Raw genomic sequence first — 69,484 nt, forward strand, 5'->3', positions numbered from 1 at the left:
ATGGATTCTTTTGGGTGGGATGATGGTGGGGGCTTTACCATTGTTAACTGTGCTCTGCTGGCTGAAAGTCCAATGAGTCCACTTTCTCTGAGTCCTCTAAGAGGACCATAGGGAAGGCAGCCCAGAATGCCCTCTGGAGTTTCACCATAAGTGATGGGCCAGTGATTGTGAAGAATTGTATTGACCCTGAGATGTCAAATGGTTGATACCCAAGTTCATGGTTGAATGTGGGAGGTAGACCAGCTGGCACTGGCCACCTGAAGAATGAGGTGGCGATGAGTGAAGCCATCTTTGGAAGGTCTGTGGAGGAGGCAGGCTTGCAGACTGTCATGTATAAACAAGGCTGTGCCCATTACAGGACCTACTGGGCAGAGTCAGGCAGGGCTTGTAGCCCAGAGCAAGGTGTTTCAGTTTCCTGTTGCTGCAGCAGCTAAAGAAGAACAAGGTGGTGGAAAGTTGAGAAATGGGTGGTTTAGTAGGAAGCCTCATGTCATTTTGAACCCGCAAAGAACTTGGCTCACCAGTTGAGGCAGATCTGGCCTTAAAGGATGACCTGTCTGAAATCCCACTTCTCCACCCAGGCTCCCCACCCAAGACCCAAGACTCCTGACTTCAGCCAAGTGCCTTGCGGTTGTGACAGAATTATTAAAGAGCATGGGGAGTATATGGAATTGGGCAACTGGTGTCTAGGAGCTGAACAGACAGCTTATTCCAGAGGAGAAGACTTCCTTGTACATCCTTCTACTTGGGAGCCACAGTGATTCTGGTTGGGTCCAGATATCAGCCTGGATTCTGGCCTCCTGACCTAGGGAATTCAGCCTAAATTCAGATGGGCTGAGAAGGGGGGAAAAAGTGTTATTTGCTCAGTTGTGTCACCTCTCTGTGACCCCTCTGTTCATGGAACTCTCCAGGCAAGAATACTGGAGTGGGTAGCCATTCCCTTCTCTAGGGGATCTTCCCAACCCAGGGACAGAACCCTCGTCTCCTGCATTGGCAGGTGGATTCTTTACCATTGAGCCACAAGGGAAGTCCAGAAGGGGAGGGAAGGTGCTATCCTTCTGGAAGGCAGTGTGAAAGGAAAAAAAAAAAATCATCTCGAACCTGGAGAAAGACAAAATGGTGATTGCTTAAATCTTTGATCTCAGGCTAGAGTTTGCCTGAGTAGAAGCAAGTCTTCGCTGCTTGTTAACCTTCCATCATCTGGCACTTTGGGAAGTGTAACATGGTCAGCACAGTGTGTTTGGTTAACAGATCACAATGGATAAAGAAGTAGGTAGTCCACATCTGCTTGGTGGGGTAATATGATTCTACAGCTTGGCAGAGATGTTAAACCTCTATGTATTTCCACATGAGACACACTCCATAGCCGACTTTGAGGCCATGCAAAGTTGAACTGAAAAAGGCAGCATATGAACTCTGTGTATGTGTGTACGTGCTTAGTCGCTCAGTCATGTCCGATTCTTTGCGACTCCATGGATTGTAGCCCACCAGGCCCCTCTGTCCATGGGATTCTCCAGGCAAGAATACTGGAGTGGGTTGCCATGCCCTTCTCCAGGGGATCTTCCTGACCCAGGGATTGAACCTGTGTCTCTTACGTCTCCTGCATTGGCAGGCGGGTTCTTTACCACTCGTACCACCTGGGAAGCCCCATATAAACTATCTACATTTGTTCAAATAATATTATGCAAAAGAGAAAAACTCAAATATATACATGACACTGAAACAAAATAGTCATTAGAAGCAATTACTTATCTTAAATTAAGTGACAATTCAGTATTATTCCAGTGTTTAGCTTTGGAAACAGGAACTGTTATAGATACAGTCATCATAAAAATAAAATCAAGACATTCACATTTGAGGTTGTTGCTTTGATTTTTATCTCCCTATTAAACGTTGAGTCATATTTAAAAATCTTAGTCATTCCTTTCCTGAATGTCTTTGTATATTCTCAAATATTCTTCAAACCAGCTTTTAAAAATCTTTGCTGATTCTCTCATTAATGAACTAAAACAAGAATTTTGACACAGGCTCACTATATTTGTTGATAATTTTGCTTTTAAGCAATAGACTTTGTGATAGCTTATCTCTTTTGTTTCTTATAACACCCCTATAAGACTGATACTTGCTATTTCCATTTTGCACATAAGGAGGTTCAGAGAAGTTAAGAAACTCAGCAAAATTTATTAATCTGGCAAATGGCAAACTAGGATTAGATCTGCGGGTGTCTCCAGGCAGGAAACCCTGGTTCAGACATGCAAGTGCTTTTCTTCTAGTTGATTTCCAACCTGTGTTTGCAGAAGGCCCGCCCTTCCTCTTCTGCCCTTCTTGGTCTCTTTGTCCTTGCCCCCTGCAGTTACTGGGACGAACTTTCTCTTTTGGACTTCTTTCTTCTGTCTCCAGGTCCTCACCCTCACTTGGGCCTGAATTACTGTGGTTATTTTTTTTTCCTGGTATGAGTAATCCTCCAGACAATGACTGTAGAACTGGGGATTAACATTTTGAGTTCCATAAGCTCTTAGGGACTGTCCCTCCCCTTGGGTTGGGGAGTCTTCCTTCTAGTTTTAGGAGTGGTGGAAATTTCCATGTGAATAATTGTCTTGTTTGCAAAATCATGGTCTGAACTGGCTGCTTAGGTCAGGACATAGACTTTTAGCAACTCTTTCAAATGATCTGTACCCATTGCTCTTTCAGTGGGCAGAAGTTTCTTCTTCCTCCTAAAGGGACCTCATTAGCAGCAGAAAGCATAGAACTATATCCTGCATCCAGAGTCAGAGATTCTTCATCAGCCTAGCCCAGTAAGTCCTCCACTCAGTTCAGCTTGCTCAGCATCTTGCTTTGTTATGGCACATTTCCCTTCTGTGGTTTCCAGAGCAAAATATCAAACACAAATAAAATGCTCTGGATTTCTTTCCTGCTTTGGTCCTAGAACTCTCCACTATAATGTAATTCATTAAGACCCCATCATAAATGCCATACTTAATGGAAAAACATTAGACATTTATTTTTTTTTTGAAGTATAGTTAATTTACAATGGTGTGTTAGTTTCAGGTGTATAGCACAGTGATTCAGTTATACATACATATATATTATTTTCCTTTCCCCCAATGGATATTACAAAATATTGAGTATAGTTCCTATGTGCTATATAGTAAGTCCTCATTGGTCATCTATATAGTTGTGTGTATATGTTAATCCCAAACTTCTAATTTATCCCTCCCCTCTACTTCCCCTTTGGTAACCATGAGTTTGTTTTCTATGTCTGTGGGTCTATTTCTGTTTCATAAATAAAGTTATTAGTATCCTTTTTTAAAAAGTCCACAGATAAGTAATATCATATATTTGTCTTCCTCTGTCTGATATATTTCAGTTAGTATGATAATCTCTAGATCCCTCCATGTTGATGTAAATGGCACCATTTCATTCTTTTTCATGGCCAAGTAGTATTTCACAATATATATAAATATGTACCACGCCTTCCTTATCCATTCACCTTTTGATGGACGTTTAGGCTGTTTCCACAGACATTAATTTTTAATAACAGGAAAAACACAAGGATGCCTCCATTACCACTTCTATCTAATATTATTAGTATTGTGGGGCCCTAGCCAATGCTATGAGACAAGAAAAACTAAATGAGAAGTAATGGGAGATCTGGAGACACTGAGCTTGTGGAGCAAACCAATACCCCACGGGGCACTCTTGTCTCTGCATTTCATTACCTCCTCTGTTTCTCCTTCTGAATAACTGCTACTCTTGTATATTTTTTCAGGAATGTGTCCAGCCAAGCTGGACTTAGTTCTTCCCTTGAGGCTATTAATGCCATTACTGGAAAACATACTGATTAGCTGGTGTTTATTAGTTTTCTCTGGAGGCTGAAGGGCTTTTTCTGAAGCCTGCATCTGGAACACCCAGGCTTGGAGCAGAATCAGTTCAGTTCAGTTGAGTTGCTCAGTCGTGTCCGACTCTTTGCCACTCCATGAATTGCAGCACGCCAGGCCTCCCTGTCCATCACCATCTCCCGGAGTTCACTCAAACTCACAGAATAGAGGGTGCTATACTCTGGGATTCCAGAGGTCATCAGATATTAATACTGAATCCCCTCCTCTAGGAAAAGTTTCAGAAATTTAGAAATTTGCAGTCTGAAGTAGGGACCTCAGAAATCATTTCTGATGCACTCCCCTCTTTAGTTACCTATTCTGGGTCTCACAGAGAATTAACCTTTTCAATAATTTTTAAAAAATGCTTTAATCTGCCTTCTTTTTACTCCAGAAATATTCTGCCAACTATTCCATGCTGTTGAAGGGTTTGGAGGTATCCTGTACAAATCCTTCAAACTCAGCCAATTCCAGCATAGACAGTTGACAGTCAACATCACATCTGCCCCATCAACCAGACTTCTGACACAATTCCAGCTACTGTTTCAAAAAGCAACTGGCTCCAAATTCCAGGAAAATCAATTGATCCACAAGGCAGATGAGGATCTTCCAAGGAACTTCCAAATGCAATAAGTATGATCATTTACAACTATTTTTATTTTCCCAGTTAACTGTTTTTATTTTCCCAGTTAACTGCTCAAGTTTCCACAAATCATACTAAGAGGGTGTCTGGTATCTCCTTGAGCCTGGGGCTCACTCAGGCCAGTGGGGAGTCTGAGGATCATTTCTGCTCTCATGAACAGCAGTAGTCTCTTGTGTTTGCTTCTATTTGTTATAAAAGCTGATGTTGAAGGCCAGTCTGCACAATTCTGTGGATGATGCATTTCTAGCAAGCTGCTGGGAAGCCCTCTATAAAGGCCAGGCACTGCGGCCTCTATAGAGGACACTGTCACCCAAAGCACATGGGAAGGTTGGGTTTGTAAGAGTTTCCATCAATTTTATTGTTCTTGTGTTTCCTTTGTCGCTGGCATGATCTCCCCTTTTGCTCACCATATTAATTTGGTTTCAGGAAAGTTTCCTGCCTGTGGATCTGACTGGGGCCAAATGTCTCTCTTGTCTCATATCTCTAGGAGATTTCTCTTCCCCAGTTGGGCCAGCAGTGATGTTGTCTGACTGCCTACTGGGGCGGGGGTGGGGGAGGGTCAGAGGGCAGGTATCTCAGTGCCATTGGCCCACGGAGCAAAGCAGAACTGCTTCAAGATAGCTCTCTGTTTTCCCTATTCTGAAAACAGGTAAACAGCTCCTGTTTCAGGCTTTAATCCATCTGTATTGGACACTTGTGGCTGATCCATCACTCATGCCGTTCTCACCTGCAGGGTTGCGGACTTCTCCAGTTCCAGGGCGCTCCAGGCTGGGAAACAGTGGCACTTGCTCCCTCTCGCTTCCTCTCTTGTTCTCTGATGGGGGATGCAGCTGGAGGAAGCAGAGACCTCTCCTGAATTTCTTTTGGATGTCTGCCTTTCCCCGACCTGAGTTTTTATTGTTTTCCTCTAGTGTTTCTGCACTGGGGTAGGAAAAGGCCCTGGTGATTACTGAACTGAATCCTGTGGGGCTGAAAACTTCTCAAGAGGCCTCATCTCCCATGTATGTCAGCCTCAGCTTCTGGGACACTATAGACAGATTCACCGTATGGGATCAGGTCACCAGAAAACAGCCATCTTATTCACAGATAGGTGAGAGGATGGCCATTTTCATTTTCTCAAGGTTTTTAGAGGTTGTCTCAGAAAAAGCTCCTTTTCAGACCTACCTTCAGAGCTTTGGAATTTCCCATTGGCTGATGCCCTGAGTGAAATTCAAAGTCCCAGTCAGGTGCCTTGGCCTGTATGGGGCCCTTAGCTGCTTTCTCCAGTGAGATGTGTCTGTCTCTCTTTTCCCTCCTTCTATGGACCAGAGACTACTGCCTGCTCCCCCCCCCACCCCACCTCTGGGACACCAGTCAGTCTGGAGAGCCTCAGCCCAGAGACTTTTGTGACAGGTGTCCCCATTTCCCCTGACTCGAACAGGTCGAGCCTGTCTGGTGCACCCTTGGGCCCTGATGCCTCCTCCGGCAGTTTCTGGAGCGCAGGGTCTAGCAGTCACCTTCTCATGTTTCTGGGAAATCCCACTGGGGCCATGTAACTCTTCACAGCTCCAAGTACACCTTTTGTGGCCTCTGCTTCTCCACCACAGTTACGGATGCTTTTTCTACATGAAGCCCATATGGTTCTTGCAGAGCCTCTTGACCTCCTTCATCTCTTTTTTTTTCTCTTACAGTTTTCAGCCAGGTTCCCAGTCCTGCCTGGAATGCATGCTCCCCTGAGGCTGTAATGTCAGCTTTCATCAACCACACTCCCTCTTCACAACGAACTGGCTCCACCAATCGCTCTAGGTTGGGTCAGAGCCTCAGTGTAGCCTCATTCCCAGAACCCACTGATCCAAGCAATGTGGGCCTGCCCCCTTCTAGGAAGGGGCTCAGAGTCTTAAGAAATTCAGTCTGAGGTAGAAAAGCTAACAAATCATTCTCCCCCACCCGCTACCCAGCACAATATGTAGTATTTGCTTTATTTAAAATAATTTTGGATTTCCCTAGTGGTCCAGTGGTTAAGAATCTGCCCGCCAATGTGGAGAACGTGGGTCTGATCCCTGGTCTTGGAAAATTCCACATGCTGCTGGGCAACTAAGCCCATGTGCCACAACTAAACTGAGCCCATGCTCTGAGAGCCCACACTCTGCAGCAAGAGAAGGCATGACCATGAGAAGCCGCAGCTGGAGAGTGACCCCTGCTTGCCACAACCTAGAGAAAGCCCTTGTATAGCAACAAAGATCAGGGGCAGCCAAAATAATAAATAAAAAATTTTAAAAATTACGGATTTTTTTTTGTAGGAGCAAATCACTTTTTTTTTCATTAAAAGGCATTTTATTTGATTAAATTGATGTATGGTTGATTCACAATGTTGTATCAGTTTCAATTGTACAGCTAAGTGATTCAGCCACACACACACACACACACATATTCTCTTCCGCCCCATTATGATTTTTCTCAGGATACTGAATACAGTTCCCTGTGCTATACGGTAGGGCCTTGTTGTTTATGTCATAAGTTTGCATCTGCTAATCCCAAACTCTCAGCCCGCCCCTCCCCCACCCCCTCGCCCTTGGCAACAAGTCTATTCCTACCTCTGAGAGTCTGTTTCTGTTTCGTAGGTAGGTTCATTTGTGTCACAGTTTAAACGCCACATATAAGTGATACAATATGGTATTGGTCTTTCTCTTTCTGACTTACTTCACTTAATATGAAAATCTCTAGTTCCATCCATGTCACTGCAAATGACATTATTTCATTCATTTTCATGGTTGAGAAGTATTCCATTGTATGCACATATCACATCTTCTTTATCCACTCATCTGTCCATGGACATGGCTAGTAACATCATTCTTAAAGCATACTTGGCTACTCTGCTAGCCTGTCTGGCGACTCTCAGAGAATTACATTTTTCAGCAAACAAAAAAGTTATTTAGTTTTTTCCTTCTCTGCTTTCTGGAATACTTTACCAATCACTCGGTTTCTGTCCGGAGTACTAAAGGCTTCCTATAGATTCACAGGTATTTGCTGCTTTATTTTGCCTTGTAATGAACTTATATGCTATATATAGTCTTTTGCATGTCTCAAAATGATATGGAATGCAGTAGTAAGCGGGGGAACAAAAACAAAAAAGAAGTGCTCATCTGGAGTTCTTCAAGCAGTCTCACCCCTTCGAGCTGTATCCTCCTGGGCAGCAGTGACTACTACTGTTCAGTGGTATAAAGTTACAGTCCTGGGAGATGAAAAAGACCTAGGGATCTGCTGTACAACACAGTCAGTTCAGGTCAGTCACCCAGTTGTGTCTGACTCTTTGCGACCCCATGGACTGCAGCATGCCAGGCCTCCCTGTCCATCACCAACCCCCAGAGTTTACTCAAACTAATGTCCATTGAGTCAGTGATGCCATCCAACCAACTCATTCTCTGTCATCTCGTTCTCCTCTTGCCTTCAATCTTTCCCAGCATCAGGGTCTTTTCCAATGAGTCAGTTCTTCTCATCAGGTGGCCAAAGGATTGGAGCTTCAGCTTCAGTGCCTACATAGTGCCTACGGTTAAGGATATGGCATCATGCACTGACTCACAAGCTGGAATCAAGCAAGATTCCTGGGAGAAATATCAACAACCTCAGATATGCAACTGATATCACTCTAAAGGCAGAAAGTAGAAAGTAAAGAGGAACTAAAGAGCCTTTTAATGAGGACGAAAGAGGAGAGTGAAAAGCTGGCTTGAAACTCAACATTCAAAAAACTAAGAATATGGCATTTGGTCTCATTAATTCATGGCAAATAGAAAGGAAAAAGTAGTGGCATATTTTATTTTCTTGGGCTCCAAAATTACTGTGGACAGTGACTGTAGCCATGAAATTAAAAGATGTTTGCTCCTTAGAAAGAAAGCTATGACAAACCTAGACAGCATATTAAAATGCAGAGACATCACTTTGGTGGTATAGTCAAAGGCCCATGTAATCAAAGCTCTGGTTTTTCCAGTAGTCATATATGGATGTGAGAGTTGGACCATAAAGAAGGCTAAACACCAGAAAATTTATGCTTTTGAATTGTGGTGATGGAGAAGACTCTTGAGAGTCCTTTGGACTCCAAGGAGATAAAATCAGTCAATTCTAAAGGAAATCAACCCTGAATATTCATTGGAAGTACTGTTACTGAAACTCCAATACTTTGGCCACCAGATGTAAAGAGCTGACTCATTGAAAAAGACCCTGATGGTGGGAAAGATAAAAGGAGAAAAGGGCAGTAGAGGATGAGATGCTTAGATAATATCACCGACCCAATGGACACAAGTCTGAGCAAACTCCAGGAGATAGTGAAGGACAGGGAAGCCTAGTGTGCTGCAGTTCATGGGGTCACTAAGAGCTGGACACGACTTAGTGACTGAACAACAACGACATTGTGCACTCAAGTGTGTGTTAAGATGGTAATCTCACCCTAAGTGTTCTTACCACAAAAACCAAAAACAAAGCCAAAGGCACTCAAGGACGTTTTCAGGGGTAATGGATGTGCTTTTGACCTCGATTGTGGTGATGGTATCATGGGTGTTTGAAAATGTCTAAATTCATTAAGTTTTACACATTAAATATGTGCAATTTTTGTATATCAGCTATGCCTCAATAAAGCTGTTTAAAAAATAGAGTTAATTTCACCAGAAAAAGTAAAAAGAAAGGGAGCAGTGACTTTGGACAGGCTCTGCCACACCCAATTTCCTAACAGAATCACAGCCTTGTATCAACATCGGTTGTCTAATTCAGAAGGGGTAAAGTAGCCCATGACACTGAGTAATCTGGATGTGATTTCAAAATAGAGTTGTGACATGATTTGCTCAGTTCAGGATGAACACAGCACTACAAGTCTCTTATTTTCTTGCCATTTCATGCTCCTACCCGTCTAGTTTCTCTTCCTTCTGCAGCCTCCCCATTCCTGAAATGCCCAAACACTCCAGTGGCTTTCTTACTCCGTTGGTAGGATCTGTTCTGCCTCCACAAGCCAAGGAGATAGGGAGCTAGGGTCTCACTAGTTGTCCCACCAAAGCAGTTGCTTCTTGTGGTTGTAAGGTGTGGCCACTGAAACCTCCTGGTCTGGGCAGTTTTAGGGACAAATTGCTAGCCCACTACTGCAGAGATGCGCTACAGGGGTGGTCTGGGTCCTTATTTAGACAGTACCTGTTGCCATGGTAACCATGTTACTACAAAGCATGTAGTGGAGTCTAGAGTACTGAATGGAGATCACTAGGCTAGATTTCAAAAATATTTTATTTCAGAGTCCTTGATAACCTCTTTCTACCTTGGGGCTTTGATCCTGGTCATCATAGCCCAACTTGACAGCTTCTCTAACGGCCAAATTCGGGAATTGTGATGGTAAAGTGTGGGGAAGGCATAGAGGGATTGGTGTCTCAGTTCCTGAAAACCCTTGGATCCTTTCTGAAAAATGCCCCAGTGATTAGCTTTGCATTCTAGAAAAAACTGAGGGAGAGGTCTCCCTTCCCTTACAGACAGAAAAGATTTTTGTCCACTTGCCAAAACTGAAGATAAGGCTGATAATTTATTTTGTTCAAACAACGAGAAGCAATTGCTTCCCTGCCCTTTTTAGCTCCGTCATCACCTTGTCAGAGAGCCTTTCCTATCCTAGAACTCCCTAGGCTGTTCAGTGAGGGCAGGTTCATGTCTGTTCTGTTCGTGGCTGCTTCTCCCAGTGCCTGTCCAGCAGTGACCAGCAGATATGAAGGGCTAGGAGGTGTTTGCCAGGTGAAGGAACCCAGGCTGCCCTTCTGCTCACCACTGCTCAGAGGTTAGAGTTGATCTGAGCCTGCTTCCACATCTCCAGGAATGGAATTCCTTGAGACCCAGAACTTCCCATCCTTTACAGCAGGGGTCCTCAACCTTTGGAACCTAATGCCTGATGATCTGAGGTGGAGCTGATGTAATAATAATAGAAATAAATTGCACAATAGATGTAATGAGCTTGAATCATTCTGAAACCATCCCCCTACCCTGGTCTATGGCAAAATTGTCTTCTACAAAACCGACTCCTGATGGCAGAAAGGTTGGGGACCACTGCCTTAAAGCGACATCATCCTCTTTTTTCCCCTCTCCTTGCTTAGGGAGTGCGTTTCCCTCCCAGAGAAGCATCTTTTAGAGAGGGTGCCTCTGTAAGGGCAGGCACTCATATTTATTGTTTCTACCCAGAGCTGGCTCTGGGATAACTTGGAGGGTGATCCCATCTTGGTGGGCTGCAACCTGCCCCTTCTGATCACCCTGCCTCACCTTCAGCTCTGTGTGTGCCCCTCCCCATGTCTTGAGTGTGACTAACAAAGTCATTTCAGCTGCTCTGAGTACTTTGTGGGTAATTTTAAACTTGGATATAATTTCAGTTTGATGTAATTTACTTTGATAATTCCAAACTCACAGAGAAATTACAGGTGCAGTATAAGAAATTCCCATATATGCTTTACTCAGATTTATCAGCTTAATTCACTGTTTCTTTGCATTATAAAAATTTAGAGAATATACACTGTCAAGGTGTTTACATGATCACACTCAGTTTAATTCTCTTGAAGGTCTATCTTCTACTTTAGAGCATGTATTTATTTCTCACTGAGGTTAGAAGAGTTAGAAAGAATTCACGTTTTTGTTAGTTAACATTTTCTTTAATGTGCTGGGTTCCCACTGTTGTCGTGGTATTTTGACTAACTTCATAGAGGGGTGCAGGCCCCATTCCAGTGTGGAATCCAAGCCACTAGTCTTGCCCTGATTAGTGCTCAGAAATCTCCAACCTCCATGTGCGGTGAACTGTGTGTGTTATGATTCAGGAAGGTGTCTGAACCCATCAGACTCCAAATTCCTGGAAGGCAACCACGGAATTGGTGTGGCCAGGTCTGGCACAGTGAGTTGGGGGTTGTGGAGGAGCGCAGAAGAAAGGATTTTTAAAAAGGCTAATCAAGAATTGACTGTGTTAAAAAAAATGGAAGAAAAAGATCAGTCTGATACAAGATGGCATCATTTTCCCAAAATTAGTTTTTTTTTCTATAAAAGGTATGAGCATGTATTATTTTTAAAAGAAAAAAACAACCATTCTCATTTTAAGGAACAGTTACAAAACGGCAAAGGTTTTGAAAGCAAACAATCTTGAATTTGGCACTTAGAAAAGTTCCTTAACCTCTCCAAAATCCTTTTCTTCATCTTCAAATGAGCAAACCATTAGCACTCACCACACTGTTGGAGTGAAGGCTGTTTGGAGAATCAGGGTTTGTGTAAGGCGGTGCCTGGCATGACGTGAATGGCCAACACATGCCCACTTTTAAAAGGAGGGGATTTCCCTGGTGGTCCAGTGGTTAGGACTTGGTCTGTCAACTGCTGCGGCCTGGATCCAACCTCTAGTCGGGGAACTAAGATCCCGGAAGTTGGGCAGCATGGCCAAAAAACAAAAACAAAGACTTTGGACTTTAAAACAAACAGCTTTAGTTGTTCCCATAGTCCTGCATAGCCTTCCCTATTGTTAGCATCTTACATAGTGTGGTACATATGTTACAATTAATCAATCACTCTTGACGCTTTATTATCAACTGAGTTCTAAGCTTTATATTCAGATTTCTTTAGTTTTTTTTTTTTTGGTATGAGAAATGGCATTCTTTATTCATAAATAAAAATATATAATTACCAGAAATAGTTTACACGGCCAAAAGGGGGCATCAAAAATAAAACTGTCAAAAGCAGCGCAAACTAAACAGCACACAACGAAGAGGACATAACTCTGTATGTACTCTTCCCAGTGCTGGGCCTTCGGCAGCCAGCCTGGGCCAGGGTTCCTGCTCTGCGGAAGCAGCACAAGGGGGCCGCCGATAGGGGAGGAGAGTGGAGCGTCCACGTCCGAGGCACACACAGCTGTGCGCCCTCCTGCTCGGGCAGCTGTTGCTCCCACAGCCCAACCTACCTGACCCTTGGGATAGATTTCTTTAGTTTTAAACCAGTGTCCTTTTCCTGTTTCAGGGTTACACATCCACTTTGATTGTTTTTTATTACCATTCTCATTTTTGTTGTACAGATACTTAGCAAACACCTCTCCCCAGCCCTTCCCTTTCTGGGTAGGAGCTATGCAGGCGTTGAAACTTGTTTTCTTAGCCTCTTAACAAGAAGCAGGGAACAGAGCTCAACCTGCAGGCTGCGTCCTGCCCCAGGGCTGAGAAACATGGTGGGCACGTGTGTGTGTGTGTTGGGGGGATGGGGTGGGGGAAGTGTGGGTGTGGCAGGGATGGGTGTTCTGTTTCAGGGTGAGCGGGGGGTGGCAGGTGGCATGTGCCATGGGTGCAATCTGAGCTGCCTTCATTGCAGTCAAAGCCACAGGTCTGAAGCTTCTCTTGAGCAACAGAGTATCAACCAGGGCTCACCCCAAGATGAATCAGAGATGTTTCTTCACCAGAGGTCAAAGGTGCAGCCTGATTTATAAAAACCTCCCTAACCCAGGGCTCCTCACCACTGCTGTGCACTCACCTGGCATTCCACACTTCTGTGCAGAGGGGTAAGTGTCCTTTCCTTGACTCAGCCTTCGGGGGCCACTTGGCAGGATGGTGGGAGCCACAAATCCCTGCCATCTGAACCCCCTCTGGCTGACTGCACTTTGGGACCAAGGGTGCCGCCAGCTCTTGCTCTGATAGGAAGACCCAGTCTCAGGACTTGGGAATGGCCAAGGTGGGTGGGGTGGCCGGCATGTGTAAGGGCCCTAAAGTACCATCACTTGGGGAAAGGAAACAGCCTGGGCAACCACAGAACCCTTCCCAGGTGAGCCTGAGTGACCAGCACTCTCTGAATTATACTCCCCAGGAGACGGGGGCCCATGGAACAGGTGGCAGTTAGGGCTGATTCTTTGATACTTTAGGTGGTATCCTATGTCCTTCTCCCCTATTCTATCCACAAATAAGACCATTCACCGTGGGTCAAACAGAGCAGCAGACCCAGGATAGTAGCCCTTGTCTAAACCATTAATGAGGAAGGAGGAGACAGTGGAAGCGCGGGGCTGGGGAGGCACTGCTCTAGACCTCCCTTGTCTCCTGAAGGTGAACGTAGTTTGGTAAAATGACTAAGCTGGAAGATCACCTGGAGGGGATCATCAACATCTTCCACCAGTACTCCGTTCGGCTGGGGCATTACGACACCCTCATCAAGCGTGAGCTGAAGCAGCTGATCACAAAGGAACTTCCCAACACCCTCAAGGTATGGGAGGCCCCTCTCTTGGCAGTTTCCCACCCCCTTGTGCTGAGGGCGGTGGTCTGAAGGATGATGGTGGGGGCAAGGACTGGGGTGGGTTCACCCCAGTTTGCGCTCCCAAGGATGTTCCCCAGCCCCTCCCAGCTGCGGTACAGGGGCCCACTGCTCTCTCTGAATGGCTCTCTCCATCACCTTAGGCTTCATGCCTTCCTCTCTCTGTAAAGTGGAGAGAGGCAGGGCCGGGCGGGGTTGGATTACTGAGCTATACAACATCTTCTAGGTTAAGACTTGGTTCTAGGATGGCTTAAGACAGCTGCTTCTGTCTGCCTTTCATTTGCTCACATTGGATTCTCCCACATAGTTTTGGATCATGAGTTAATGTTCCCTGGCTGCCCTGGGCTGAGTTCTGAGGGATGCGAGGCCTGAAGAAAGGGGAACTCACTGACCCTGCTTTCTCTTCTCCCAGAACACCAAAGATCAACCTACCATTGACAAAATATTCCAAGACCTGGATGCCAATAAAGACGGACAGGTCAGCTTTGAGGAATTCTTAGTCCTGGTGTCCAGGGTGCTGAAGACAGCCCACGAGGATATCCACAAAGAGTAGGAAGCTCTTTCCAGCAATGTCCCCAAGAAGACTTTCCCTTCTCCTCCCTGAGGCTGCCTTACCTGAGGGAAGAGAGAATTAATAAACATACTTTGGCAAAGTTCTTAGCAGAGTCTGTGTCCTTTTTTTTCTTTTACCAAACTTGATCCTTCCTCACCCCTGCTGTTCTGACAAGCCCCATTTAGACCTCCGAGACCCGCTTCTCTGTCTGCTCATTTGTTCACCAACAATTTATTAAATCTCTCTAATTTGTTCATTTATTCATTTATTTAACAAATATTTAGTGAGCATCTATAATAGCCAGAGATCAAAGACATGAAGTCCTCATCCTTCTGGGGTTTTCATTCTAATAGGGAAGGAATTGAAAATGAACCAACCGACAAACGACTAAGTATTAGCAGGCCAGTGCATCCTGTGATACACTGGTAGGTAATGAAAAGAGATATGTAGAAACTTAAAGCAAAGGAATATAGGGTAGAGGGAAGGACAGGGTTCCTGGTTTAAATATGTTGACCGAGGGATGCATTTGGGCAGAGATCTGCAAAGGATGCAAAAGATGCAAAAGCTGCAAAAGATCCGCAGCTTGCGGACATCTGGGGGTCCAGAGTCCTGTAGAGAGAGGTTGAGGCCCTGAGACAGGCTCAAGCCTGACCTGCCCGATGGCCAGTACGATGGCGGGTGCAGAGCTGAGGCGGGGCTGGTGGGAGATGAGCGCCTGCAGGAAGCAGGTGTAGGGAGCAGGGGCTTACAGTCTGTGGGGAGGACCTTGGACTTGGTGCCAAGTGTGCTAAGGAGTCACAGGCGGTTTTGAGCAAGCGAGTGAGTTGATTTCACTTATGCTTCCTGTATGGATCATGAAACCTGGGGCATGATTAAAAGTGTGGGGAAAAGGGAGACCGGAGCAGGAGGCAAGCATGAGGTACGGGGGAGGGAAGACTTCTCAGGCCAGACTCCCTCCCCACGCTGATCTAGGCCAGGTTCTTCGTGACATGTTCCCCTAGGACTGTGCTGCTCTCCTGCCGGGCTCTTCTCTCCTACTGAGAGTCTGTATCCACTGGGGTGCTTATTTGTTTAATGTCTGTCTCCTGCATTGATGGGGGTGTGTGCACGTAGGTGCAGCATCTCTGTCATCAGCACTGTGCTTGGCATGCAGCAGTTATTTCAGAAATATCTTTTATAGAAGTGAACGTATGGGGACTTACCTGGTGGTCCAGTGGCTAAGAATCTGCCTTCCATTGCAGGCAGGGGACTCAGGTACCATCCTGGGTCTCACAACAGGGCTCACAACAAAAAGCCCTCATCCTGAAACAAATACCTAGTGCAGTTAAAAAAAAAATGAATGAATGAATGGAGATCGTTGTTGTTCAGTCACTCAGCCATGTCCAACTCTTTCTGACCCCATGGACTGCAGTGCACTAGGCTTCCCTGTCCTTCACTATCTCTGGGAGTTTGCTCAAAACTCATGGAAATTAATAGGCTACTGATTTGATCCCCTATAAAAGGTCCAGGGGAAAACAGGAAGGAGCATGGAGTAATCTCCCTAGGGGCCAAGTGTCGGGTCCCCTAGTGAAAAGTGCATTCCATCTGAATGGGAAAAAGTTAGTGGGGGCCTCCCTGTCCACCATCCCCTGTCGAGTGCTGAGTCAGGTCTGGGATAGATGGCATGCCCCTTTAGTCCAGATGTCAAGAGGTCCATTTTGTTAAGTGGTCAGAATACCCACACATTATGGGTGCGTGTACCCTCCCAAATTCATTTGTTGAAGCTCTAACCCCTAGTGTGTTGGTGTTTGGAGATGGGCCCGTTGGGAGGTAATTAGATTAGTTATGAGGGTGGGACCTTCATGGTGGGATTAGTGCCCTTATAAGAAGAAGAATAAAGATTTCTCTCTCTCTATGAGCACACATGGAGAGGAGGTCATCTGAGCACACAGCAAGTCTACAAGACTGGAAGAGAGCCCTCACCACACCCCCAGCTCTACTTGGCAGACTGATCTAGAGGCTTCCAGCCTCTAGAACTGGGAGATTAAATGTCTGTTGTTTAAGCCATCCAGTTTATGGCAAGGCTCCCCAACCTTCAGGCTGCAAACTGGTACCTCCTGTCAGATCAGTGGCAGAATTAGATTAAAAATAAAGTGCACAACAGATGTTATATGCTTGAATCAACCTAAAACCATCTCCACACCCTGTCCATGGAAAAATTGTCTTCCATGAAACCGGTCCCTGGTGCCAAAAAGTTTGGGAACCTCTGGTCTAGGGCATTTGTTATAGCAGCCTTAGCAGGCTGGGATACCATGAAAGCAGCATCCAGGGCACAGCCTTAGGCTCTGACAGACACACCTGCTTCCTCTTCAGTAGCAGGAACAGGCCAGGAGGGCAGAGTTTATGACACCATTTAAAAAGATTAGATAACTTGCTGGAGCCCAGGTATGACAGATATGAGGAAAAGTGAGAAGAGAAACTTCACATTGGGGCAGGGGTGGGTTTGTATTTTGGTGCAAAGCCGGGCAGAGATGATGTGTAGAAAGCTGGGATTCAGTACTGAGGCCAGGAAGTGATAAGTCCTGGCCCCAGAGGCCCCAGGGTTGGAGGTTCGCTGGACTGTCTATCAGAGGAAACCACTCTGTCTGTGATGTGGATCTGAGGCAAAGTTGAGGCTGGAGGGGATTGTGGAAAGTAGGAACCTATGGAGACCTCTCCTGGGGATGAGGCCAGGGCAGAGGATGAAGATGGGGATGGAGTGGGATTGGCAGAAGATGAAGGAATTCAGGAGCCAGAGAAGGCGGTCTTGGAATGAAGGCTTCCATCACTGAATGAGAAAGGAGGACCACTCAGGGAAAGCCCTCATTTGCTGACTGACCTTGGGAAAATCACTTTGCTTCTCTGGATCTCTGTCTTCTTCATATTTGAAGAATTCAAAGGAGTTTTGGAAATTCATTTGAAGAGTTCAGACTAGGTGGACACTCAGGTATAATTCAACTTTAATGTTCTGAGATACTTGGATGGGATCAGATCAGATCAGTCGCTCAGTCGTGTCCGACTCTTTGCGACCCCATGAATCGCAGCACGCCAGGCCTCTTGGATGGGGTGGAGAACTTTAAGTAAGATCTAGAAAGATGGGAAGCAGGGTATTCTTGGGCAAAGAAATGGTAGTGGTCTAAGTATGAGGATTAAAGTTATATTTCTGGATTCAGAACCTAGTTTTACCTTTTACTAATTGTGAGACCTTGAACTAGTTACTTAAAACCTCTAAGCCCAGTTTCCCCATCAATAAAGTAGAAATAACAGCAGCATCTTTCCCAGAGTTGAAGTGAGGATTAGATAACCTAACAAAACATGCAAAGCACTTAGCACAGCGTCTGATGCCAAGTAAGCACTCAGTAGGTATTAACACTAGTAGGAAAATACTAATTTATATGGGAAGGCCACTTGCCAATGCAGGAGACATGGGTTCAATTCCTGGGTTGGGAAGACACCCTGGAGAAGGAAATCGCAACCCACTCCAGCATTCTTGCCTGGAAAATCCCATGGACAGAGGAGCCTGGTGGGCTACAGTCCATGGGGTCACAGAGAGTCAGACACGACTGTGTGACTGAGCCCATATTATGAGATAAGGTGCACAAAGTGCACCTTCCAGGTGCTCTGAGTGCACCCCTGCCCTTCAGGAGGGTGTTTTGGGCCGGCACACCACCGCACACCGTGAGCTAAGCTTACTTGCACACTGGGACTTTGGAAGTCAGGAGAAGAATCTGGATTCAGTGAGATGGCCACCAAGAGCCTCTGGGGCTAGCATGGCTAGGACTTGTCATTTAACTTGGCCCATATGTAAAAGTCTTCAATGTTAAAAGGAAGCAAACCAGATTGTGAAAATCTGATGGGCAAGAGCCGACTTCCTCTGCTTCTCTGATTTCCCTTGTTACTTAACTCAGCCCTGGGTAAGCAGAAGTTCAGTTCTTGCCCTTTCAGCATTAATCTGAGGAATCTTTCCTTAATCCTCCCTCCTCCCCATACCTGCTCCAACCAAGAAGACTAATGAAAAGCACCTCCTCTGTGCTCCCAGGCACCCTGTGCTTCTCATCGCCTTTGTTTTACGGCCACAACTTAATATGGAAAATAGCTATTTGGGTGTCTCTTGCCCCTGTTAGGTTGAAGGCTCCTTGAAGGCAGGGGACCTGCAAAGTGTTTGACACAAACATCAGGCTCAGTAAATCCCTATAACAGCCTCCAGCCTGATTCCTGTGCTCCTTTACTGTGGGTCCCCAATCCCTCGTCCATGCAATAGCCAGTGTGATGCCCAAACGTAAATCACGGTGCATCACTACCTGGTGAAGACCCTGCAGACTTTGTCCAGTGCTTCTTGTCATCCAGGTCTCGTTCTCATTGTCACCTTCCTGGGAAGCCCTGTCTGGTTCCCCAGCCCAGTTAGCAGTTGTTGTAGCGTGTCTTCCTCTTACTGCGACACTCGTCAGCACCTGCAACGATCTGTTCTTTCTTCCTTGGCTTGTTTCTTGCCTGAGTTTCCCTAAGCAGAAACTCCAGCCGAGTTTTGTGGGACCTGCTGTGTTTTGTGAGCTTGTGGCGGTGTCCTGCCCCTTCCGTTATTCAGTGATGCCTATTGGTTTAGTAGAATCAAGTTACTGTTTGCTAACTGAGGGGAACAACAGCTTTTATAAAATGAAAGTGAGATGCTTGTGGCGGTGGTGGGGAGGGTGGGGGGACCCTATGGCAAGTACACCTCATCACAGAGGGCTTTGGAGTCCTCACTGTGGAGAGGACCCCTCTCTTCAGACCTCGGCAATATTCCCAGGCAGTTGTCACAATCCCCTCCAGCTTCTCTTTTCCAGGCTCAAAACCTTCAGCTCTGTCTGTAACTGTTTCCCATTGTAATCTCCTTCCATTGTTAACAGGCATCTCAGAAGCTGAGCATCTTTTGTTTAGGAGGCGTCATCCCTGGTGAGATATGACCCTGATTATACCTCAAAGGCATTCCCCTCCCTGACAATACCCTACTTACTTGAGACTGCACTTCAGGCCTGAGATCAAGAGGCAGAAAGCACCACGTGAAGGAGATTCAGAAAAAGACTCAGAATATTGTGGAAGGGAAGAGAAAGAGACGGCAGACCAAGAGGAGAAGGAAGAGAGGAGGGGGATGGATGGAAGTGGGCTGCCCTGCCCTGCGCCCCATGCTGGAATCCTGCTACCCTGGTGCAAACACCCACTACTCTCCGCTTCACCTCTCGCCTGCCTCAGTCTTGGTGTTAGGGGAAACACACAGGCTGAAACTGCCCACCCTGGCCAGGCACCGTGGTAATCATTCCTGTGAGTTCTTGTATGACAGGAGGTCCTGGGAAGGAACATGAAATTAACAAGCCACTTCAAATCAGAAGACTTCAGGAAAGGTCAAAAGGAGATGAGCGTCCTACCGACCTCCGAGAATCCTCCTCATTGGAATACATTTTGGCTGAGCCATGTGTGCACCACCAGGAAGGACCCTGAGTCAGAGAGACTGGCCAGAGACAACCCAGAAACGAACCTCATCACCACAAAACCCGAGACTTCTAGCCATGTGGCAGAGTGGTTCCCCTGGGTCCCCTTACCCTGCTTCTCTCCACCCAGGTGCCACTTCCCAGTAGAGTCTCTTGCTTTGTCGGAACGTGTGACTCCTCAGACAATTCATTTCCGAGTGTTAGACAACGGCTCCCTTTAGGGTGCTGGAAGAGATCCCCCTTTCCTGCAACATTGGCAATAGTCCCCCTCCTCACTGTGCAATCTCACCGTACATGAGACAATTCTGGGTTCATGGGCAAGTGTGAGGGAACTCACAGAGAACAGGGAAACCCTAGGAATGCTCACTGGAGGCCAGTCTCTCCCCTTACCCCGGTGACCACTTTCCCTGGTTAACGTGTGCAGGCAGGGACCTCTGAGGACAGAAGCTAGGGGTCTAGTTCAGCCAGGGGATTAACCAGAGTCTTGGGGGTAGAGGAATTGTTTCAGCCCGAGTCCCAAGGGGAAGCAGGACTTGAGCAACCAATTGTTTCAGACCTGCTGTCACTTTGGTAATTGAAGTGTCAAAATCCATGACACAGGGCTTTCTAAAACACAGGTTTTCAGCAACTGTGGGAGGGGACAGGGCATTGAGGTTGGATTCTGGAGTTTACTTCATGGCAGGGCTTGTGTCAGGCTTGTGTAAGATTGCCTCAGCCGGCTGGTGAAAGCTGAGGCCTTCCTTCCCAGCAAGGTCTTGGGAAACATCATACAATCCTCTTCTTTTTCCTGTAGAGGTGGTGAGACACACTTGCCTTGTTGACATGGTCCGGGTAGTTTGAGACCCTGGCTGAAAGCATCATTTCTCTGAGAAGCACCACCTCGGGCTCTCCTAGCCTCACGTGGACCATCGTGCTGCCTCCAAACCTGTCTCATTTCTGCCCCAAATCATCCCCACACAGAAGACTTTTCCAAAGTATGCGTATATCATTTCCCTCCCCAAATCTCCACTGCTGCTCCTGCCCTCTGTTTTCTGGAAAGTGTAGCTCCTTGGCCTCTATCTCCCCGCTCTCCTCTTCATCTCCCACCTCCTTCTCTTGTACGTCCAGGCCTTTGCACATGTGTTCTTTTTCTGAAGCACTTGCAGCTTCATCTGAGGATGCCTGTAGCCACCAGGCTTAACTCAGCCCTCCAGGAGACCACCCAGGCGAACGGCAGCCCTCCCATCAAAGCCCCACAGAACTTCCTCCCTCTCTGACCTTTGATTTTCTATATCAGACTCATTTAAGAGACTGTCTTGTCTGCCCTGCAGTCCTGGGAGTTCCTTAAATGACAGAGTGAAACCTTATTTATTGCAGGGGCCCCTCAGAGCCTTATACAGAGCCTGACATCCAATAAGTCTGCAGTTAGTGTCTCTCGAGTGAATAAGAAGACAAGTGAGTGACAAACGAATTAATCTCCATGCCCAGTGCTGGAAGCATTTCACAACGCCCAGGTCCCAGAGCATATTCTGAGCATCGTTGAGCCTCTGGGCACCACCCACGTCCCAGAGCATATTCTGAGCATCATTAAGCCTCCGTGCAGTGTCCTGCAGTGGGGGGTGCCCCTGTACTTCCTCACCCCTCCCAGAAAGGTATGCAGAAGTTCAGGCTTCTCTGCCAAGGAGGGCAACTCCCTCTTATAGGAATCGGGGGACAGGCATCTGACAACAGGCTTTCTGTTCTTCAATCAGCATAATGCTGGGGAAACCCCAAAGCGTTTATTTCTTGAAAGAACTCAATCATAGAGGTAGTCAGCATTTCTCACCTGGAATGGGAATCTTAACCTTGACCCTGACGCTCTCATTCTTTGTCTGAGGGAAGAAGATGACTCCCCTCTACTCCATAGAATCACTTTTTTGGAATAGGAGAAGCTAATCAGTTGGAAGGGCTAAGTCACCCTTCCATCAGGTCAGCTCTTTTAACAAAATCCCACAGGGCTCTGCGAGAGAGGCTGTAAAACCTTCCCCCCTGGGATCTAGAGCAGCCTGCCCCTCTCAGACCGAGCTAACAAAGAGATAAGGCAAAAGTGGAACCCTTGGTGCCTAAGAAGCTCTGTCCCTTATTGTTCTGAGCCCAGCTGCTCCACCATCTCTGGCCTTCAGGTTGCCAGACCATTGGTACACCCCTCATGCCCAAAGCGGTCCCCACCTCACCCTCTCCCCAAGACAGCCCCAACGTCACCCTCCAGCTCCATGGGGCCCTAGGACCATCATACCTTCCCTTGCTCATTCAAAGTGCTCCTGAGAGTTTATTCCATGCTGGCACCTGGGGGCAGTTGCCATTGCCCCTGCTTCTAGATAAGGGGTCACCATTCCCTAGGGCACATGCAGACGTATTGGAGAGTCCTACGGGCCTGGAGGAACAAGCCCCCGTGTGCTTGAGGAAGGTGGGTGGTCAGGAAAACGGGGGCGGTGGCGGGGGGCAGTGACACAGGCTGTAGGCCCTCATGGCCATTAAGGGACTCACTAGAGAACTCAAGGCGAGGAGAGCATTCCTGGTGCAATCGTGCAGAGCCTGGGGACAGCCGGGATGTGATTTAGGGAAAATGTTTTGAAGAACTGACTGGGTAGCTGTGTGCATAGACGGAGTTAGATTTATTCTGTGCCCCCAGTGGTGTGGGAGGAAACCAGGGTTAATGCTCGGCAGGCACGAGGAGATGGATTTTGACTGGTGTAAAGAAAGTCTTTCTTAGTGTCAGCACCAAAGGAGGACACTCCCTTTCCCGGAGGAGTTCGGGCAGGCTGGGGCCAACTTCTTGGCAGGGAGAGAATCACTCAAGTGTGAGGGTGGGACAGGTGGGGTTAAACCAGTAATGTTCAAACTTTTTTCAGGACAAACTCCTTTATTCAGGTGGAAGCTTCTAGTGTGCAGAAGATGAAGGCAGAACTGGTAAGAACTGAATAAAGCTGGGGAGGGGCTCCAGAGTCCCATCCCCTCACCGCCCTTATCTTCCCGTTGGAGATGCCATGATGATATACAGAACCTTCAATATTTTCCCCCGGTGATCGAGGCTTTGGGGACATTTTGCTGGTTTTAATCCTACTTCTTCTCCCTCCTTTCTTCACGTTACCCCCCAGGAAGGGATCGTGGAGCGTGTAGAGTATTTTAGGACAGCTGTACAGTCAGTATTGTTTGAGAACCTGCTGTGTATCAGTCACTACTCCAGGTGCTAGGAATAAACTAGAAAATAATACAGATGCCATGACTTGCCCTCGTGGAGTTCCCAGTGCAGTGGGGAAGCAAAGTCAAAGATATACTTCTGGCACACTGCAGTAGGTAATGGTGGATGCACGGGATGGGGGGAGCCTACTCTATCCGAGGCATCTAGTCCGGGCCAGTACCCAGACTGTGGTTTTTCCAGTAGTCATGTATGGGTGTAAGAGTTGGATCATAAAGAAGACTGAGCACTGAAGAGTTGAGCTTTCGGGCTGTGGTGTTGGAGAAGGCTCTTGAGAGTCACTTGGACAGCAAGGAAATAAAGCCAGTCAATCCTAAAAGAAATCAACCTTGAATATTCATTGGAAGGATTGATGCTGGAGCTCAAGCTCCAATATTTTGGCCACCTGATGTGAAGACCTGACTCATTGGAAGAGACCCTGACATTGGAAAGATTGAGGGCAGGAGGAAAATGGGGTCACAGAGGATGAGATGGTTGGTTGGCATCACTGACTCAATGGACATGAATTTGAACAAACTCCGGGAGACGGTGAAGGACAGAGAAGCCTGCCGTGCTATAGTCCATGAGGTTGCAAAGAGTCAGACATGACTTAGGGACTGGAAAAACCTCCCAACTGCCAGGCCAGCTCTCTTTCTCCTGCACCAAGCTGCACAGCAGGGACTTGAGGGTGGCTTAGAATGGCTGTCAGGAGATGTCTCCCCATTTATGGGGTCTCCTAGGCAGGGAAGGGACTGGGACCTTCTGAACTCTGCTGCCCAAGCTCACAGCCTGGAGTGCTTCCTGGAAACACCCCCATACTCTCAAGCAGGATCCCTGACATCCCTGTTGCCATAGCAAAGACTCTTAAAACAGGATTTGTAAGGTCCATGGCAGGCAGACTGCAGGGAGCTGGAATCTGAGCCTGGTTCCTTGCTTCATGCTCAGCACTGGGGAAGGAGCTGCAAGCTCCAGGCTGCAGAGAAGATGGATTCAAGGCTCTCTGCCATCTTCACCAACCACCACTGTCTGACCCTTCTGCACACTGTGCCTCGCTTTCTTTACTTGTAACCCAGGGGACAGATGCTGTTCATCTTTTCCTGCCCTGTGCCCCATCCTAATCCTGCCAGAGTTCTCTCTCTGCTGAAAGCACAGTGCAGGAGGACGACCCTGATTCGGGCTCTGGTGTTTGGAAGGCTCACCCCAGGCCAGTGATGACCTGGGAGAGGTTGCGCTCAGGGCAAGCCGTGAGGGCAGGGGAGTCACTTGGGTGTCTCTGAGGTGAGCGCCTGGGTCTGGAGGCTGCTGAGGCAGGGAACCTGGGAGCCAGACCAGGCTGCAGGTTCACAGGGTAGTCAGGGCTTCTGCTGACCTGAGCTCTTAGCTACCGACGAGGCCCGGAGGAACTCCCACCCCCTCCAGCAGCTCAGCTTGACCTGGAGTCTTAGGATCAGAACCTGCAGGCCCAGGAGGCTCCCCGGACCCAGTGTCCCTCCTCATGGCAGTGGTTCGGCCTCATGGCTGCAGACCCAGGGATGGCTCTGGTTTCTTCTCGCAGATAGGCTGGGCCCTTCTCATGCCCCCATCCTCCTGGGGCCAGGGCCCTGCTCCCCACCTGTGTGCACGCCTTCCCTTGTGTCCACAGGAAGGACGCTGCGTCTGCTAGAGATGCCCTACACCCCCATGGATTCAGAACTCCATCTGTCCTTGACTCCAGCATTCTTCCTCAGACATGCTCTGTCTGTGTGCACGTCTGGAGGACTTCCAGAGGCCTAAGGTTCTGGTTCCCAGGTGGCTCAGTGCTAAAGAATTCATCTGCCAATGCAGAAGATGTGGGTTCGACCCCTGGGTCGGGAAGATCCCCTGGAGAAGGAAATGGCAACTGGCTCTAGTATTCTTGCCTGGAAAAAGCTCATGGACAGAGGAGCCTGGCAGGCTACAGTCCATGGGGTCACAAAAGGTCAGACATGACAGCACGCAGCACTCACACACTCAAGGTTCTAGTAGGAGAGGGCTGTGTGGGCAGCATTGGGCAAAGAGGGGGTAGGGCTGGGTTGGGACATGGCTGGAAGGTCGAGGGGAAGGTACGACACCTGTTTCTCTCTGTGGTGACAATGGCCAACTTCACTGGGAGGTCCTGAGCTGGGGTGAGTAAGGGGCACCTGAGCAGTGGAGTCTGGAGTCATTGGGGAGGAGATGGTTCAGGAGATGAGCCCAAGGGACCCAGAAGAGACTCACAGTTTCTCTGCTTCTCTTTCTTGTTATTACTGCATGAAGAAGTTGAGGCCAATTAAGGCCCAGGACTGTCTGATGCCCAGACTTCTGGGAAGGTCAGGTTGGGAGGCGGGAAGGGGAAGAAGCACGCAGAGCACTGACTTGGAGTTAGACTTTATTTCACCCCCATCACTCTGCCCCACAGCGAAGGCAGCCCTGAGGCCCTAGGTGGGCAGTGGCTGGCCTCCTGATTAGTGGCTGTGGCCATGACCGCCGTGGCTGTGGCCGTGACCGCCGTGGCTATGGCCGTGACCTCCATGGCTGTGGCCGTGGCCGCCCTGGTCAGGGCCGCCCTGGTCCTGGCCAGAGCATGGGCCTGAGCCACCCTTCCCGTAGCCTGGCCCGTGACTGTGGCCTTTTCCTGGGGGTGCGGTGTTGTGCATCTCCTCGTGGGAGGCTACCGTCAGCCTGGCCACCAGCATAATGAACTCCTCGAAGCTCAGCTGCTTGTCTACGTTTGTGTCCAGGTCCTCCATGATCTCATTGATGGCATCGTCATTCTTCTTCTGCTTCTGCAGGTGGGAGACACAGGGTGTCAGGGCTGGGTGTGGTCAGGGCTGGGGACAGGGAAGAGCACTGCAAGTGACCCGATGGCAGAGGCATAGGGACACTGGGCTTCCGGGCCTCAGTTTCAGCATCTATTAGATACTTTCTAATTCCTTCCACACATAACCCGGGCACCACGATTCTCTCCCTTATACAGGAGAGGATCCGAGGTCAAGTGACTCGCCCAAGGTCACGCAGTAAGTACAGCAATATCTCCTCACTGGGTTCTTACGACAATTATAGAGAGACTTGGAATTCCCTGAGGAACACTTGCAAAAATAGTCTTGTAGAGGGTAACTAGCTCGTGCAGATTGCCAAGGCTTGGGAGTGGAAGGGAGGACACCCACATTACAATCTGACCCAGAGCCTGGACTTGTCCCGTTCTCACAGCCTCCCCTCCCCTCCCTTTCCAGGCTAGTGACCCTCATTTCAACCTGTAGGGTGGGAAAGCATCTGAAGGAAATGAGGTGGTGTGATAAGTGTGCAAGGAAGGGCATGAGGGGAGGATCCAGGCCCCCCTGGGCTCCAGCTCTGCCACCCACTGGCTGGGCACTTTTGCTGAGTCTCTTCTTGCAATGCTTCACCATGATCTCCTCTTCTGTATCTTTGCCATTGTCCTGGCAGAGCCCTCACTCCTGAGCAGCTCCCGGGCAGGGACCTGGCTTTCCCTCCTGGCCTATCTGCTCTGTATGTGGGGGGTGGTGGATGGGGTGGAGTAGGGGTCACACAGAGAACCTTGCCCACACAACGTCTTGGCTGTATCGTCTCTTGTCCCCCCTGACCCAGAGTCTGTCTTGCTGAGTTCTGCCCCTGTGGGGAGCTGTCAGCATCACCCCGACTCTGTCTACTGCAATTCTCCACCTTACAAAGGTGGGGAGGGGCCCCAGGCAGGGCTGGCCACCTATTCTGGGCTATCCTGCTCCAGAAATGGAACTGAGACTGGGACTTACATGTCCCAGCCTTCTGAGCACAGCATCTGTGTCCCCCAAGTCACCAAATTTGGAAAGAAAACAAAAAGATCCAGTGGAATGAATCTTCCTTTTCTTAGAGCTGCCAGATCATTTTCAGATCAGGGAAATAAACTAACATGTTATGGAGCGCTTTGTCCACACTGGTGCTGGGCTGGGTCCCTTCCCACACGCTGTTTATTTGTTTCCTACCTGAGAGCCTTTGGATTAGAAAAGTCCTCTTGGGTCTTCTAAGTTCATCTGACGCTTGGAGGCTCATTAGCTTCCTTCCAAGGGTCGTTGTCACTTGCTTACCCTAGCCCCTTCCCAACACTCAGGTTTCAGCTCAAAGGTCACCGCCTTGCAGGGACCCTTCACGTATTTAATTAGTTCCCTCTCTCCTTCCCAGTCCACATTGCCCACAGCACTCTTTTGGCAGTGGATCTATCTGTGTTCTTGATTGGTCAACACATTTGCCACGTGTCTCTCCCCTCAAGACAGTGGGTCCCTGTTGGCCACTGCGTGCCCTGCCTGGGACGGAACCCAGCACACTGCACAAGCTCAGGCTGTTGGTACCACCTACTGTGGACCACCTCTAGTGACAAGGTCCAAATCCTGCTCCAAACACGGAGCCCACTGCCTTTGGAGGCTGGGTCGAGGGGCAGGAACATTTTCCTTGCTGGTTGCAGACTGCATCCCCATTCTCCATCCTTAACCCAGACTGAGTCAGGTCTTCCGGGAATCCAGCCTTACCTTGAGAAAGTTTGGCAGCTCTTTTTGCACCAGCTGTTTGAATTCTTTCTGGTTCAGGGTGTCCGGGTGCCCTAGCCGTACAGAGTACTGGTGGAAGATGTTGATGATGGTTTCTATGCTGCATTCCATTTGTGACATTTGGTCCTCCATTTTCCTGCCTTCTGTTTGAGCAACGGAGTTGGGTGCTTAGAAGACTGTCAAGCTTCCTTGGACCCTCCTACTGTCTGCACACAGGAATGAAGAGGAAAATACAGAATGAAAAGAAATTGGGGACTGCAACTGAACTGGGAGATGACCCAGTTCCAGACATGAGAGGAATGGCTTATAGAATGTCTAGGGAATGCCCAAAAAGAAGCCTTTGAGGATAGGAGACTTCAGCAGAGCATGACCTAAGAAAAAGGGAAGGAAGCTTTAAAGTGAGCAGTCAATCAAGGAGGGCGTCCAGGTTTGAAAGGAAGATGGGGAAGGGGAGTGAAGAGTCAGTGGGCAGGCTCTGGCCCCGGGGTAGCTGGCAGCTCACTTACCCAAGCCGAGAAGCCTCGCAGAAGGGTTTGACAGCAAGATGTGGGCCCAGTTTTTATACACCACTGATCGAGACACTCAGCCCTCCCGTGCGAAGATTGCTTCATAGGTGAGCCTATGTGGTAAGCCCAGGCTGGGCTGTTTCACTGCCAGGAAGGGGGCTGGGCCAGGACAGGAAGTGTTCACAGAGCTCTTTTTGACTTTTTGTGAAATTCCCAGCCCTGGCCTGGAGCGGGTTTGGGAGGAAGCTGGTTGCTTGGTCCACTTCCCCTCCACCCCACACCCCTGTCCCCCCTGAGTGAGGTGGGAAGCAGGCTGCCTCTCTTCTGGGACTCCTCTCTCAACAACCACCTAGGTTGTGCTTCCCACCTGTGATAGCCAGGGGCTGGTGGTGGGCTGAGGACCTCTGAGGTGGCCAACCCACTCTGGCTCCCGCTGTGGCAGCCCAACAAGGATGGCTGAGCCTTCCTGCACCTGTCTGGCTCTGGCTTTTAAGAGGGCGAGGGGTCTGCCTCCATTGTTTGAGCTGATGGAGGCGGTGCAGATGACAGCCTGCAGCCATCCTGCGCGGTTCCCTCCTCAGTTAGGGAATCTCTGTTTTAGGCTATGGGGCAAGTTCGCCTGGGTGCCCCTCTGTGTGCATCCACAGCGCCCTCTACTGCCTCTATCAGGGCATGTTTCGCTGTGGACCAAGGATCCGAGACCCAAGCTCACAGGAGCTAGAGACCTGGAGCCAAGTGGTGAAGCAGTGTGGGCTGAAGAGCACCAAGAGCACCATCCGTAGTGTGACTTGTGACAGCAGACATGGGTCTCCGGGTTGGAGAGACTAGAGAGTGGTGGGGACTGTGGCAAAGGAGACCATTCCTCACTTGAGGGGGCCGCTGTTACTCAACCTCAGGGGAAGGCAGCCACTTGAGAGAGTGAATCATTTAACGGACCTTCCAAAAGTTCAGGAAATCTAATTTTTTCTGTGAAAACTCTTGCTTATAAGATTCGTCAACTACTTTTAAAGGAAAATAAAAATGTTAACTATGAAACATGGTATGCGCTGAACAAAGCATGGTTGCAGGGCAACACCTGAAGTTCTTGTCTTTCAGGTCTCTCTCCTCCACTCTGCTGAGGTTCCCTGAACCAGGGATGTGGCCTGAATCACCTCTGTGGTTCCAGGATGGAGCAAGAGCCTGCTTGGTAAATGTAGAATGAACAGTTGTTGAATTAATAAATGCAGGAATGGGGAAATGAGTGAGTGTGAAATACATACAGGTCTGTTTGTTGCCTTGTGACTTTCTGCAGAGATGTTGGCTGGGACCATGCAGTGTTGGTTAGGACAGAAGTGAATGGGTGGGAGGAGAGGAGGGTCGGTGGTTGGTGGAGTGAGCAGCTGGACAGGGCTTCGAAACAGAAGGGAGTCCTCACTTGGGGGTCCTGCTTTGGCAGTGAGTTCCCTCATGACAGAAGGCGGTGGCAGGGGCAGGGGACTTCCCTGGTGGTCCAGTGGCTAAGTCTCCATGCTCCCAATGCAGGGGGCCTGGGTTTGATCCCTAGTCAGGGAACTAGATCCCACATGCCACAGCTAAGAGTTCGCATGCCACAACTGAAAGACACTACATGCCCCAATGAAGATCGAAGATCTCAGAACTCAGAGCCTGTGCAGAAAAAAAAAAAAAAAAAAAAAAAAGGCCTTGGTTGGCAGACCTCATGGTCCCGGGCTAACCCAGGACTGGGTGAGGCCGAGGCTGAGTTGTAGAGGCTGTGACCTGGGCAGGCTATTTCTGGCTTGGTCAATAAGTGCCCGAATCCCACCCAGCCTCCTCACTGCCAACCAAGGCCAGAGGTTGGAAGGAAATGGTGGTGGGAAGTGGGGTCTTCTCCTAGAGAGACATTCAGAGCTGCCTGAGTGGGCATGAATTGGGACAGTTTTCCTGGTTCTGGACAGTGGGCATGGCTTCCTCAGCTGTGTTAAAAGCACACAAGCAAACAAGGGAGCAGGCAGACGCTCAGCAGCTCTTGATCTATCAGTGAGCTTGGTCCCCTGAGGCCACGACCAAGAGGGGTCCCAAGTCTCAATCCTTTCCCCTGACTCCTTCTTGCTGTCTTCACTCATAATCTCTGTGATTTCTGGGGAATTTTCTTTCCCCATTTTCTGTTCCCTGGCTCCCGTTTTTCCAGTCCTTCTCCTCTCCTATGTCTTGTGGAACCTGGTTTTTGTTCTCAGTGCGTCCCTGAAGTTCCAGAGCCTTCCAGAAATTCCTGATGAATATCTCAGCGTGTCCCTGTTGACTTCCTCTGCCTTGCGGGAATCCCTCTGAAACAGGAAATAAAGAGCTGTCACATTATCACCACGTTGGCGTTCTAATGGCTGGCCTTGGGGTCCCTCTCCCTCACTAGCTTATTAACTTTTTTTACTCATCCCTGGATGATTACCGTCATCTGAGAGGCATCTGATAAACGGTTGCAGAGTAACATGTGACTGACATGGCTTTGATAGAAACTACGCTGAGAAGATGATCATTTCCTGTAATTAAGAAGTTGTGCAGCTCGGGAAAATGCAGAGAAGGAAAACAAGGAAGTGGGGAGGGGTGAAGAAGATATGGAGATAAAGGAGATTCCGCGGGTGAACGGTAGGTAGCCTGGGATGATCAGAGTTCGTGCTGCCCCCTTGTGGCCTATCTGTGTCAGGACGGCCTGCTGCATTTCTTGGGCCCTGATTCTTAACCTTTCGGTTTTCAAGGCCCTTTCACACTTGACAAATTATTGAGTATCTGAGTTTTTGTTTATATGGGTTACATCTTCTATTATATACAACATTATACAATTTAAAATACTTATTAATTCACTTAAAATAGTATCAGTAAGCCCATTATCTAGTAACATTTTTAAAGTAAGACATCATTATATTTTCAAAAAAAGGCTAGTGATAAAAATGATATCATTTGTTACATTTTTGCACACTTCTTTAATGTATGGCTTATATGAAGACAAATGGACTTTCCTACTTCTGTAATCAGTTTGTTGTATGTATTGCTTTATTTTTCTTTTTTAAAATTTATTTTTAATTGAGGGATAGTTGTTTACGATATTGTATTGGTTTCTGCCATATATCAACATGAATTAGCCATAGGTATACATATGTCCCCTCTGTCTCAAACCTCCCTCCCACCTCCCTCCCCATTCCAGGCCTCTAGGTGGTCACAGAGACCTGGTTTGAGTTCCCTGAGTCATACAGCAAATTCCCACTGGCTATCTATTTTACATATGGTCATGTACACTTCCATGCTTCTCTCTCCATACATCCCGCCCTCTTCTTCCTCCCCACCCCACCCCACCCGACCCCACGTCCATAGGTCTGCTCTCTGCGTCTGCATCTCCATTGCTGCCCTGCAATTAGGTTCATCAGCACCGTCTTTCTAGATTCCATATATATGTGTTAATATACAATATTTGCTTTTTTGTTTGAAGATTTGAAGACAATCGAGCCTCACACAGATAAGTAGTTGGAAAGAGGAGAATATATTAATAGTCTTTAAAAGTTGTTGTTGAAATGGCAAACCACTCCAGTATTCTTGCCTGCAAAATCCCATGGACAGAGGAGCCTGGCAGGCTATAGTCCATAGGGTCGCAAAGAGTCAGATATGACTGAGCCTACACTCATATAAATAATTACAATAAAATTTGTTGTGAATATTCTTTGATAATTCACCAAAACTCAAAAGCAGACGTTTTGAAAGGGTTGTCCTAGAATCTCAGACCATATTAATCAATTCTTTTTTACATTAGAATTCGTTGGTCTATCACGAAATATAAATAGGTCTCCTATGATTCTGTAACTTAATATACTGGTCACTTGGAAAAGATTGATTCACTGGGTTATCCACATCTTCCAAATGCTGGCACATTTCATTATCTAATATATAGACATGTGTAAAAATCACATTTATTGATAAAACCACTGATCTCATCAAGAAAATCTTTACGTTTTGAGAGACTGTCAAACTCATGGTAGCAGAGCCAAATTTTTAAAATTCTAATTTTTGCTCGAAAGTTCCAGTTTTATTACACTAACAAACACATCCTGCTGGTTTTCCTTGAAGTAAAAGTTTAACTCTGTTCATTTTCAAGATAGATGTCTACCTTATATACTGTAGCATGAGTATCCATAATTAAGCTGTTATTTGTTCTTTCAAGTAAAAATGGTGTGTCTATGAAAAAAGTGGCTAGTTCAACTTACCTTTCAATCACGCAAGTGCTTTTCCTTGAGACGATCATGGTTGAGATTGAATGAAATGAATAGCCTCCATCGCTTTGCCTTTTCGTTTGGAAAGAATGAGCATGAGGAACGCAGTGGCTGCTAATGCAGTTTGCTGCCGCCTCCCCGGTTCCCGCTAACGTACGAATAGTCTGCCCACTGTTGTTCTAGGGTCTCTGGGGTAAATATCAGCGCAGCGAGGAAGGGGAGGATCTGGGGATACTTGGTTGGTGGGAGGCTTCTTGTGGTGGGTGGTTCAGGGTATATTATTATGGACTGCAATGTTATATCATGACTGGAAATAGTCATGACCTCATGGAGCCCCTGCAGGGTCTTGGGAACCCCCAGGTTCCTTGCAACGTTCTTTGAGAACCACTGTCTCAGGCAATACGTTACTTGAAGCAGCCTGTGTTATCTGTCTGCTTTTCTTTTTCCTTCCTTCTTTTCCACAGAAGGTCTCTTGGAAGAAGCCAGGCTGGATGTGGGGCCTCCTGGCCCAGGTGAAGAGTGAGACAAGGACCCTCAGCAAGGTAGCTGCTCTGGCCAAGGAGGGTGAGAGAGGGGAAGATGACCAGGGTGGGGCTGGTCAACTTAGCAGGCCAGGTAGGATTTTGGTCCTAAGCGCACAGAACTAGAGAGACCTGCCCACTCCGCTCTCTTCCCTCTCCTGACACCCTCTGTCCAGAATAGGGTTTTTCCCTCAGGGAGCCCCTCAGCCTGTTAGTTTCCAAGAATTTGCTGGTCTCAGGATGGACCTGGGCTCACCTGCTCGCCCTCCTCTCTCAGGCAGCCACCACCCACCCAGTCTCTCCTCAGGGTTCCCACCTCCCAAACCTGTCTGCAGAATGGAACCATTCTCTTCTCCCTAACTTGGTGCTCTGGGGGCCACAGGCCTCCTCTCTGAGAGCTTCACTGTGGGTCAGGCCTGGGAGGTGGAGGCCTGGGAGACAGTCCACAGGTTCAGGAAAGCCCCAGGCCCTGCAGTGTCAGTCCCCAGGCTGCAGGTCTCCCTCCCCGTCGTGTATCTCTGGGGCTGCTGCCACTTGCTCCGGTGGCCCAAGATGAGACCAGGAATGCCCCACTCTGCTGCCCACCACCCCAGGGCCCTTCTTCCCAGCCCTGGGCCTTTGTGGGTCCACAAGGGAGAACAGTAGATGGAACCAAGGTATTCAAGAGGCCCCTTCAAGGGAGGTTTTCTGGGGACCCCGGGCCTCAGGGTGACTCCATAGCTTCACTCAGGACAACCTGTCCAGATTTGAGGTGTTTCCTCAAAAGGGTCCATTCAATGGTCTCAGGAGGCTGCTCCACCCATGGAGCAGAGGGAGCTCCTGCAGGTCCCCATGGAGACACATGTCCTGTGGCACGCACACAAGGTGTCACGTGAAGTTTCCTCCACGAAGACTCAAGGGCTCCCAAGACCAGAGCCTCAGACCGTGAGTAGACGTGGAACACGTGAGGTGATAAGTGTGGCTCTGGGCTGAGAGCGGCTGAGGGGCTGGAGTGTCTGGGCTTGTGGGAGGCTTCTTGGGTGGGTGGCAGTCTGATGCTGAGGTGGGGGTGGTGGGTGAATGGGCCCCTTGGCCACAGAGTGGGAATCAGTTCTCGCGATAAGGACATGTGCGCGTCACCTCCTGGGATGCACTTTTTGACTTTATCTGCCGCTGCTGGTGGGGCTGACGGAAAGGGGTGGGAGGTGGGGGTTGGGGAGCAACCTCCATCCAGAACCTTCAGACTCCTGGAGCAGATCTGTCCTCTCAGGCAGAAAGTTCCCAGAGGTCAGGATGTGACCCCAGGTCCCACAGGCACCCCTGGGTTCGCCAGGCTTCCTGGGAGCCTCGGGCAGCCGCACCCTTTCCCAGGGAGGAGGTATCTGGGATTATTCACAGGGCGGGTCCCTGCTCTCAGCACCTGTCTGGTCTTGATTCTTCTCGGTTAGAGGGAGCCGCTCAGAGCCTGGCCCTCCTCCTCTCCCCATTTTGTTAGGGCTCCTGGCTTTCCTCTTCTCTCTGAAAAACCAGGGCCCAGCCTCCGTTCCAGGGGCGAGAGTGCCCTCTAGTGCCTGGGAGGGTGAAGGCGGCAGAGGAGGGCAGGGCCAGAGGCCTAGCCTGAAAGGAGGCCCTGCCAGCCAATGAGGGGTGAGCCGGCTGCAGCTTGACCTGTGGAGCTGGGACAGCAAGGGACCCACAGGTATTTCTGAGTGTGTGTGTGTGTGTGTGTGTGTGTAGCTGTGTTTCTTCTTGAGAAGCCCTCTCTTATCAGAAGGACTGGACTCCACCAGATGGAGTGTAAAGATCAGGATTTTTGCTCTGCTCTGGAAATAGGACCCCCAGCCCGCTCCCTCCTCACCCCCCCACCCCCAACTCTTATATATTCTCCTCTTCCCAATCGCAGTCTATCCCCCAGCTGGGAAGAAATTCTCTGCATTAGACCCATCAAAGTGAGTTTGTATTTTTCCATTCTGCTACCCCTGGTCCCTGGTAGCTCAACTGGTAAAGAATCCGCTTGCAATGCAGGAGACCTTGGTTAGATTCCCGGGTTGGGAAGATCTCCTGGAGAAGGGAACGGCTACTCACTCCAGTATTCTGGCCTGGAGAATTCCATGGACAGAGGAGCCTGGTGGGCTACAGTCCATGGGGTCGCAAAGAGTCAGACATGACTAAGCAACCTTCACTTTCACTTTCACCCCTGGACCTTACAGCCCTCTTCTATAAGAGTGGGGGTTAGCAACCCTAGATTGCAGGCTTGGTGTGAGGATTAAATAAAGCATGTGTGAGTGTCTACTCAGGCCTCACACATGGTAGGCACTCAATGAGATCTGGTTGCCCAGGGAAACAGGATGGGGGTGTTTCTCCATCTAATGAGCGCCTGACATGTGCTGGGGACCCAGAGAAGCCTATCCGGGTGCTAGCCTTCAGGAGGGCAGATGGGGCCATGCAGTAGGGTGAGTGCCCCGTTTGAGGTGTGAGCACAGTTGGGGTAACCATCATTGTGTTTCGTAGAGCCGAGGCCTCTCCTGTCCGCGTCCTGGAATCACGTGAAGATGCTGTGGTGGCTTCTTGTCTTCTCCACTCTGGGTCTCGGGGCCTGGGGTGAGTTTTCTTCATTGGCCTAGAGAGTAACTAAGAAGGATCATCCTACAGTCTCATAACAAGAAATCTTCAAATGCCTGCCCTCCCTTAGGAGGCTGGCAGGAAGTCAGAGCAGGAGGAGGAGGACAGCTTTGCATTTAGAGCACAGCACTTGGAGTCCGTAGACCTGGGTGCAAATCCTTGCCCTGCCTCCAGCAATGATTTTAAACAAGTTAGTCACCTCTTGAAAGCTTAATTTTCCCACCTGAAGCCTGAGATAAGGTTATGATCTATATTTATTGTGAGAATAGAATGGGAAAATGCACTGGAAGGACTTAGCACTTGAGCAATGGGGCAATGATTCTATTTGCAATATTTTGTCAGCCTATGACTGGGGTTTCGGAGAAGGCAATGGCACCCCACTCCAGTACTCTTGCCTGGAAAATCCTATGGACGGAGGAGCCTCGTAGGCTGCAGTCCATGGGGTCGCTAAGAGTCGGGCACAACTGAGCGACTTTACTTTCACTTTTCACTTTCATGCATTGGAGAAGGAAATGGCAAGCCACTCCAGTGTTCTTGCCTGGAGAATCCCAGGGATGGGGGAGCCTCATGGGCTGCCGTCTATGGGGTCGCACAGAGTTTGACACGACTGAAGCGACTTAGCAGCAGCAGCAGCATGACTGGGGTTTATGGTTGTCAGTAAGAGAAAGTTCCTTCAGGGTAGAAATCTGTTGAAATCCCCAAAGTCCCTCCCACAGGAGCATGGGCATAGCAAATGCCCCCAAAATCAATCCCAGAGGAACTAACTTGATTTGTGCAGGAAATTCCAGTCCCTTCTGTGTACAATCTGTCCCATTGCTTCCATTAGGCAAAATGCTTACAAGGAAAGACTGTGGTTTTGAAGAGCCTGGATGCATTTCCAGGTGGTTTTTGTTGTTTTGATTTTGCCAGTTGTATGTGGCTCATGAGAAAAGGACAATATTTCCGACCCCCTGCCCTTGTCTGTTTAACTAACTTCCTAGGTTACCTGGAGCTGGTGTTGGAGAAAACCATGCCTCATGGTACTGCTGGAGGTGGTCCTCTGGCCCCAGAGGGGCTTTCTGAAAGGACTCAGAGTTCTGGGGAGGCAGAGGGTTGTGGAGAGGAGCCTGAGCCTCTGCCACGGAAAGGACTGGTACTGAGGGCTGATGCGAAATGGAATGTTCCTTTACAGGTGATTCCTCCTGGGATAAAATACAAGATAAACACCTGTCCGAGGGACTTCAGGACCTGCTTGGCAACATCTCCCAGCTCATTGAAAAAGACAAACGGGGTCTCAGTGGTGAGGAGGTTTGAGGACCAGCTGGGTTTCTCTTGGGACCAGGCACTTAATGGTGGGATGGGGTGGTTGGGGCTGAGACACAGGAACACCTGGGTGGGTTGTCTTAGGCCTTGGCAGGGAGAGAAGAGAGGGGAAAGGGGAAGTGGGAGTGCTGCTGGGAGGGGCCAGAAACTCAGGAAGGGGAGGTGCAGTCTGTGCATTCAGGCCCCGCTAGCCTGAGGTTGGAGACTTGCACTTTGCCCTCAGGAGTCCTCAGACTGAAGGGGAGTCACTGGCCCTGCCTGGAGGGCTCCCCAGGTTGAGGAGGAAATGTCCCCACTCTGGGAGCGCTGGGAGCAGGGTGAAGGAAGCAGAGTCCCAGAAGAAACTGTCAGTGAGGTTGGAGCACATGGAGGGCAGAAGCGCTGGGGTGGAACTGAGAGGGGCCCCTGGGGGCTTTCCCTGGGGCAATGGTGACGCGAAAGGCTTCCTGGAGCAGAGCAGGGAGGGACCCTCAACCAGAGAAGGTCATCCAGGTGTGGGGGCCAAGCACCTAGGCCGCTCTGGGCAGGCGCAGTCCCTGCATTGGAGTAAGTAGTGAAATGGAAACACGGAGGCAAGGAGAGGAGGCTGTGCCCGCCTGACCACAGAAGGCTCTTCTGCAGCCACCACGGGGCAGAACTGGCCTCAGCTGGTGCGTGTGGCCCAGGGGCCAAGGTGGCAACAGTGGAGCAGGGTGTGCCAAGTGACACCCGCCCGGCTCCCCTGCAGGCGTCTCCACCATGGTGTCTCGCAAGCAGTGGGGGGCAGACGCCACTGGCTGCGGTGCCCAGCTGGCCCTGCCGGTGGACTTCCTTGTCACGCACCACGTCCCTGGGCTGGCCTGTCAAAACCAGACCTCGTGCAGTCAGCGGCTGCGGGAGCTGCAGGGCCATCACGTGCGCAACGGCTGGTGTGACGTAGCCTACAAGTAAGAGGCCGGGCTGGGGGCGTGTGACCCAGCGCTCCTGAGGGTGCCTCCCTCACCCCTCTCTTCTCTGTTTCCCTCATTTTCTGGGTTGTGGTTGTAGCTGGTTAATAATGAATGCAATGAAAAAATATCCTATAAAATTCCAAAGCCTGGGAAATGGTCTGTGAGGTTCTTGACTTTGAGCTCTCTTAGAAGGAAGCAAGGAAGTTTTAAGTGATAACTCTACTTCCTGTTCGCCTCCTAATGGTTCACACAGCACCTCGCAGGTTAGGACTGGCTTCCCCGTATGTGGCTGCATGGGCGCGTTTGCCCCCTGACAAAGTGTGAGGTTGGCTGGGTGGGTGTTACCATCTCCATGTTACAGGAGGGGGCACCAAGGAAGGGGATCAAGGTCACACTGCTGCTAAGTTATGTGGCCCAAGCTGACTCAGGATTGCCCCTTTGCCCTCTGATCCTTCCACTGCAGTGCGTGTCTGGGCTTTCACCTCAGTGAGGGAGGCGTCCACGTCTTCCCCTGAGGGTCACTCTAGCAGGCCCTCACAGTGCCCCGGACCAAATTCCTCAGCCCACCTCTGATGTCAGTTCATCGTGGACGATTCCTGTGTGTGGGAATGGCTTCCCACCTCAAGAGCACCTGCATCTCTCTGCTTTTCTGCTTCACGCTTTCATCCAAGCCCCTGACGGTGAACCCCCTGGAGGGCAGGCTTTGTGGCTAACTTCTTAGTTCCCAGCCCTCTGAAAAGGGCAATTTTAAGTACTTCTCTCCTTGGAAGGTCACATGTCAAGGAGCGGGGTGCTGAGCCCCAGGCGTCCATGGGGAAGCCAACCCAATTCTTCACATGTTGTGTTTCTTCCTGGCTCACTCCTCTGGCCCCTTCAGTCTGGCTTCTGGGGTCTCTTCCCAAATAAACTGCCTGCGTCCACATCCTGTTTGAGGTGCTGCCTCCTGGGAAGTCTATGTAAGAGGTTACCCTAGCTGAGAGAAATCACACAAACAGCCTGTGTGGAGACCACAGACACACAGCATTTTGGAAGCAGGAGGAGAGCCATGTTTGAGGAAGTGGAGAGGCCGACAAGACTCTCACATTGTTTGGTTGGGTCTGGGGGAGCCTCTGGGTGGTAGCTCCAGGACTCCTTCCCTTTCACGTGTGCAGGATGATTTACACAAAACCAAGCATCTGAACTGGGGATGGGGTGAGGAGCGTGGGAGTGGTCCTTCTAAAGATGAGTGTAAGTCACTTTGTCTATCCATTGTCTCGGATGAATCTACGCAAATTCCCTCTAATGAACTTGGTTTGGCCCTTCTCCCTTAGGAGGCTAGGTTGGGGTTCCTCTTGCAGGGGTGTGCCTGGGGCCAGCCACCAAGCCTGGATTTCCCTCTCCACAGCTTCCTGGTTGGGGACGATGGCAGGGTGTACGAAGGTGTTGGCTGGAATGTCCAAGGTGTGCACACCCAGGGCTACAACAATATTTCCCTGGGCCTCGCCTTCTTTGGCACCAGCAAAGGTAATGGTCACCCCTGCTGTCCTTCTCCATAGAGTTAGCTACTTCTTTGTCTCACACTGTCTCTTCACCTTCCTCACACCCTCTCCTGGAATTTTCTCCCCTGACTTTGGTGAACGGTCTTCCTCCCCCTGCTCTGGCTTCCTCCCAGCCTCCTCGCCCTCTGGCCACCCCTCAGGGAAGGCTCTCCATCCTTCCTCCCGCACCCTAGTTCTGCTCCCGCTCTGGTCTTGGGAGGATCCGGGCTCCAACTCTCACTCTTGCATCAAAGACTAGAACACCTTCTCTCTAGCTCAGATGCTTCTGAAGCATCAGGCCTGGCTTCTGGCCAGCCACTTCCTCCTTTCATCTCTCTCTCTCTCTGAGATTTTCTGTGCAATTTTTAAAAGCCATGTTGGGATTCCAAACCCAAGTCCCCTTCACGGTCCTCTAGTCTTATTGCCACCCTGCCCACCTGCATCCCAACATACATCCACTGAATTTCTGAATGTTTACAGTTAATAAGTGGCTTCCCTGGTGACTCAGTGATAAAGAACTCACCTGCAATGCAGGAGATGAGGGTTCAATTCCTGGGTTGGGAATATCTCCTGGAGAAGGGAATGACAGCCCATTCCAGTATTCTTGCCCATGGACAGAGGAGCCTGGCAGGTTACAGTCCATGGGGTCTCAAAAGAGCTGGACATGATTTTGCGACTAAATAACAACACTTTAGCAAAGCCTCTGCACGTCTAGTTTCTCATGGCCCCCTCCCAGTATCTTTTGATATGGCCCACATAAGTTTCATGACTACTATTAGAGTAGGTACAGCCTAAGTTTCAGAGAAAGTGACCCAGGTGACCGTAAGGAGAGGAATCAGAACACAAGCTCATCCCTTCCATTTCTGCTCCAGGGCGGCTTCCGGTTTGCCAGAGGAGTCTTGATGTTCAACTTGGTTGGTTTCCGTGACCACTCTTTGCCCCTGGGTGTTACCTTGTGAGCTGTGGGATCTTGAGCTCAGTTCTTCTTGGCAACCTCAAGTTCCTCTTTGTGAATAGTGGGGTTCATCATAGCATCTGCCTCACAGGCTTGATGTGAGGATTACAGTGGTCACTGCAGACAGAGAGGCTGGCACATGCCTGGAAGGGCCCTAGTGATGGGAAACCCTAATGCAGCCAGGGGGCATTAGTGAGCATGAGGCTGCCATTCAGCTCTTTCCCAGGGAGACAGATGAATGAAGTCTCGGTGGGTCTTTGGGAAAGGTCTTTCCAGTCACCAAAGCTCTGTCCAGGCAGACCCTTGAGTTCCAAGCTGTCCGACGCTCAGGATGAGCCTGTTCCCCTTCCTCCCCCTTCATCAGCTATGCGGGGGCTGGCAGGACATCTCGTCTTCCCCCACAACTCTGCAACTCAGGTCAGATTGAGGCTTCCTAAGGATCACTCTCTTCCAGGCCACAGCCCTAGCCCTGCCGCCCTGTCAGCCATGGAAGGTTTGATCTCCTCTGCTGTCCGCAAGGGCCACCTGTCACCCGTGTATGTTCAGCCACTCCTTGTGAAAGGCGAGAGCTGCCTGTCCCCTCAGCAGAATGCAAGTCTCAAGGAAGGTAAGACTTCCAGTCTTAAAAAAAAATTTTTTTTTTGGGCAGTGCTGCAAGGCATATGAGATCTTAGTTCCCTGACCAGGGATCAAACTCAGGTTGCCTTCCTTGGAAGTATGGAGTGTTAATCACTGAACCCCCAGGGAGGTCCCTAAGACCTTGAGTCTTACTGGACCTCCCTCCCATTCACTCCCACTCACTTCCAAATGTCATTGGATGTGACTTTTTCAGTCAGGCTCTCACTGGAGTTGTTCTTTTTTTTTTAAATTATTTTTTAATTGGTGGAAAATTGCTTTACAAATTTTTGTTGGTTTCTGCCATAAGATAATGTGAATCAGTCATAATTATATATATCCCTCCCCACCCCCCAGCCCTCTAGTTCATCACAATGTGCCGGGCTGGGCTCTCTGAGTTATTTAGCAACTTCCCACTGTCTGTTTTACCGATGATGGTGTATATATATCAATGCTAGTCTCTCAATTTGTCCCACCCTCATCGTCCTCTGCTGTGTGTACAAGTCTGTTCTCTACTAGGTTCATTAGTACCATTCCTCTAGATTCCATATATATATGTTACTATATGATACCCATTTTTGTCTTTCTGACTTACTTTACTCTGTATAAGAAGCTCTAGCTTTATCCATCTCACTGCTACTGATTCAGATTCATTCCTTGTTATGGCTGAATAATATTCCATTGTGTTAATGTACCACAACCTTTTTTATTTTTTTAATACAAACTCATCTGTTGATGGACATCTAGGTTGCTTCCATGTCTTGGCTGTTGTAAATATTGCTTCAGTGAACATTGGGGTACTTGTGTCTTTTATAATTGTGGTTTTCTTGGGGTATATGCCCAGTAGTGGAATTTCTGGGTCATATGGTAGATTTATTCCTAGATTTTTAAGGAGTCTCCATACTATTCCATTTGTCTTCCATAATGGCTGTATCTATTTACATTCCCACCAACAGTGCAGCAGAGTTCCCTTTTCTCCATACCTTCTCCAGCATTTACTGTTTGTAGATTCTGTGATGATGGCTATTCTTACTGGTATGAGTGATACATCACAGGAGTTTTGATTTGTATTTTTCTCATAACTAGTGATGTTGAGCATCTTTTCATGTGTTTATTTCCCATCTGTCTGTCTTCTTTGGAGAAATGTCTGGCATTTTTTTTTTAATTGGGTTGCTTCTTTTTCTGATATTGAGCTGTATGAGCTGCTTATGTATTTTTGAGGTTAACCCTTTGTCTGGGGAAACAGTGGAAACAGTGTCAGACTTTATTTTTTGGAGCTCCAAAATCACTGCAGATGGTGACTGCAGCCATGAAATTAAAAGAAACTTGCTCCTTGGAAGGAAATTTATGACCAACCTAGATAGCATATTAAAAAACAGAGACATTACTTTGCCAACAAAGGTCCATCTAGTCAAGGCTATGGTTTTTCCAGCAGTCATGTATGGATGTGAGAGTTGGACTATAAAGAAAGCTGAGCACTGAAGAATTGATGCTTTTGAACTGTGGTGTTGGAGAAGACTCTTGAGAGTCCCTTGGACTGCAAGGAGATCCAACCAGTCCATCCTAAAGGAAATAAATATTCATTGGAAGGACTGATGTTGAATCTGAAACTCCAATACTTTGGCCACCTGATGTGAAGAGCTGACTCATTTGAAAAGACCCTGATGCTGGGAAAGATTGAAGGCGGAAGGAGAAAGGGGCAACAGAGGATGAGATGGTTGGATGGCATCACCAACTCAATGGACATGAGTTTGAGTAAACTCCGGGAGTTGGCGATGGACAGGGAGGCCTGGAGTGCTGCAGTCCATGTGGTCACAAAGAGTCAGACACGAGTGAGCGACTGAACTGAACTGAACTGAACCCTTTGTCAGTTGTTTCGTTTGCAATTATTTTCTCCCATTCTGCTGTTTATCTTTTCATGTTGTCTAGTTTCCTTTGTTGTGCAAAAGCTTTTAAGTTTTATTAGTTTCCTCTTGTTTATTTTTGTTTTTATTTCCATTAATTTAGGAGGTGGGTCAGAAAGAATCTTGCTGCCATTTATGTCAAAGAGTGTACCGTCTATGTTTTCCTCTAAGAGCGTTATAGTTTCTGGCCTTACATTTATGCCTTTAATCCATTTTGAGTTTATTTTTGTGTATGATGTTAGGAAGTGTTCTAATTTCATTCTTTTACACGTAGCTGTCCAGTTTTCCCAGCACCACTTATTGAAGAAGCTGTCTTTTTCACTGGAGGCCTCTGATAGGCAACTGGTCACCCAATTCTCTGAAACATTAGGGCTGGCAAACCTTGAGAGGGACCCTCCAGGTCACCTACTTGCCCCTCAGATTCCTAGAATGATAGAGGCATGGCACTCTGCATAGTCTACATCAGTTACTTACTGAGCACCTGCGCGTCACTGAGGATGTATCAAGAGAGCAAACGCGCAACAGCAGTGCCCTCATGAAGTTTCCATCAAGATGGTAGAGAAACACAATAAGAACACAAGCAAGTGAAATAGTTGGTGTGATACATGGTGAAGTGGTGAAAAGTGCTATGAGGGAGAAAAAGCCTGGCGAGGGATAGGGTATACAAACACAAGGCACAAATGCACACCTTTCTGAATACAAAAATTATCAACAGAGCTGCATTAATAGACCAAAGAGCTTAAGGTATTACTTGTATTGACTTAAAGGAAGAGTTTAACATAATTCAAGGAAGATTAAAAGCAGATTTGGAGTTTAACAAGCAGCAACATCAAAACCAGGACAGTTAGAAGGGAGTTTCCTGGTGGTCCAGTGGTTAGGGCTCTATGCTTTCACTGCTGGGGGTCCTGGTTTGATCCCTGGTTAGGGAACTTAGATCCCACAAGCCACATGGTGTGGCCTAAACAAACAGTATAGTTAATAGGCACTATTCACCTTTTCTTGGACTTAAATAGAATTTTAAAGAAAATTGGAATTTTGTATTAGACCTTGGAGTGAATTTGGTCTCTGCCTTTGGATGGTGTCATCTGTCAGTATTAATAATTGCTTACACCGACAGAGTTTTGTGGACTACAAGTGATTCTTAAAGACATGTTTTCAGATGAAAATTCAATTGATTTCTCCAAAAAGACCTTGTTACACACATACATACACACACACGACAGTTGTTCAGATAAATAAGTATACTTTGCACTTGGGATAAAGCATCTGTGTCCCCTCAAGATCAACATTCCCATTGTCCTTTGGGTTCTGATTTTTGGGGTTGTAACTGGTGATTCTTAGCTCCTGCATCTTGAACGCAATTCCTGTTCCCTGATAGGCCACCAGGAGCTGCTGGGCTCTCCAGGTCCATAGTCATGGTCAGGGCAGGATGCCGAGAGGGTGGGCGGGATGTTCAGTAGTGAGGTGGGTGACCTGAGCGGGCACAATGAATCCTCACATCCATTTTTTGCCCCACCACAGCTTGCCCACTTATTGTCCAGCGGTCTGCTTGGGATGCCAGGGAGGCCCACTGCCCCAAGATGAACCAGCCGGCTCAGTACGTGATCATTATCCACACCGCGGGGCGAACCTGCAACAAGTCTGATGAATGCCGCGTGCTGGTCCAAGATATCCAGTCCTTCTGCATGGATAGATGGGAGTCGTGTGATATTGGGTACAAGTAAGTGTGCCTGAGGTCGTGAAGGCTTCTCTTCCCATGGGGATGGATACGGAGCCTGTGAAAGGAGTGGGAAGAGGAGCTAATATTTACTGAGAGCCCAGCATAGGAGCGGAAAAGGCAATGGCAACCCACTCCAGTACTCTTGTCTGGAAAATCCTATGGACAGAGGAGCCTGGTAGGCTGCCGTCTATGGGGTCGCACAGAGTCGGACACAACTGAAGCGACTTAGCAGCAGCAGCAGTAGCAGCAGCATAGGAGAGGTGGTCCTTCTCACTCAAGGATTCCTCACCAAGCCCTGGGTAGGCCTTATTTAGGATGTAGCTAATGGGTGGTCATCTCCCTTGAGCACGTTCTCAAAATGTGTGTCTTTATTATTTTAATTGAAGTATAGCTGTTTATAATGTTTTGTTAGTTTCAGGTGTACAGCAAAGTGATTCAGTTTTATACATACATATATATTCTTTTTCAGATTCTTTTCCCTTATAAGTTATTCAGTTCAGTTCAGTTTAGTCACTCAATTGTGTCTGACACTTTGAGACCCCATGGACTGCAGCATGCCAGGCTTCCCTGTCCATCACCAACTCCCAGAGCTTGGTCAAACTAATGTCCATTGAGTCGGTGATGTCATCCAACCATCCTATCCTCTGTCATCCCCTTCTCATCCTGCCTTCAATCTTTCCCAGCTTTAGGGTCTTTTCAGATGAGTCAGTTCTTCACATTGGGTGGCCAAAGGATTGGAGCTTCAGCTTTAGCATCAGTCCTTCCAATGAATATTCAGAACTGATTTCCTTTAAGATTGACTGGTTTGGTCTCCTTGCAGTCCAAGGGACTCTCAAGAGTCTTCTCCAAAACCACAGTTCAAAAGCATCAATTCTTCAGTGCTCAGCTTTCTTTATGGTCCAACCCAAATATACGTGACTACTGGGAAAACTGTAGCTTTGATGAAAGTCTCTACTGTTTGCATTGTTTCCCCATCTATTTGCCATGAAGTGATGGGACCAGATGCCATGATCTTAGCTTTTTTAAAGTTGGGTTTTAAGCCAACTTTTTCACTCTCCTCTTTCACTTTCATCAAGAGGGCCTTTAGTTCCTGTTTGCTTTCTGCCAAAATGGTAGTGTCATCTGCATATCTGAGGCTACTGATATTTCTCCCAGTAATCTTGATTCCAGCTTGTGCTTCATCCGGCCTGGCATTTTTCATGATGTACTCTGCATTTAAGTTAAATAAGCAGGGTGACAATATACAGCCTTGATATACTCCTTTCCCAATTTGGAACCAGTCAATTTTTTCATGTCTGGTTCTAACTGTTGCTTCTTGACCTGCATACAGATTTCTCAGGAGGCAGGCAACGTGGTCTGGTATTCCCATCTCTGTAAGAATTTTCCAGTTTGTTGTAATCCACACAGTGAAAAGCTTTAGCATAGTCAATGAAGCAGAAGTAGATATTTTTCTGGAACTCTCTTGCTTTTTCTGTGATCCAACAGATGTTGGCAATTTGATCTCTGGTTCCTCCGATTTTTCTAAATCCAGCTTGAACATCTGGAAGTTCTCAGTTCACATATTGTTGACGCCTCGCTTGGGGAATTTTGAGCATCAGTTTGCTAATGGATGAGATGTGTGCAATTGTGTGGTAGTCTGAGCATTCTTTGGCATTGCCTTTTTTTGGATTGGAATGAAAACTGACCTTTTCCAGTCCTGTGGCCACTGCTGAGTTTTTCAAATTTGCTGACATATTTACTGCAGCACTTTAACAGCATCATCTTTTAAGATTTGAAATAGCTCAACTGGAATTTCATCACCTCCACTGGCTTTGTTCGTATTGATGCTTCCTATTTAACTTATATGCAGAGTATATCATGAGAAACGCTGGGCTGGAAGAAGCACAAGCTGGAATCAAGATTGCTGGGAGAAATATCAATAACCTCAGATATGCAGATGACACCACCCTTATGGCAGAAAGTGAAGAGGAAATAAAAAGCCTCTTGATGAGAGTGAAAGAGGAGAGTGAAAAAGTTGGCTTAAAGCTCAACATTCAGAAAATGAAGATCATGGCATCTGGTCCCATCACTTCATGGGAAATAGATGGGGAAACAGTGGAAACAGTGTCAGACTTTATTTTTTTGGGATCCAAAATCACTGCAGATGGTGACTGCAGCCATGAAATTAAAAGATGCTTGCTCCTTGGAAGGAAAGTTATGACCAACCTCGATAGCATATTGAAAAGCAGAGACATTACTTTGCCAACAAAGGTCCATCTAGTCAAGGCTGTGGTTTTTTCCAGTGGTCATGTATGGATGTGAGAGTTGGACTGTGAAGAAAGCTGAGCGCCGAAGAATTGATGCTTTTGAACTGTGGTGTTGGAGAAGACTCTTGAGAGTCCCTTGGACTGCAAGGAGATCAAACCAGTCCATTCTGAAGGAGATCAGCCCTGGGATTTCTTTGGAAGGAATGATGCTAAAGCTGAAACTCCAGTACTTTGGCCACCTCATGCAAAGAGTTGACTTATTGGAAAAGACTCTGATGCTGGGAGGGATTGGGGGCAGGAGGAAAAGGGGACGACAGAGGATGAGATGGCTGGATGGCATCACTGACTCAATGGACGTGAGTTTGAGTGAACTCCGGGAGTTGGTGATGGACAGGGAGGCCTGGCGTGCTGCGATTCATGGGGTCGCAAAGAGTCAGACATGACTGAGCGACTGAACTGAACTGAAGGCCCACTTGACTTTTGACTCCAGGATGTCTGGCTCTATGTGAGTGATCACACCATCGTGGTTATTTGGGTCGTGAAGATCTTTTTTTGGTATAGTTCTTCTGTGTATTCTTGCCACCTCTTCTTAATATCTTCTGCTTCTGCTATCTATTAGGTCCATATGATTTCTGTCCTTTATTATGCCCATATTTGCATGAATTGTTCCCTTGGTATCTCTAATTTTCTTGAAGAGATCTCTAGTCTTTCCCATTCTATTGTTTTCCTCTATTTCTTTGCACTGATCACTGAGGAAGGCTTTCTTATCTCTCCTTGCTATTCATTGGAACTCTGCATTTGGATGAGTATATTTTTCCTTTTCTCCTTTGACTTTAGCTTCTTTTCTTTTCCAGCTATTTGTAAGGCCTCCTCAGACAACCATTTTGCCTTTTTTGTATTTCTTTCTCTTGGGGATGGTCTTGATCACCACCTCCTGTACAGTGTCACAAACCTCCATCCCTAGTTCTTCAGGCACTCTATCTAGCAAATCTAATCCCTTGAATCTATTTGTCACTTCCACTGTATAATTGTAAGGGATTTGATTTAGGTCATGTCTGAATGTTCTAGTGGTTTTCCCTACTTTCTTCAATTTAAGTCTGAATTTGGCAATAGGAGTTCATAGTGTGAGCCACAGTCAGCTTCTGGCCTTGTTTTTGCTGACTGTACCGAGCTTTTCCGTCTTTGGCTGCAAAGAATATCATCAATCTGATCTTGGTGTTGACCATCTGGTGATGTCCATGTGTAGAGTCATCTCTTGTGTTGTTGGAGAGGATGTTTGTTATGACCACACAATATTAAGTATAGTTCCCTGTGCTATACAGTAGGTTGTTGTTGGTTATCTCCTTTATGGACAGTAGTGTGACTGTGTGTCCTTTTGAAAGGTCAGATATTGACATGATGGAGACCAAGGCTCTGCTGAAAAGGTACTACAGGACATCAAATGCAGGGAAGATTGTAAAACCCATAGAAAGGAGCATCGAAAGATTATTCCTTTTTCACATAATCACCTCCCACTCCTCAGCTTAGGCTCTGTCTCTCAGTTCAGCCCCAACCTGAAGTTTGTCTCCCTCATGTTAGACTCTCCTTTGCATATGGAAAGTATCAGCCTCCTTGGGGAGGACATCTTTCCTTACACAGGAAGATGAGGTGGCGGGGAGCAGCCAGAGAAGAAGCAACTGGGAGAGTGTGGTGCAATGGAAGCTAAGAATGTTTGAAGAGGTGGGAATTGGCAGGGCCTCTGCTTCCCTGGTTGGAGAAGGCAATGGCACCCCACTCCAGTACTCTTACCTGGAAAATCCCATGGACGGAGGGGCCTGTTAGGCTGCAATCCATGGGGTCGCTAAGAGTTGGACACGACTGAGCGACTTCACTTTCACTTTTCACTTTCATGCATTGGAGAAGGAAATGGCAACCCACTCCAGTGTTCTTGCCTGGAGAATCTCAGGGACGGGGGAGCCTGGTGGTCTGCCATCTATGGGGTCACACAGAGTTGGACACGACTAAAGTGACTTAGCATAGCATAGCATAGCTGCTTCCCTGGTGGCTCAGATGGTAAAGCGTCTGTCTACAATGCGGGAGACCCAGGTTCAATCCCTAGGTAGGGAAGATCCCTGGAGAAGGAAATGGCAGCCCACTCCAGTACTATTGTCTGGAAAATCCCATGGATGGAGTAGCGTGGTAGGCTACAGTCCATGCGGTCACAAAGAGTCGGACACGACTGAGCAACTCCACTTTCTTTCTTTCTGGAACAGAGAGGTGAGGGAAGGCAAGGTCGGGGAAGTGTTCTCCTGTCCAGACAGTACCTTTGGATTTCTCTAATGGCAAAGTCTGTAATCCTTTTATAAAGAACACACCGACCTAACAGAAAAGTGGAGACTTTTTGAAGGATGCTTTCAGAGACTGAAGATAAGATGTTTGGGGTTAGATATTATCTAATATCTTGGACTTAGCATCTGAAAAACAACAACAAGTCCTATCAGAAACAACTGCACAGAATTTTAAATCTTAGGGTAGGTCTCTACTAACCCAGATGGCATATTTGTGCACATGAATCAAAGGAGCCCTAGTGGAGCTGGATTTTAGTCCCTACTTGTCCCCAAGCCCAGGACAGCTATGTGCAGGGACCCGGCCTTAGATGGATTTACCACTGCTTGATATGTACTCCTGGGCTGACTGCCTCTCCTCTCTCCAATCCCTGGTAGTAACATCGTTTTCAAGACAGGAGGAAACTTTCCCTCCAACATCTATTACCCATCAGGATGTGTTTTGCTGGGCCCTGCTATGCAGAATTATTCCCAGTAGGAGGAGGGAATGGTGGGATTTCTCACCAAGATCAGGAGCCCAGCAAGGGGAGTAGGTGGGTCCAGGTGTGGGTTCATGGTCTTTCCGGATGGCAGCTGAAGCCAAGGAAGTAGATGGGTTAGTCCTGGGACAATGTGTCAAGTGAGAAGAGGGGGGTTAAGGCCGCATCCCGAGGAACCCCCCAGGTGCAGGGAAGGACACTGGAAGATGAGGTGATGAGGAACAACCAGAGAAGAAGCAACTGGGAGAGTGCAGTGCGATAGAAACTAAGAGTGTTTGAAGAGGCAGGGATTGGCAGGGCCTCCGGAACAGAGAGGCCAGGGAAGGCAAGGTTGGGGAAGTGTTCTTTGTGTGACCTTAGTTGAGGGGAGGTGTAGGTCATCTGGGGGCAGCAGTTTCACTGGTGAGGTAGGGCTGCAGGGGTTGAAAGCTGTCACTCTCCCTAGTCTGTGAGCTACCTGCGACAGAGGTGCTGTGCTGAGGCCCATGGGCTCATGAGAGAGGATTGTTGTTAAGACTTTTGTCAAATCATTGGTAGGCTGAGATCAACCGTGGTGGGAGATCAATAAAAGCTACAGATCAGGGCTGCGGTCCGTGTCCCTTGCCCATGAGAGCTGGCTGACCAGCATGACACTGGCAAGGACTCCTTTTTTGTTACACAGGGTTTGAAACTTGATAAGCTAATCAATGTCTGATGAGTAGACAAGAATGAATGAATGAGTGGAACAGTCTCAGAGTGCCTCTCTTTCATGCCCTTCTCCATCTCCCCTGGCTGTCCTCTAGCTTCCTTGTGGGCCAGGATGGCATCATCTATGAAGGAGTAGGCTGGAGTGTCCAAGGTTCCCACACCTCTGGCTACAATGACATTGCCCTGGGCCTCGCCTTTATGGGCACCTTCTCTGGTAAGTGGATGCTTCTGGCAGTAGTGGTCATTGTGTGGTATTTGAGGGAAAACGTCTGGCATGAAAGACAGTGGTGTCAGACAAAGGTATCATTTTAGTGGCCGTGTGTGCTGGATTTAAATGGCAACCCACTCCAGTGTTCTTGCCTGGAGAATCCCAGGGACGGAGGAGACTGGTGGGCTACCATCTATGGGGTCGCACAAAGTCGGATACGACTGAAGCGACTTAGCAGCAGCAGCAACAGTGCTGGATTTGCCCAGCTTCAGATCTGATGTTGAACTAAATTCAGTGTGAGAGGTGGCCTCTGAGACGGAATTCCACCCTAAATTTACATCTTTCACACCCAAGTAAATGCCTCTCTCTTCTGATATCCAAGACACATTAGACAAGGAAAGAAGATTTTTGTGTATGTTTCTGATAAATTTTTACCATGACATCCACATGTGGACACTTGCCTTATTTGCCAAACGCACAGATGAGCCCTGTCTCTGCATCCAGAGTGCACACTGAGAATTGCCATTGCTCAGAGATTTGATCAGAGTTTGTTTAAGCTCAGGGGCCTTTTGTGGAATCTCTGGGAAGAGAAGGCTATGTCCCTGGGGGCTAATACTAAAACGGGCCTTGGATAGGGGAAGGGGTGAGCCAGGAATACGCCTGGGGATGATGCTGGGCATGTGAAGGTGAAGAAAACACTCCATGGCTAATGCAGGGTTGCTCAAGCATAGCATTACCAACATTTCAGGTCAGATAATTCACTGGGGCTGCCCTGTGCACTGTAGTGTACTTAGCAACGTCCCTGGCCTCTAACTACTAGATACCTACAACATCCTTCCCCTCACTGTGACAACCAAACATGTTTCTAGAAATTGCCAAATGTCCCCTGGGGGTTTAGACTGTCCCCCTGTAGAACTACCAGGCTAAAGGCTTTGTACAGCCCCAGAATGATTGCATATTGTATCTCAGGCTCTGCTCTTCTGGCTCAGGAAGAACTTTGATGCCGAGGAATATAAAGTCTTGACTTTGTTTTCTATCTGTCTGCAAGGTGGAATATACCAGTTTGGTGGTAAAGGTGGGTTAGGGGGATCTAGGAGTGTGTCCTGCCCTGGAACAAGCTCGGGAATCCTATAACTGATGAGTCTGCTGTGTTTTGCAGGTTCCCCGCCCAATGCTGCAGCGCTGGAGGCAGCCCAGAACCTGATCCAGTGTTCCGTGGTCAAGGGGCACCTGGTCCCCGACTACCTGCTGGTGGGGCACAGTGATGTGACCAACGTTCTGTCTCCTGGGCGGGCTTTGTACAACATCATTAAAACTTGGCCTCATTTCAGACACTAGGGAGCCCCTTTTCCGCCCAAGACCATTCCCGTCCCCACCCCCATCCCCTTCCCCAACCCCACCTACTGGTCCTCCCCTTCCTCTCCATGCTGATTCAGCACCTGTATCCTCTCCTTGCCAGCCCCGTCCTGTCCCTCCTGCCTCAGGTTAGTATGTCATTTCCTGCCAGCATCTCCCAGAGCCTCTTAAACCCTGTGGTTGGATGTTCCCAGCCCTCTGAGCCTGGGCCCAGTCTTCCTCTTTTCTCACCTTCCTCTCCCTGCCACCCGTGTCTTCAGCAGGTGAGCTTTCTTGTGCCCTGGTGCACACCCCTCTCCTGGTGTGCCTTCCCCTGCCGTCTGCCTGGCAGCCCCCAGCCTCACGAGGTGTGACCCAGGTCAATGTCCCAGCCCCTCCTCTCTGTTCACACACTGCCTTGCCTGAATCTGGATGCAGCCCTTATTTCAGGGCAGTAATTGTTTATAGACATTCTCTCCACTGGGCTGTGAGGTTGTCCAGTTTCATTTATGTCTGTGTATTCAGTTCTTCAGCAGTGTCTAGAATTCAGAAGATGAGACAGATATTTATTGGAGAAATGGATGAATAAAGGGGAGTGGGCCAAGTCCCTGCTCCCCTTTCCAATTTGCTGGACATACCCTCTTTGGGCAAGATTTGCTGGACTTTGGGCAGTCCCCCATCCTGCCAGCATTCTCTCTGTTCCATTCTTTTCCAGTCCGAGGCTCAGAACTGGCTCTGGTTGCTTGTCTCAAGGGTCCCATGTCCCCATCCTCCCATACCCCTGTGAGGACAGGACCATGCGCTACTCCAGACCCAGGCCTAGGCTGTGTCAGGCCACCCAGCACCTCCCCACATAGGAGATGCTCATAGATAAAAATTTATAAACTAGCATTTCAGATCCAGCTAAAAATATCAAGAAAATCATGTAAGATAGGAAAGAAAAATTAACTAGAAGTGTAAAATATGAGAAATTGGGTAATAGAACTCATGAGAGAGTAAGAAATATAATAACCATTTCAGAAATGACCAGGTAAAAGAAGGAAGATAAAAAGTAAATGCACACAACATATAATACCTTAGAAGAAAACAAAGATCAAATAAAGAAAAAAATTAAAAATCCAAAATAAATAAAAAATGAGAGTAAAACAACTATATGGAAAGTAACCAATATAGTTGATAAGCAAAGAAGTTACAAGGTATGTATAACTGAAGTCCCTAAACATAAAAACAAAAATAAGGGAATAGGACAAATACAAAAACTGTAATTCTAGAAAACCTTCCTGAAAAAAAAGTTTTGAAAATTTGCTTTTACTTTGCTTTGTACTTAAAAAGAATGACTCACAAAGATGAATTACAGGGTGTATTAAACTAATGGGTTTTCAATAAAACATTTCCTTTGGGCATTCAGGATAAAAACCAAAAATGTGACAAGTAAGAGAGAAAAATGTCATCAGACTTTTTGACAACATTTTCATCTGGAAAAAAAATGGAAGAATATATTTAAAGTGTAAGGAAAAAATGTGATAATGTGATCCAAGGGTGTTATAGTCAATAAAATTGAGCTTCAAATACAAAGGTCACAGATACACTCTCATCAACATGTAAGAACTCTGGGAATATAGTCTCATGAGCCCTTCCTTAGGAGTCTACAAGATAATGACCTCAAACAACCAAAATAAGACATTAACATAATGACCAGAGATGAATATTAATGTATGTGTATTTGTAAATTAAGACTAAATGAAGATTATCAAAGTGAGAGTATAGTATGTGATGGTTGTGAGTGCTAACAATGTAGCAGATTACAGAACTGAAAAAAAATGTGAAGGGAATGAGAAGAGTGTCTGCAAATTTGCTTTTAAGCTATTTCAGTAATTATATTGTTGGTGCTAATCTTTGTATTATTTTTCATGAAAGTTTACTGTGAGATGTGGGATCAAACAAATGAGTAAATATGTGATATTCTAATTCCATCATCCCCAGTGTTTTTGAAAGTAAGATTCTCAGGGTGGAAAAAGAAGAGGTTAAGTAATATATCAGAGCCCTGGATTTGAATTGAAAATGTAAGGATAAACTCACGAGGTACTTATGAACTCATGAAGTGTTTCATCTCAACATTTTTAACCACTGTCTGGTGAATGTCTGGAAACTCTGATCAAGCCAGTAGCAATAAGTTAGCACCAGATTGTGAGCTGAAATTACAGTATCCCAATAAAAGAAATCAAAAGTTCTTGGAGAAACAACTGATTTTGTGTCTGGGGATAGAAAATGTGCAAGATAAGTGTGAAACATTTTCTCATATCAGATAACAATGAAGCCAAAAAACGTTTTCTCAGTTTGGGTCAAAAGGTCTTGGGAGACTGCTGCCTAATGGGAGAATTCCAATGTCTACTATCTACCCAATGGGACAAGCTGAGCATTGAGAGCAACAATAATTTCTATGGGTCTGAGCTCATTAAATTTAAATTCATAAGTTCATAATGATACAAAATGCCTAACCGATCACCTTCGGAAAACCTGAATCCACTTATTTATTTGAAAAGCTGTAAAAAGGGGAAAGAAAAAAGCCCCCATTCTGCTCTTCCTATACAAAGAACACAAGTGAATAAACAAATGGTAGAGAAACTTCACCAAACTTCACCAGATGTTCACACGTCAAGTGTGAATTTCCTGGTGGTTGGTGAAAAGGCCCTCAACGTAATGTCAGACACTAACCAGTTCCTGAGCCGCGTGTGTTTCCTTTAGTATTACCCTTATAACATGACACTTGTGAAGGATACTGTTGGGTGATTGTTACTTGTAATGGGGGGACAGAGGTTCTTGGAGAAATAATTGATTCCAAGTCTGGGATAAGAAATATACAAGATACATATGTGATCTATGGACAGTTCAGAGCATGCCCATCACTGCAGAAATGCTGGGGAAGCTCGGCTTAGATCTTAGTTACTGTGAGGCCAAATTTATACGTTCTATTTTTACTTTCACATCAAATAATGATGATACTGAAATACCTTGGGCGAGGCTAGTTGAGAAGGGATGGGAACTTACATTGTAAGTAAGAACTTAGAACACTGTGGATATAATAAGATAAAGAATCAAATGTCCACATATCTTTAGGCTGTTTAGACTAAAGGTGAAGCTCTTGCTTTCACATAGTACATGGTTGTTTCATCTGTAGGTGCTCTGGAGTGGGGAGAACTTGCCAGGGAACTGACATACGGATTCACCAAGTTCCTCCCTTCCTCAAGGGGAGAGATCCTTCCTTGCGAGAAGAAGAGGGCTGGAGGGAGGTGGTTTGTGCTCTAAGAGTCATGGAACTGTGAACCTCAGGGTCTGCTCATATGCACTCACTCTTCCCCTCTAGTTTTGGGAGACATCTGTTCATCTTTTACATCCCAATCCAGCATCACTTTCTCACAAATGTGCTCAGTGCCCTGCTCTTTTCCCACACAGCGCCATCATCATTAGAGATGTTGTGTTCATTCGATTGCTTTGTGTCTCTCTTTCCCACTAGGATATAGACCTCATGGGGCAGACACAGGGTGTGTTTCTCTCCCTGGCATATCCCCAGTTCCTAATATGGTGTCAGGAGCACTGGGTCACCCTGGTAGCTCAATGTTTGTTTCACCAATCAATGTATAAATGTTCTCGATTTCTGGATTGTGAGAAGAATCTCCTCATATTCCAGTTACCATAGATTTAATTTTGCTATAGATTGGTTTTTCTAGTAGTCTGTATGGATGTGAGAGCTGGACTATAAGGAAGGCTGAAAGCCAAAGAATTGGTGCTTTTGAACTGTGGTATTGGAGAAGACTCTTGAGAGTCTGTCGGACTGCAAGGAGATTCAACCAGTCAATCCTAAAGGAAATCAGTCCTGAATATTCACTGGAAGGCCTGATGCTGAAGCTGAAACTGCAATACTTTGGCCACCTGATGTGTAGAACGGACTCATTGAAAAAGACCCTGATGCTAGGAAAGATTGAAGGCAGGAGGAGAAGGGATGACAGAGGATAAGATGGTTGTAATGCATCACTGACTCAATGGACGTGAGTTTGAGCAAGCTCCAGGAGATGGTGAAGGACAGGGAAGCCTGGTGTGCTGCAGTCCATGGGGTCACAAAGAGTCAGACACGACTGAGCAATTGAACAACAAAATAGATTGAATTGTGTCCCCCTGAAAATTCATGTGTTGAAGCCTTAACCTCCAAGGTGATGGTATTTGGAGATAGGACCTTTGGGAGGTAGAGCTAGATGAGATCATGGGGGTGGGGCCCTCATGAAGAGATTAGGGTCCTTATAAGAAAAGACATCAGAGAGCTTTCTCGCTCTCTCTTTCCCCTCACTAGGTCAGGACACAGTGAGAATATCCCAGGGCCCGAGAGTGCTCTCTTGTCTAACAGTTAGAAATGAATTGTCCGAAGAGACACATGCGCTGACAAAGCAAAAGACTCTATTGGGAAGAGGTGCCTGGGCAGAGAGTGGGAGGGTAAGGGAAGCCAGGAGGACTGCTCTGCCTTGTGGCTCACAGTCTCAGGTTTTATGGTGATGGGATTAGTTTCCAGGTTGTCTCTGGCCAATTATTCTGACTCAGGGTCCTTCCTGGTGGCTCACACATTGCTCAGCCAAGATGGATTCTAGCAAGTAGGATTCTGGGAGGTTGGTAGGACACGTGGCGTCTCCTTTTGACCTTTCCCAAATTCTTCTGGTTGGTGATGACTTGTTAGTTCTGTGTTTCTTACCAGGACCTCCTGTCATAAAATAACTCATGCAAATGGGTTGCTAGGGTGCCTGGCTAGGGTGGGTGGTTTCAACCAGTTTTCCCCCTAACAGTTCCAAGCCAGGAAGAGAGCCCTCACCCCAAACTGAACATGCTGGAGTCTTGATTGTGGACTCTAGCCTCCAGAATTGTGAGAAAATAAATTTCTGTCTAAGTCATTCAGTCTAGGGTATTTTATGGCACCCCGAGCTAAGACTCCTATATACTTCAATATTTTACTTTAAATCTCTAGATTTTAAAATAATAGTGTCTATCTTAATTGAAATGCAAAACTAAAAATAATATGTAAGCCCAATAAAGCATGTCTCCAAGCAGTCAGGTGCAGCCTCTGCTTTGTAGGGTGGTTGTTGGTGTGCTGGCCTAGCCTCCCACTTGTGACTTTGAGCTCCTTGAGGGTGGGGACCCTGTCTTCTTCCTCTCTGGATTCCACACACCTAGCCAGTGCAAAGCATAGCCGACTGGCAGGGCTTCCTGGAGGCTGGGGCTGAGGAAGCAGCTGGGGAGCCTCGGGCAGCCGCACCCTTTCCCAGGGAGGAGGTACCTGGGGTTATTCACAGGGCGGGTTCCCTGCTGTCAGCACCTGTCTGGTCTCACTGATTCCCTCTCGGTGCTGTAGACTGTGGACTGAGCAGAGCCTGGCCCTCCTCTTCCTCCTCCCCTTCCTCCTTTTGTTAGGGCTCCTGGCCTTTCTCTTCTCTCTGGAAAGCTAGGGCCCATTCTCCGTTCCCAGGGAGAGAGTGCCCTCTAGTGCCTGGGAGGGTGAAGGCCGAGGAGGAGGGCAGGGCCAGAGGCCAAGTCTGAAAGGAAGCCCTGCCAGCCAATGAGGGGTGAGCCGGCTGCAGCTTGACTGTGGAGCTGGGATAGCAAGGGACCCACAGGTATTTCTGAGTGTGTGTGTGTGTGTGTGTGTGTGTGTTCTTGAGAACCCCCTCTATTATCCGAGGGATTGGACTCTGTCAGGTTACAAAGTTAACATGGTGGAGAAAGTTCCCCTGATCTCTACCCTTGAACTCTTCCTCCAAATAAGAAAACTCTCTACCTAAATTGTTCTAAATGGGTTTGGTTCCACCATGCCTGGATCTTTCTTGCCCAGGCTGTGGATCCTGGGATCACCTCTACCCAATTTATTTCCTTTCTGACCAGCCTGGAATCCTTATCTATTATATCTCACTTGTCTCCTGTTCTAATATTTTATCTTCGTTTTAAGTACAGAGAATACATAGCAATGTGAGCCATGGTGGGCGAATTGTGGCTGCAGCCTGTCCCGCTGGCTCCGTGTTTGCAGTTAGAGGTAGGGGTGGGAGACACCAGAAATCCCTGCCTTGGCATGATCAGGGGTTGGGCTCAAGCTTTTCTACTTCGGCTGTGTGATGTGACAAGCTCGGGACAGCATTCGCTACATTATCATTCATGGTTGGGGAAGCACCATGATCAAGTGACCAGAGTCTAGACCTCCTTTTGACCAGAATTGATTGCTGGTGTCTAGGCAGTTTTGCAAGACGCCAGCTTCTTTCCTGGGAGGCCAGCCTATGGGGCTTCCATTTTGGGCAAGTGAATCCTTGCCTCTTGTTTGACCAAAGAGGGAAGCTCAACACTTTCCCGCATTAGGTGACTGCCTTCCTTTGTGGAGGGCTCATTTGTCATCAGGACACAGTTTTCCTGAATGAACGGATTCCTGGGTGTTAATGGCTGAGAGGTTGCTTGTCCTGATCCAGGAAGTTCCTGTATGCTCATTTTAAACAGGGGTTCTAAACATTTTCCATTTGGGAATTACTGATGATAACATAAAATCTCTTGAGGGCAGTCATCTACCCCATTTGATCTCAAACCTCCCTCTACAGTTTCTTAGTAGGATAATTGGGAGAGCCGTTGATGTTCTGGTTGACATCATTGGGAGTTGATATTTTATTTGGATTGAGTTTAAGTAAGCAGTTCATTTCTGTCTGACACAGCAGAAAATATTTCTGCAATGGAAAGGACATAATAATCCTGGAGGTTAACTTCCTGGGCCCTTGTTGTGAATCTCCATCATCAGAAACTCAAGTAGATTGTGGAGAAGTTCCAGGCAGAGGCTTTCAAGTCAGACAGATCTGCCCTTTCTAACTGTGTAACTTTGGGCTAGTGACTTAACCTCTCTGAAGTCCAGTTTCCTGATGATAAGTACAGGTCTCATAAGTCATTGTGAAGATACTTAATGAATAACTGTGAAGTCACTTAATGAATAACTGTGAAGTCCTCCTGGAGAAGGAAATGGAAACCCACTCCAGTATTCCTGCCTGGAAAAGCCCATGGACAGAGGAGCCTGGCAGGCTGTACAGTCCATGGGGTCATGAGTTGGACATGAATTAGTGATTAAACTACCACCACTACCTCAGCAAATACTTGGAATATAGGATGTGATCAGTAAATGGCAAATGCTGCTATTAGTATCGTTCTCACTTGAGAAGAAGTTAGGTGAGCGTCTGTCAGGAATCTTTGCGAATGAAGCCCACCCCTGCCTCTACTGTAGTTTGATTCTTCTGAGCCTCAGTGTTTTCACATGTAAAAATGATTCAGAAAACGAAGATCATGGCATCCTGTCCCATCACTTCATGGGAAATAGATGGGGAAACAGTGGAAACAGTGTCAGACTTTATTTTTCTGGGCTCCAAAATCGCTGCAGATGGTGACTGCAGCCATGAAATTAAAAGATGCTTACTCCTTGGAAGAAAGTTTATGACCAACCTAGGTAGCATATTCAAAAGCAGAGGCATTACTTTGCCAACAAAGGTTCGTCTAGTCAAGGCTATGGTTTTTCCTGTGGTCATATATGGGTGTGAGAGTTGGACTGTGAAGAAGGCTGAGCGCCAAAGAATTGATGCTTTTGAACTGTGGTGTTGGAGAAGACTCTTGAGAGTCCCTTGGACTGCAAGGAGATCCAACCAGTCCATTCTGAAGGAGATCAGCCCTGGGATTTCTTTGGAAGGAATGATGCTAAAGCTGAAACTCCAGTACTTTGGCCACCTCATGCGAAGAGTTGACTCATTGGAAAAGACTGTGATGCTGGGAGGGATTGGGGGCAGGAGGAGAAGGGGACGACAGAGGATGAGATGGCTGGATGGCATCACTGACTCGATGGACGTGAGTTTGAGTGAACTCCGGGAGTTGGTGATGGACAGGGAGGCCTGGCGTGCTGTGATTTATGGGGTCGCAAAGAGTCGGACACGACTGAGCGACTGATCTGATCTGATCTGATGATAATTTCACAATGATAAGAGAACAGACTCCATATGATTTCAAGACCATGAAATTTTTGCACCTTGTTTATGTCCCTGGGTATGTCTCCTAGCTTACAGTCTAAGAGAACTTGAATATAATTTGTGTCCTACTGTTGTGTGAAAATTGTATAAATTTCAATTATGTTCAATGATTCACAGGGCTTTTCAGGCCTATTATAGCCTTCTCTGTCTCTGTATATTCAGTCTGTTAATTTTTGAGAGTTTGATATTGAAACTCCAACTAAAAGTCTTAATTTATTTACTTAAAAAATAATTTAATATATAGTGGAACTATATGTAACCTTGTTTTGTATTTTCCAAGCCTCCTGTAAATCTGTTATCATACTTTCATAACTAAAAAAAAATTAAAAAATAGGATTACTAATATCTTATGGAATTTTATAAGAATTAAATATAAAATAGCAGCACTAAGATGTAAAAATGTCCACACAGAGTTTATTCAAATAGCTACTCAAGAGTTTTAGAAATTGTTATTATCCATGCTGGAAATCTGTAGATGAGGCACCGGGCTCCTAGGAGGGACCATGACTTCTCAGGGTAATAGTAGGCTGGTGGCTAGACAGAGGTGTTAGCTCACCTTTGCTGAGCATCTGCTAAGGGTCAGCCTTGTCCTGAGGACCTTGAGAAACCTCACCAGGTGCTGGTCCTTAGGAGGTTCTCAGTTTGGCAAGGAGACAGACGGGGGCCATGCAACTGGTAGGTGCTCTGTTTGAAGGGTGAGGATGATTGGTCTGACTATCAGTGTCTCTCCCAGGGCTGTGATCCATACTCTCCCTGTTGGTGACCTAGGACCTCATGAGGATGCTGCTATGGTTTCTTGTCTTGTCTGCTTTGGATCTCGCGGCCTGGGGTGAGTTTTCTTTTACTAGGTCACAAGTGCTTTTGGCATCAGCTCCAGCCTGGTTTTGTTTGTAAACTATCCTCTCCAGGATAAGTCCTCCCCATCAGCTGTGCTCCCTATCGGAGCCCAGCTCAGGTGCCCCCTCCCCAGCTGAGACGGGCTCCGGTCCTCAGCAGCCTCTCCAGCCTGCCCGGTACAGCTTGGTGTCAGCATCGTGGTCAGGCATTTGCTCCTGATGATTTCACAGAAGGACAGACTCTCAGGACCATGATGGGGACCCTTAACAACTTAGCGTTGTAGACAGGGCAACAGGCCCCATTGTGGCAGTGACTTGCTCTTGGTCATCTGACAGTTTGGGGGTGGATGCAGAATCAAGTGGTTATGATCATGGGTCTGGGGTCAGACAGCCTGGCTTGGAATCCAAGTCCACAGCTTAAAACCCATAGCACTTTAGACAAATAACCTCTCGGAGCCTCAGTTTCTCATTTGTATAGAGGGAGTAGTTAATTTGCTTTGTTTCTTTCACAAAGATTTTTTAAGCCACAAATGTGATAGAGCCCTTGAACATGCTTTGTTAACTACAGAGCTGGTCTGTGGCTGACACTGTTGTCCCAGTGACAGTGCCCCCGTGACCTCTGGTACTGAACAGACAGAGGGGAATGAGGCATATTTGTGATGATTTTGTGTGTGTGTGTGTGCACTCAGTCGCTTCAGTTGTGCTCTGACTCTTTGCTGCCCCATGGACTGTAGCCTACCAGGCTCCTCTGTCCATGGGATTCTCCAGGCAAGAATACTGGAGGGGGTTGCCGTGCCCTCCTCCAGGGATCTTCCAGACCCAGGGATCGAACCTGAGGCTCCTGGATTGCAGGGGAATTCTTTACTCACTGAGCCATCTGGGAAGCCCATTTGTGGTGATTAATCCTCCATTAATCCTATCTTTAAAAAAAATTAAGTTGGTAGGGCAGTCACAATGATCTGTAAATTTCTGTATTTCAAGAACCTTGCCTGGATCACTAGGTGCTTAACATATGAATACATACCAGGATGGTCATCTTGGTATGTGACCCTCTGGTCTATTAATACATATACAGGTGAACTGGGAATGAGCTGGCCAGCTGAGAAGACAAGAGAGACTGCATTGAACTGGAAATGAAGGGAGGCTTGGGGAGGCTGGGGAGGGTGGGAGAGGGGAAAGGCCTCACTGGGGCAGATGTGAGAGGCAGGATGAGGCCAGATGCATCTGTGGTTTTCCTCTTTCTTGTCTCCTAGAGGAAGTCAAGTGGGTCAGGTGGGAAGTTATCTGGGGAGACAGAGAGGCTGTGGGCTGTGGGGTCACAGGAGGAACATGGAGCCTGTGCCTCTGAGCTGGTCCAGGTATTTTCCAAGGACCAGCACCAAGCGCAGTGTTCCTTTGCAGGGGATTCCCTGGAGTTGTCCTGGAATGAGACCCAAGCCAGGGGGCTGTCACAGGAGCTTCTGGACCTGTTTGTTGGCATCTCACAGCTCATTCACACAGGTCGCAATGGTGAGGCATTTGCGGGGGCTGCCTGGGGCTTTTTAGGGAGACAGAAGTGTTTCTTAGAACATCACTATGGCTGGGTGGGGTGGATGGGGTAGGGTAAAACCACAACTCCTCCCATGGATTGTCCTGAGTCCTTAGGCAAAGGTGGGTTCCAGAAGGGAGAGGAAACCCAGGATAAAAAGACAAGGATCCCAGTCTCTAGCTCTCAGGGTAGAGATACCACTTCACTCAGGCAGTTCCTGGGAGCTCCCAAGTAAGGATACTGAAGGCACCCTTGGGGGTCCTGGGGTCCTGGGTGGGGCTCTCACAGCCTTGCCCACAATGCATGTTCATCTGGAAGAGGGAATTCCCCCACCCCAGTGCTCATGGGGCTTCCTGTGGGCTCTGGCTGGGGAGCTGCTGGTTTGAGGAGAGTGGCCGAACTTTTCTCAGGAGCCTGGTGGTCTACAGTCCATGGGTCGCAAAGAGTTGGACAGGACTGAGTAACTAACACTTTTACTTTCACTTTCAAACAAGAGATGGAGAAGGGAAGGGGAGGCTGAGGTGGTGCAGGCCTCCTTCTGGTGCCTCTCCCATCACAGAGGATTCAGGATGGCCTGGACAGCCTATGGAGGGCATGGCAGGGCCTCAGCATGCCAGCCTATTTCCCCTCTCCCCTCCCTCCAGGTGCGCCCACCATTGTCTCCCGCAAGGAGTGGGGAGCGAGATCCCTGACCTGCAGGGCCCAGCTGACCCGGCCTGTGGCCTATGTCATCATGGACCAGATCACAGGGATGGAATGCGAGGAGCAGAACTCGTGCAGTCAAAAGCTGAGGGGCCTGCAGTCCCGTTCCGTCTACACCAAAGGCTGGTGTGATGTGGCCTACAAGTAAGAGGCTGGTGGGGTCCCTGGAGCCCACGTTTGAGTTCTCCCTTTGGGGGGGGTCTCCTGTTCCCCCTTCTCTGCATTTCTTAATTTCCCATTCATGTTGCTTTTCTAATGAATAAAAAATGCTAATATAAACAGAATCCAAGTCTCCCAGGGGTCATGAGGAGGACCACCGTGAGCCACATATTCAGATGTGGTCTTGGCCGCTAGGAGTTCCAGGAAAGAAGTGAGGGAGGTTGTGTGATAAGTACAGTCTCCCTCTTGATGCTCGAAGAACATTTCAGTTTATGAAGGTCTTTACAAGTATTACTCAAGTAGGCTCTCCCTGCCACCCTGAGGAATGGGCAGGAGAAATATTACCACCCCTGTGTCACAGGTGAGGGTGCTGTGGTCTGGAGAAGTTAGAGAATTTGCTGAAAGTCACTCAGAGAAGGAATGTGAACTCAGAACTCTTCCCAGGCTGCCTGCTAGTCCTGCCTTGTTCCACTTCTGCTCACAGACAGGGCTTTCTACCAGGTACCCTGACGGGCCCCCTCACAGTGAGACTAGGATCCCACAGGAGACATACCACTGGGGATGCAGGGAGGAGGGCCTGCAAGTGTGTGAGGCGAGGAGAGGCTTGTGCTGTGTACTGAGTATGCTCTCTGAGGATTATCAGTGGAGTGGATGCCCACAACCTCCTCTTTTCCCCTTTTTCTTTATAGAAGGAGAGAGAGAGAGGGAATGGTGCTCTCCTCCTTGAATTCTAAGTTCAGTTCAGTTCAGTTGCTCAGTCATGTCCGACTCTTTGCGACCCCACGAACCCCAGCACGCCAGGCCTCCCTGTCCCTCACCAACTCCTGGAGTCCACCCAAACCCATGTCCATTGAGTTGGTGATGCCATCCAACCATCTCATCCTCTGTCGTCCCCTTCTCCTCCTGCCTGAATTCTAACGACAAGTATAAATGCTTTCTGAATTATCCACTTTGGAAAGGGTAACCCATGTCCTAGCCTTGATTTATTGAGATTGCAAATAAGTAAGAGCAGCTGGAAGCCCCCACTGTAGTCACCAGAGCCCCAGAGGGCCGAGGTTGGGAGTCTTCCCGTCTGCCCTCTGTGGGTGCCGTGTTCACTACAGCTCGGCTGCTGAGCCTACCGCGAGTGCCCCCGCAGCTCTGCCGTTGTGGCACTGCTGGGTTGCCTGGTTCAGCCACTGCATCTCGCAGCCAGGTTTCTGGGGTGATAATGCACAGTCTCTAGTTTGTACGATGCAGTTGCTGTAGCCATAGGGACTATTCACTTTGGGCTGACCAAAGGCTGCGGGGACAGAGTACCTCCGTACCTGAAGGTACTGTGGCAAAGCCAGGGACACGGGGGACACAGTGAGGCCCCCACCTGGTTCTCAGGCGATGCCACTGCAGGCTAGGAGGTCTGCTCCACTCCATTCGGGGTCTTTGGTGACTTCTGGGAAATGTTCTTTCTGCGCTCAGTTTGCTGTGGAAATTCACGACCTGTTAAAAGCTGAATACATAAGAGTTGTGAAAAAAAAGTTTTTAAGACTGCAACTGGAATGTGGAAGACGAGAAAGTTGTAAAGAGGAGGTAGAAGGAAAAAAAAAAGCGCTTTGGCTTCAAAAACTAAACTGGGAAAAGGAACATCCTAACCAAATTTCTGTGATAAAAAAGAGCTTAGGGATTCCTAAGGAGAAACTGAAGAAAATGTTAACTTAAAGGAATCCCTAAATTCTGGTCAACTGTTTTCAATGTACAAGTGCTTGGTCCTATAATTTAAAAACATGACGAACGGATTCTCGTGCCCTTGAAAAATGTTGAACTAAAGTTCTCAGGTTCTTGAGAGTCACACATTGGAATTCTACTTTGAACCAAATGAGTCTTTTTAAATTGAGATTCTGGGAAACACAGGTAAACTAAGTCACAGGAAAATTAAAGACATATTCCTGCATCTCTTGGAAGTTTAAAATGCATTATTCCACTTGGTCTCACTGTTATGTCATTGTAACATATGAGCCTCTAGAACTTTTTGCATTCTAAGGAGGGGTGAGAAGTTTTCTGTTACAGAAATTTTCCATTTAATCATGTTTCCTTGCCTGGCAGCTTCCTGGTTGGGAACGATGGCAGGGTGTATGAAGGTGTTGGCTGGAACATCCAAGGCATGCACACCCAGGGCTACAACAACATCTCCCTGGGCCTCGCATTCTTTGGGAATAATCTAGGTAATGGTCACCCCTCTGGCCCTCTACCAAGGAGTTGTCTACACTGTCTTCCGTCACCCACTCTTGTCTTTTCAGCCTACATCATGTTGTTCTCTCTGATGATGGCCCCTCTCTTGAAGTTCTTTCCTCCCTTGGATTCTATGATGGGGCATTTTTGGAGTTCCCTTTCTCCTCTCTGGTCTGTACTCCCGTGAGACTGCTGAAGCCACCACTGATACTGCTTGAGCTCATAGTCACTGCCATCACTTTGAGAGTCTGAAAAAAGTGGAAGTTGCTCAGTCGTCTCCGGCTCTTTGTCTCCAGGCCAGAATACTTCCTTTCTCCAGGGGATCTTCTCGACCCAGGAATTGAGCCAGGGTCTCCTGCATTGCAGGCGGATTCTTTACCAACTGAGCTATCAGGGAAGCCCTGAAGTTGATAATTAGGAACTGGCAGAGGCAGAAAAACATGGCTTCTCTCTGCCTCCAGTGTCTCCCATTGGTAGAGCCCAACCAGTGGCCAGCAAGCAAGAAGTCTGGGAAATGTAGTTTGCAGGTTTCTGCTGCTGCTGCTGCTAAGTCGCTTCAGTCGTGTCCGACTCTGTGCGACCCCATAGACGGCAGCCCATCAGGCTCCCCTGTCACTGGGATTCTCCAGGCAAGAGTACTGGAGTGGGTTGCCATTTCCTTCTCCAGTGCGTGAAAGTGAAAAGTGAAAGTGAAGTTGCTCAGTCGTGTCTGACTCTTAGCAACCCCATGGACTGCAGCCCACCAGGCTCCTCCATCCATGGGATTTTCCAGGTAAGAGTACTGGAGTGGGGTGCCATTGCAGGTTTCTAGTCCTCTGCAAAGCACAGGAGAGCACAGAGTAGGCCATGGCTGATTCAAGTTAATGTATGGCAAAAGCCACTACAATATTGTCATTAGCCTCCAATTAAAACAAATCAATTAAAAAAAAAGGAGCCAACAACAACTAACTGGCACCTGCCAGGATCCTCATCTTCCAAGTAGTGGGGCTAGTAATAGCATTTATATCAGAGGTTTTCTGTGAGGATTACATGAGTTAATGGATGTGAAGAGCACTTGGCCTCATGTCTGATTGTGGAAGCTATGAAATAAATACAGTCACCTTTTCCTCCAAGCGAAGGCATTTCTGACTTGGTCAGGTGGGCCTCCTACATGTAGCTTTCACTGTCTCCGAGTGACTCCACATAGTGATAGAATGAATAAATAAGGCACTTGGAAGAAGTCACCAACTTGGTTTCTAAAAGCTGTGTGTAAGTACTTCTTTGTCTCTTAGTCTCTCTGTCCTGGCTACTGGTCCAGTTTTTTCTCTTCTCATCCATCAGTCATTTAGGCTCAAGGGGTCAACTTATCCTCCCTCTACATCTAGACCAGGTTGGAACTTTCTGCTAATAGTTCTGTGCTCCGTGTCATCCTCTCTCAGGCAGCAGTCCCAGCCCCACTGCCGTATCAGCCGCAGAGGACCTGATATTCTATGCCATAAAGAATGGTCACCTATCCCCCAGGTATATTCAGCCACTTCTCTTGAAACCAGAGAGCTGCCTGGTCCCTCATCAGCCACCGATGCCCAGGAAAGGTAAAGCCTCTCCGTTCTGCCTCATCCTTCTCCCAGTTACCACCCAGCAACAGTAGGGAATGCCTTTTCTTATTGATATTCATTGGTTTCTCAGACCAAGAACATCTCTTGCTGAGATCTGGAAAATTCTAAGAGGGCACCTTTGTGGCCTCTCCTTTCCACTGGAACCATATAGCCATGGAACCATTCTTGACATAAATATATATGTACACATGTTTTCACTCAACGAATGTTTACTGAATACCAGGCACTCTTCTAGGTACTGAGGGTGCAGCTGTAAACAAAACCAATGAAACTGCACATTTAAGTAGAGAAAGATAGAAAATGAAGAATCAATAAGTAAAAGGTATGTGATATTAGATGTAACATCAGGGTTATGGAGAACAATAAAGCATGGAAATGGAGTGGGGTAAAAAATATATATTTGTGTATATTACATGAATACACATACACACACAATCTCTGTCTCATACTCTCCCTCGCTCACACACACACATCCTTCTAAAAGCAAAACAAGCCAACCTTCCACATGACCACAACACACTGAGAAAAACTTGGGTTCACAGATTACACTGCCATGAGTGTGAATAGTCCAAGAAGTTGGATAATAAAAATCATGCACTATTTTGGAAAGACAAGCAGCCACCTAAACCCAGTACAATTACAAGAACTTTCAATAGTTTAACACTCTCTGCTAGAGTGGGTCTTGCCTAGGACTCAAGAATGTTTTTCATTAAGCTTTTCAAGTTGCAAATCTTTAAAATTTGTCTTGCTTTCAGACTGGTGTTGTCTTCATAAATAACAGTTTTACGTGTGTAGAATTCTTTAGAGATTTTAAATTATCATATGCATATGATCAGTTCAGAAAGTCAGCTGATTTCTGCACATTGGTCTTGTCATATAAGTACACATATCTGCATTTATCTGCAGTGCATATTCAAGCATGTAGGTATCAGTAGTCTTTTCTCTTCTGCTCACATGCTGATTTCCATAGTTGTTATCAGAACCTGACTTTTGCCTCTGTCCCTTGGCTCCAGCTGCCTGACCCAGACAATCCCTATCTAGACTTTCCCAGAATCCCACAAAATCTCACATGTTAGGCTGTGTTAGTGGGTGCCACTAACACAGGTTGGGGATTCTGAGGAGTTACCAGCCTGAAGTTGTGAGATTGTCTACATGTGGGAACGGGCAAATTCGCATCTCATTGTTTTTTCTCCTCACCACAGCTTGCCCCAACATCATCACAAGGTCAGCTTGGGAAGCCAGACAGACACACTGCCCTAAAATGAGCCTCCCAGCCAAATATGTTGTCATCATCCACACCGCTGGGGCAACCTGCAATGTATCCATGGACTGTCGGATCCGCGTCCGAGATATACAATCTTACCACATTGACACAAAGGACTTCTGTGACATCGGATATCAGTAAGTGCGACTGGTACACACTTGACCCTCTTTTTTTTCAGGGCTTTAGGAAGGAAGGCCTGGGGAGGGAGCCGGTGTTTACCAAGGTCTTCCTTTGTGCCAGGCGCTTTACATTAGACATCATCTTTTTATTTGTGCAGGATTCTGGCCTGAGCATTCTTCAGAGCCTAGCCAAGGTTTAGTTATCTCCTCTGGGCATGTTCTCCATGAGTGGTTGGGAAGACTCTGAAAGGAAGATCTTAAAACAATAGTGATAAACCATGAGTGCGAGACCCTTATGGGAGGCTGTCAACGGACCATGCCTTTTAAATGTAATCCCTTCCAACCAGCCAGAAACCCAGACCCTGTTCACCCCCTACTGCCCTTGAGCCCAACCCCAAACTTGCTCTCTCTGATGTTAGAATCCTGCAATACCTCTGGTATTGCTTACTCCATTTATAGACAGAGGAAATTTTAACTTCTCTGGACTTCTTTTGTCTCCTCTCTGCAGTAGGGCAACAATACCTTATCTGTTTGATAATACCAAGTGAAATTTAAAAAAAAATGTTCTCTTTTGGTTCCTTTAATGCCAAGTCTATAAATAAGAAACACAGTAAGCTAGTAGAACAGTGGGAAGCTTCTTAGGCATTCCCTTGGAATTTTCATAGAAGAAATTCAGGGTTAGAGTATGATAACTTTTATTTTATTTATTTTTTTTATATTATCTTAGTTTTATTTTTTTTTATTTTTTAATTTTATTTTATTTTTAAACTTTACATAACTGTATTAGTTTTGCCAAATATCAAAATGAATCCACCACAGGTATACATAGAGTATGATAACTTTTAATTATTAGTACTAATTTTAATTTTATTGGCATCTAGTTGATTTACAATGTTGCGTTAGTTTCAGGTATACAGCAAAGTGATTCAGTGATAACCTATAAAAAAATAAATTAAAAAAATTTATTTATTCATTTACTGGCTGGTCTGGGTCTTCATGGGCTTCCTTGGTGGCTCAGACAGTAAAGCGTCTGCCTGCAGTGCGGGAGACCTGGATTAGAGCCCTGGGTTGGGAAGATCCCTGGAGAAGGAAATGGCAACCCACTCCAGTATGCTTGCCTGGAAAATTCCATGGATTGAGGAGCCTGGTAGGCTACAGTCCATGGGGTCGCAAAGAGTCGGACATGACTGAGTGACTTCACTTTCTGGGTCTTCCTTGCTGTGCTGGTTTTCTCTAGTTGTGGGGAGCAGGGGGTGCCTATTCTCTAGTTGCGATGCAGGCTTCTCTTTGTGCTGGCTTCTCTTGTTGTGGAGCACAGGCCCAATGGTTATGGCTCATGGGCTTAATTGCTCCACAGCATGTGAGATCTTCCGGAATCAAGGTCAAACCTGT

At 47.5% G+C, this 69,484-nt stretch overlaps 4 protein-coding genes across 6 annotated transcripts in view; 3 read left to right on the plus strand and 1 right to left on the minus strand.

Annotated features, from left to right (window-relative positions):
- The first annotated feature begins 12,360 nt into the window (after nucleotides 1-12,360).
- On the plus strand, nucleotides 12,361-14,417 carry LOC129656024 (protein S100-A12). 2 transcript variants are annotated; one of them, XM_055586826.1, is made up of 4 exons: nucleotides 12,361-12,694; nucleotides 12,967-13,021; nucleotides 13,557-13,713; nucleotides 14,174-14,417. In XM_055586826.1, exons 3-4 carry the CDS (start codon nucleotides 13,576-13,578, stop codon nucleotides 14,312-14,314), a joined length of 279 nt encoding a protein of 92 aa, XP_055442801.1. In that variant the 5' UTR covers nucleotides 12,361-12,694; nucleotides 12,967-13,021; nucleotides 13,557-13,575; the 3' UTR covers nucleotides 14,315-14,417. The 2 variants fall into 2 exon arrangements, with proteins under 2 accessions (XP_055442801.1, XP_055442799.1); XM_055586824.1 differs by having other exon boundaries at nucleotides 12,363-12,694; nucleotides 12,835-13,021.
- Nucleotides 14,418-25,371: 10,954 nt separating this feature from the next.
- On the minus strand, nucleotides 25,372-28,131 carry S100A9 (S100 calcium binding protein A9). The gene is made up of 3 exons (XM_055586827.1): nucleotides 28,035-28,131; nucleotides 27,511-27,734; nucleotides 25,372-25,776 (listed from the first exon to the last, which is right to left on the minus strand). Exons 2-3 carry the CDS (start codon nucleotides 27,658-27,660, stop codon nucleotides 25,456-25,458), a joined length of 471 nt encoding a protein of 156 aa, XP_055442802.1. The 5' UTR covers nucleotides 27,661-27,734; nucleotides 28,035-28,131; the 3' UTR covers nucleotides 25,372-25,455.
- A 7,043-nt stretch (nucleotides 28,132-35,174) lies between these two features.
- PGLYRP4 (peptidoglycan recognition protein 4) lies at nucleotides 35,175-51,629 on the plus strand. Of its 2 annotated transcripts, none has more exons than XM_055586828.1 (8): nucleotides 35,175-35,367; nucleotides 36,560-36,667; nucleotides 37,418-37,616; nucleotides 39,004-39,122; nucleotides 40,546-40,698; nucleotides 44,132-44,330; nucleotides 50,162-50,280; nucleotides 51,434-51,629. In XM_055586828.1, exons 1-8 carry the CDS (start codon nucleotides 35,319-35,321, stop codon nucleotides 51,610-51,612), a joined length of 1,125 nt encoding a protein of 374 aa, XP_055442803.1. In that variant the 5' UTR covers nucleotides 35,175-35,318; the 3' UTR covers nucleotides 51,613-51,629. The 2 variants fall into 2 exon arrangements, with proteins under 2 accessions (XP_055442803.1, XP_055442804.1); XM_055586829.1 differs by having other exon boundaries at nucleotides 36,560-36,648; nucleotides 37,405-37,616.
- An 8,835-nt stretch (nucleotides 51,630-60,464) lies between these two features.
- PGLYRP3 (peptidoglycan recognition protein 3) overlaps nucleotides 60,465-69,484 on the plus strand; it is a 12,631-nt gene continuing 3,611 nt past the window's right edge. Inside the window, exons 1-6 of the mRNA XM_055587072.1 lie at nucleotides 60,465-60,513; nucleotides 61,922-62,029; nucleotides 62,693-62,894; nucleotides 64,989-65,107; nucleotides 66,533-66,685; nucleotides 67,912-68,110. Coding sequence (XP_055443047.1) covers nucleotides 60,465-60,513; nucleotides 61,922-62,029; nucleotides 62,693-62,894; nucleotides 64,989-65,107; nucleotides 66,533-66,685; nucleotides 67,912-68,110 — 830 coding nt within the window. The remainder of the gene's footprint in view (nucleotides 60,514-61,921; nucleotides 62,030-62,692; nucleotides 62,895-64,988; nucleotides 65,108-66,532; nucleotides 66,686-67,911; nucleotides 68,111-69,484) is intronic.

The sequence above is a fragment of the Bubalus kerabau genome, chromosome 6 (assembly GCF_029407905.1).
Source record: "Bubalus kerabau isolate K-KA32 ecotype Philippines breed swamp buffalo chromosome 6, PCC_UOA_SB_1v2, whole genome shotgun sequence".
Taxonomy (NCBI): domain Eukaryota; kingdom Metazoa; phylum Chordata; class Mammalia; order Artiodactyla; family Bovidae; genus Bubalus; species Bubalus kerabau.

Bases quoted from the DNA above. Each gene is read 5' to 3' on its own strand.
- LOC129656024 (XM_055586826.1), top strand. From the start codon at position 13,576: ATGACTAAGCTGGAAGATCACCTGGAGGGGATCATCAACATCTTCCAC. The intron at 13,714-14,173 runs GTATGGGAGGCC...CTCTTCTCCCAG, and splicing joins AACTTCCCAACACCCTCAAG to AACACCAAAGATCAACCTAC.
- PGLYRP4 (XM_055586828.1), top strand. From the start codon at position 35,319: ATGCTGTGGTGGCTTCTTGTCTTCTCCACTCTGGGTCTCGGGGCCTGG. The intron at 39,123-40,545 runs GTAATGGTCACC...ACTCTCTTCCAG, and splicing joins CTTCTTTGGCACCAGCAAAG to GCCACAGCCCTAGCCCTGCC. The intron at 40,699-44,131 runs GTAAGACTTCCA...GCCCCACCACAG, and splicing joins GAATGCAAGTCTCAAGGAAG to CTTGCCCACTTATTGTCCAG.
- S100A9 (XM_055586827.1), bottom strand. From the start codon at position 27,660: ATGGAGGACCAAATGTCACAAATGGAATGCAGCATAGAAACCATCATC. The intron at 25,777-27,510 runs GTAAGGCTGGAT...TCCCACCTGCAG, and splicing joins AGCTGCCAAACTTTCTCAAG to AAGCAGAAGAAGAATGACGA.